General features: G+C 42.3%; 2 long non-coding RNA genes across 2 annotated transcripts; both read right to left on the bottom strand.

The window, feature by feature from the left end:
* Positions 1–7805: 7805 nt before the first annotated feature.
* Positions 7806–9245, bottom strand: LOC143643676 (uncharacterized). The gene is made up of 2 exons (XR_013156321.1): positions 8560–9245; positions 7806–8411 (listed from the first exon to the last, which is right to left on the bottom strand). It is a non-coding gene; the product is annotated as an uncharacterized LOC143643676 (long non-coding RNA).
* Positions 9246–24312: 15067 nt separating this feature from the next.
* On the bottom strand, positions 24313–35128 carry LOC143643675 (uncharacterized). The gene is made up of 4 exons (XR_013156320.1): positions 35089–35128; positions 34869–34983; positions 25586–25649; positions 24313–24453 (listed from the first exon to the last, which is right to left on the bottom strand). It is a non-coding gene; the product is annotated as an uncharacterized LOC143643675 (long non-coding RNA).
* Between the last annotated feature and the right edge of the window lie 36961 nt (positions 35129–72089).

The following is a 72089-nucleotide window of genomic DNA, read 5'->3' as shown; positions in this document are numbered from 1 at the left end:
AAGTATTTTTGATGTCCGATGTCCATTTTGATTATTACAGCAATCTGGAGGGATATTTATTATACCCATTGGACTCCAAAGCCTCTGCTTAATTCAACATACAAGAATAGGGAGGTTGGTTCTTATAGCAAGAACGAGAAACAGGGACAGGTATTCTCGTTAAAGAAATATGGTCCCATGAAATTGTGTTTACATTTGTTGAATGTTTTCAAGTGAGACCAAGTTTGCCAGAAGTGAGAACTGCTTTACCGTCTTGCAGGTGCAGTGTTGATTTTCCAAGTGCTTCCACATTCTGAATGCATGTCACTTGAACCTCACCACAGCTCTGCGAAGGAGATGAGGGAAACCTCGTGACCCCTGCGTCATGTGGAAGAATGGTGAAGCTCAGACGGGCTGAGTGACTTGCCCAGACTGAGAGAGGGCATCTCCACAACTCGTGGGCATTCAAGGAGATTATTTTTATCGCTTTTACAGAAAAACCTCAGGGTATTACACAAAAATAAATTTTAAAAAAATGAAAAATAATCGAGTCCCTTAATGATTTGCTCTTTTCTGCCATGCTCACTTCTCAGTTGAAAGCCAAATGATCACAGATCAAGAACCGGTTGAAACAAATGGCATCCCAAAAGGTCACTCACTGACTAGAAAATTCTTTTAAGAGAGGTCCTAGTCTCAACATAGTCCCACCCACATCCTCCACGTCCTCTCCAGACAAAGCCTACCCAGGCACCGTGGCCTTGGCCATGCTAAGTCAAGGAAGTGACAGTCACATTTCACAGAGATTTTCAGTAACAAAAGTGAAAACATAAGTCAAGGAGTCCGAGCCTTCAGTTACCTGAGGGTCAATTGCACAGCACCTTACATTTCTCAGGTCGTGGCTGCCACTTGAGGTTTGGTGTGTTTGGCCTTGTGTCTCCCCTCTGGGCATGGTGATGAGTAATGAGTGTGGTGGGGAGACAGGGCATTCGTGGAGGAGAATGCCAAGATTACCCCATCAACCTTATCAGGCATGAATCTGAGTTTTTAACGTCCATATGCATCTGTTCTTTGTTGCCACAATGATGCTACAGAGCTTAAAAGAACAATCATTTCTTCTTGCTCACATGTCTGTGGGTCACTGGGGTGTGGCTGATCTAGGCTGGGCTCAGTTGGGATCAGGTCCAAGGCTGTGGGTTGGGTTCAATTCCACTCCGTGTTTTTCTCTTGATCTCATGACGTGTACATTCCAGAAGCAAGATGAAGGCTGATATTTTTTAAGCATTTACTGTGTTTCAGGATCTGTGTTGGGCTCAATGCATGCTGTCGGCTCCTTTAATCCTCACAAATACCTTGCAAGATGGTTAGTAGTACTTCTGTTTTGAGGAAAAGAAAACTGAGACTCAGGGTGGGTAAATAACTTCTTGATGAAGGTCTTGCAACCAGAAACAGACACAGCTGATATTCAAATGTAGGTCTGTGGGATCTTAAAACCTTTCTACTCTTCCACATCCCCAGGCACCAAGAAGGCAGTTTGCCAAGCAAGAATTAGAGAATCTTGGACGAATGTGGAAGAGAGGAGATGATGGCAGGATGTTATGGTGGAGTTCAAAGACTGGAGAGGAGGGCTGTATACTGATGTGAGCAGAGCACACTGGGCTAGGAGTTCCAAAGTCATTGTCTAAGCATGGGTGAGTGTCCTGGCTGCAGGGGCTATTCCCCTCCTGGCTTGTCCAGAGGGACAGAGGGTCCTGCTAAACTTTTCTGAAGAGTTAGGGAACTGGGATAACACCAGAGGGATCACTGCGAGCTGCTCCACATCAAGGCCCCACCAGGTCCCATGACTAGAGTCAAAGGCCCAAAGATAATGGGACTGAGGTTAATTTGAAGTAAAAAAGAATCTGGAACAGATGTTAGAAAGCCCTACTTTATTTTGACTGTGAGGATAAACCTAGTGATTATTGGGAGAACTCTGGGCCATCTCAGAAACAATTAGCTACCTGGCCTGAGGTTGAATGGAGCTCCCAGTTTCCTGTTCCTTCTGTCCCAGCTCAAGCTAGTTGTGCCTCAGTGGCCAGGTATGTCCTTCCCTATGGGTGAGGGGTCCTGATGTTTCCAGTTCTGTCTGGACTTGAAGACTCTCTCTGCTGCTCCTCCTCCTTCCCTGTCTCTCTTTCTTCTTGACTTTCTCTCTCCATCCACCCCCCCCATACACACTAAACACTTATATGTGCCATGTACACACAAATACATTCATGCACACCAAACACATATGCCTTTCAACCTTACAGATGGCCTCAGAATTCATAGTAGGGGTCATTCGCAACCATAAAGTAGGAGGAGAATAAACATACATACACAGATATTCTAAAGCTGAGGCCTTACTTTGGAAGATCCAAGAGTGTTGGGTCCTTGGAGATTACTAGTTGAGCACCTTCTCTATGCCAAGCACTCTGCATGCCACCCCAAGTTTGCCCAGGAGTCTCTTTAGCTGTGAAGTAGTGGGGTCTATTTGATGGTCATAGCTCATGTTCCATTGGTGTCTGCCTCCACCTGTCAAGCCTCTTAGCTTCTGTTTGCAGGTGCTCAGTGTGGTCTCCCAGTAGCTCCTGAACCAGCTGTGTTAGAGCTTTCTTCTCCTGCCTTCCTGACCACGCCATTGTTAGAGTTCCAACATCAGGACCAGGGCCAGGTCTCCATATTCTCCCAATTCTTCCAGGTTTTAGAGATTGGAACCTGATGGACTCCATATAGAAGGACCTTCCCCACCCTGTCTGTTGCTTGGGTCCCAGATTGTGATGGACCACATGGTGAAGTTCATATGAATACCATTCCTCCCTTTTCTGCTTGCAGTCCCTCTCTCCATGGGGCTTAGTCTAAATTTCCTTTAGCAAGACTGGGTGGTCAATAGTCCCAACTTATATCATGTTGTTATCTCCTTCCATGTTTCTGCCCCTACCTTTCTCAACCTTACAATCCTCTTTTCTCCATGGCAAGAGAAGCCTATGATCCCTGTGCATCCCATCGGGCAGGCTAAGACGTGTCTGACTCCCTGTTCTAGTGGTACACACCACTTAATCTCAAGCTTTGATTACATTTACTCCTGCAACAGTACATGAGAAGGATGACCATATAATTATATCATCCAAACCAAGGAGTGGTGATTGGTGGAAAACGAAAATGATTGAGTAAAGATCATTGAACTCTGCTCCAAGACTCTGAGGTTCTCGATCTGGTTTTGCCACATTGAGACGTAGGCTAAGGCAAGTTCTCCTGTGTGGTTTTCTGAGTCCCTATCCATGAACTGGAGGCAGCAAAAAGATGGCTCTCCAAATTTCCTTTCAGCTCTAATGAACAATGATGCCTAGTTCAGGGGTAGGCTAGGGGGATGTTCTTGGTGGTTTTCTTGCCTACTTCAGCAGGCAAGCATGCATTCCTTGAACATCCTTAAAATGTACATTCAATGTTTGATGGACTGAATCAACTCAATACCTTTCCCTGCCCCAGTGGAAGCCCTGTGTCTCTCTTCACTAACCTACATTCTCCTAATGGACTGACTCAATGAACTGGACCCTCAGTACCTGCCTGGCCTCTCCTACTACTCTCCCTCTCATGCTCTCCCCTTCAGCCACACTGGCCTCTTTTTGTTGTTCCTTCAGCACTCCAGACACACTTCAGCCTTAAGGCTTTCCCCTCTACCTGAAACATTTTTACCCCACATAACCACATGGCTCGATCCCTCTGCTCAAACGTCAGTTTCTCAGTGAAGCCTTCTCTGATCATCCCCTGTAAAATTATACTGCATTGCCACAAAACCTTTATTTCTTTCCCTGCTCTATTTTTCCCTATAGTACTTAACACCATCTGACATACTATATATTTTACTTACATTTTAAAAATGTTTTGCTTGCACATTGGACGTAAGTTCCAGAAAGGCAGGGATTTTGATCATTTTTGTTTAGTGTCCTCTTCTTAGCATCTAGAACTGGGGCTAGGACATTGCACAAATCCAGGAGGCACCATTCAGACAGAATGCAATTGTACATAATGCAAAATATACTGCAGCGGCTCTATCTGAAACAGTGCCTGGCATGTAGTTGGCTCTTACTAGGTTTCTGTGGCATGAATAAGCTATCTATTCTTGGCACAGTTATATCTGCAGATTGTGATGGCCATAGTTGAGTTTCCCATTCAAAGGCAATAGAGGTATAAATAGGATGACAAAGCGTTAGAAAAGTAAAAAGAAACTTTTCCCCAAGGATTTTGGCCAATCTATTGCTCCTTCTCCATTCTCACCTCTGAACGAAAAGATTTAACAATTAGGGCATTGGAGGGATGGCCTGGAGTCCTATGAGAGTGACAACACACAAAGATTCCAATTTTTTCATCAACTCATAGTTGGAAGTCAACTTTTCCTGGCTCTCTTGCATTTCTGCACATCACTCAAACCCTAGCACTGACTGCCTTTGTACCAGACTATCTTTTCAAGCATGTTTGCATAGCTTGATGGCTTTGGAAGACACAGACAGTATCTCCCTTTGGAGCAAAAGGCAGGCAGGTTTACTGCCCATAACAAAAGAGTCAGGTTCCCCAAACAAGGTTCTCCTCCTGTGATACATTCCAATGGGTATGCAGATATCATCTTGGCCTTTCCTGCATTGCCCTGTGGGAAATGGGGCTCAAGGAACCTGTGAATGATCTGGTTTCTGCTATTGGAGGCTCTTATCTTCTGGCAGCCTTTGTGTAACTATGGCAGCCTAACAGGGAGAATGAAATCTCTGACCCTTCACAAATCTTGCCATTTATTAATTATTTTATCCATTTAACATTTTAATTATCATTTATTTAAAGTATCATTGATTATAAAACTAATAGCTGTTTACTGTGAAAATGTCCAAGTAATACAGATCTGCAAAAATTTTTGAAAAGCAAAAATCTTTCCCTATTCCAAATGCCCAGAAACAGCCCCTGCCAGTAGTTGCTACATACTTTCAGATTCTTGTCCATATGTGTATGCATGCCTTCTCTCTCTCTCCTCTCTTTCTTTCTCACTCTCTTTTCCTTTCTTAGATGCACATATACAGTCAGATTTAATTTGGATTTTTAAGGAAATATAAACACTTAGGCTCCTATTGATACTTCTCTACATCAATACATACAGATCTACCTCCTTCCTTTTAACACTTGCATATTCCTTCACCCCTGTGTTTTGGCACATGGGCTTCCATTTACTGAGTACTTAAGGTACACAAGGGTGGAGGATGTTCAATCCTGCCTGTTTAATCATTGTATTTTATATATAAATATTTAAGTCAGAATTATACTAATACTAATGGATTTCTATGGTGTAAATATTTTTAACATTAAAAGCTCCTAGGAGGTCACAAGGGTAGTTCAGTGGTAGAATTCTCATCTATCATATGGGAGACCCGAGTTCAATTCCTGGCACGCAAAGAAAGAAAAAGCAAATAAAAATTCGGCAAATACTCACATGGAAAAAGAATGAAATGTGACCCCTGCCATACAGCATACAAAAAAAAAGTCCCTAGGCCAATTTGGAATCCTTGATTTTTGTTTTTTAATTCAGTCTAGTTAAGCCATTTCCTTTTTTATTCTTAATTTTTTATTGCAAAAATGATGTACTTCTTCTCCATGAAAACTTTACAGTAGAGATCTTGCTGATTGATCAATTTTTGATCCATATCAAATTATACTGATTATAGATCCTGCTTTGGTTAGTTTTCTTTTCTAGCCATTATTTCTATCGTTTAATTTTCCTAGGTCAAATTCTGCACATCTAAATGTTATCATTTTTATTTTTATCATTGTTCAATTTATGTTATATTATTTGTATGAACTGTATTAATCAAGACTTGATAAAAGACTTTGTAATAAGTATTTATTTCTTAACTAATCCTAAAGGAAGTTGTGAGCAATTTCCCCTGGAGTTCCAGAATTGCTTTCTTGCCCACACTGATCTATTGTATTGCTAATACAATCTGTCTATTTCCCATTTCTTTGCTACTGTGTTCTCACTGGACCATTGGTTAAACCAACACAAAATGGAGGAAATGTGGGATCAGATATCCTTGTGGCCAAAATGGCTGAGCCAAAACATTCTGCTTTGGGGACATAGAAATAAGATTTGCTTCCTGCCCTCTAGGCATAGAATAATGAGGGTGGTAGATACAAAAGAGAAAGACAGTGTAAGCTCAGCGCTAACAGAATTGAACTCAGCACTCTGGGAGTATAGAGGAGGAGTCAATCGCCCTTTCTGGAAGAAATTAGGAAGACAGTAACAACCATGTTCACCAGCTTATTCTAACATGAAAAAGTAATGATTTCACAAAGTGTTACAGGAAAAAGGCTGACATATGTGTTAAGGAAAAAAAAAAAGACCTCTTTTGGTTAACTTTCAGTAAACTAGAACTTTTCAATGATCTATAATCCTACCTGCTCCCTGTCTTTGCCCTTTCTTGAACACTTTGGTTAATCAAAGTTGAACTGTACATCTTAGGGGGTCTAAGAGAAGTGCCCTTGAACTTCCTGAGCATTTGGCTTCAGAGACAGGAAGACATTTACATGGTGCTGTCTCTTTTAGGCACAACAGTTTAAGTTATCGTTCTTTGTCTCTTTTTCTAAACCAAGTATTTATTAATACAAAACCTCACTCCGTGCTGGGGCACAGAGGGGCTGGGCAGGAGAGGCTGTGCATGCTGTGTGCTGCTGAGAAAGCTTTCCAGGCCATTATCTCCTGGGGCACAGCAGGAGCCAAAGTGGGTGTCATTAGAGGCCTCTAAATGGCTGGTCTGCATCCTGAATCCCACCAGTGACACACAAAACCCAGTTAATTACAAAGAGGATCTGGCTGGACAAAGGACAAAAGGCAAGAAATTGTAAAAGGTGGGAAAAAAAAAAGTCAAGATGAGATAACTTGGGACCAGATGGCAGGTCCCTAAACAATAAACTCAGAGGGAAGTTTCTGGGCCTCTCCATAATTGTGGGAGCCAGGAGGGAAAATGAGCTTTTAGAACACCATTAAGATATAGGAATCTTCAAACGATGGCTGGTCCTAAATCCTACAGAGTCAGGACTGGAAAGAAAAGGGTTCCCCCTGGACTTTCAGATGGGATTCTCTCCATATACCCCATAGGGTCTCTTATCTATTTAGGTATTTAAGGAAAATACTGTAACTTTCTGATCTTTTGAAACGCCAACTTAATAAGTGTAATTACCTTCATTGCCTCTTCTGGCTTGCTTACCTGAGATTTACAATAGGGACCTCTCTTAGCAACTGCTCTATAGATGTGCTTAGGACAGACCAACCGAGGGATATGTTCTATATCTACAGGACACAGGCCCAGCATGAAATCGTACTGGTCTGAGTGTGCTGTAAACACATCTTAGACAGAAGGATTTCAAAGGCAGGAAAGACCTGGATTTAAATCTCAGCTTCCTCACTTCTCACCCATGAGACCCTGGCTAAGTCACTTCATCTCTCAGAGCCTCCTTTTTCTCCTCTGTGAATTGGGGAACAATGATAACTGCCAAGGATCTTATAGTGAGCCAAGGAGTGATATAATGAAATGGTCCAAGTCTAGGATTCCTCCCACTCCACCACAGCCATCTGCCTGCCTTCAGCCGTCCCACCACACTCATTGTATGAAAAGAGCTCATTAAAAATGGTGTCATTGGTGTCTCCATCAGAAATGGTGATGACAAGTTTGAGAGGGCAATCTAAGGCTCAGTGTTAGTGCCCAAGAGTGGGATTTCTGACAACAGAGAGCTTCACAATCAGGGTAAATAGAGACACTGCACAGACACTGAGATTATTAAATCATGACGCTTTAATGTGATCTCTCTCCGCCAAATATCTGATGAATGTAGCCGTTCACATTAATACTGACAGTCATTGATTATACAGGTGAGGGGCTTCTCTCCACGAGATTTTTCATGCATTTGCCTGATGTGGTTTCTCTGCTCCAGAGAAACAGCACCAGTGGGTTTATTATAGGAATTTTGGCTCATGTAACTGTGGGAATCAGCAAGTCCAAATTCCACAGGGCAGGCCACAGGTTGAAAACTCTAATGAAAGTGAAGTTGAATTTCCCAGGAGAAGCTGGCTGGTTGAAGTAGAGATAGAAATTCCTTTTTGTGACTTCTGAAATCCTCAGTTCTCACTTTAAGACCACCAACTGATTGAATGAAAAGACTATCTTCTTTGTTGGTTGCAGATGAAATTTAGCCATAGATGCAATCAACCCACTACAGATGCTAATCCTTCTATGAAATATCCTCACAATAGCAATCAGGCCAGTGCTTGCTTGACCAAAACAACAGGACACCATACCTGGCCAAGTTGACACATGAAATGAACCATCACACCAGATAATTAACTTCATGGCAGAAGTCATTTTTCAACACTCCTGGAAAGTCTAAAAGAGAGAAAACCACGGTATTAGTTTCCCAGCGCTGCCATAACAAAGTACCATAAACTGAGTGGCTTAAAACAACAGAGATTTATTGTCCCACAGTTCTGAAGGCTAGAAATCCAGGATCAAAGTGTTTCAGGGCCATGCATACTCTGAAACCTGCACAGAAGAATCATTCCTTGGATCTTCTTAGCTTGTGGTGCTTTACTGGCAGTCCTTGGCATCTTTGGCTTGCAGCTGCAACACTTCGGTTCCTGCCTCCTTCATCACATGACATTCCTTCTTTGAACATCTGTCTCTTCTCATCTTCTTATGAAAACACCATCCTATTGGATAAGGGACCACACTACTCCAGAACCACCCTCATCGTACCTAATTACCATATTTTCAAATAAGGTCACATTCTGCAGTATTGGGAGTCAGGACTTCAACTTATCTTTTGGGAGGACACAGTTCAACTCATAACAAATGCTTTTACCAGAAGTTATGCTAGATTTAATATTTGATTAAAAGTTAACAGATATCTAACTTTAGGAGACTAGACCAGAGATAAACCCTGTGAATTCCTGGGTGACTTCATTCTGGAAAGTTTGTCTGCAACCCTGGCATTTTCTTTCTTTTCCTAGGGAGCATGCAAGCACACAGACACCTTTATTCTGCAGCCTGGGCCTCTGTGGCAAGCACTGAATTTCAGAAGAGGCCAGGCAGCATGTGTTAGCTCTGCTAACTCCTCTCCTCTTGTGATGTCCTTAAGGATGGCCCCTCTCCTCTTGTGATGTCAGCACCACCCTCCTCTTGTGATGTCCTCAAGGACAGCTAGTTACCTGTTGTGGCAAATTGAGTTATGTACCCCAGAAAAATCATGTTCTTAACCTTAATCCCTTTACTGTGGGGGTGAACCCATTGTAAATAGAACCTTTGGAAGATGTTATTTGTAATTAAGTTCTGGCCAAATGATTCAGGAAGGGTCTTAATCCTAATACTGGAAGCCTAATAAAGAGAAAGCTACAGAGAGGAGCGGAAGTCAGTGGTCAACAGAACCTGGAAGAGAAAGAAGAGGGCATTGCCATGTGACACAGGCAGGGATACAGGCCAAGGAACGCCAACGATTGCTGGGAGCCTGCACCAGCATGCTACAGATGCTGGGGAGGAAGCATTTCCTTGCTGACCCCTTGATTTTGGACTTCTCCTAGGTTCAGAACCATGAGAACAAATTCCCATTGTTTAAGCCCACCCGTTGTGTGGTCTTTGTCTTAGCAGCCTGGAAACTAAGACATCTGTCTAGCCTGCTTTCCACCAGGCATTGGCGTTTCCAACCCTCTCTCCCTCCTTTCTTGCTTCAAGGAAGGAAATTAAATTGTTCACCCTTGGGGTGGCCATCCTGTCTCTTTTCCACTTTTGATCTCCTTGTTTAGCTTGGAAAGCCTTTCCTCTCCTTATTACACTCTCTCTGCACACTCAGTCCTCCAAGCCCACTCTATTCTTTATTACATCCCTCCATTCAGCTTAATTTATTTTATTCCATTTCTTAATATTCAAAGGGTTCAGACATACATATTTCAGCCTTTCCTTTTTAATTCAAAGATACTTATGCTTTGATGCCACATTTAGCAGGCCCCTTCTCCCTACCTGTGCCCTCACAGATGGTCATCTAGTCCAATCTCTCTCCCCATCCTGATTTTGCCTGTATAGATCTTGACAGGGGAATTTTCTAGCACCTGTTTGAATATAGTCATTGACAAGATGCTTACCAACCTCAGGGTAGCCTGCCCCATTGCATTAGGTCTGCCTATTAAGACTTTATTTCAGCTATGTATTGAGTTAACCCACTTACTTTGCTGTAACTTTACTCACTGCTCTTTTTTTTCCCTTCTGGAGTTGCACAGAATAAGCAAGCTTCAATATTTTTGGAGAACTGTCATCCCTAAGGTCTCCTAGCCTCAAGGTAAATAGCCCTTCTTCCTCTAGGTACTCTATGTAGGACATGCTTTCTGCCCCATCATGAAGATTCAGGGCACTCTCCTCTGAAAGGCATTCTGTGGTCCAGATGCCTCCGTCATGGCTCTTGATAAAGCTAAGTGCTCTCCAGCCCCTCACATCCCAACCCTGGGTGAGGGGAGTGGCCATCCCTTGCTTTCTTTCTGCTTGCTCCCTTTGGGAAAGGGTTCTTGGCCCATGCCTTGTGATTCTGATGAGGCTGCTGATCAACAGCCCCATCATTCTCACCCAGAGGAGATCATTGACTCCCAGGCAGAGGACCTCATCCCCCTGGACATGGCGTGTGGGGCCAGACTTTTGCAGAAGGTTGAGCTGGGATCTTGAGCTGTTGTTCTCATGTAGCTGGAGGCTGCGGAAGGGCTATCACCCCTGGGAGAGATCCTAACAGAGGCTGCTCTTGACACAAAGGAGAACAACAGAGAAGGAGAGAGAAAGACTCCCGATTATATTAGATATATGTGGAGCATCTGGTTTCAGCTGAACTCGATGCTAACACCTCTGGACTTTTCAATTATGTAAGCCTCAAAATCCTAGGTTTGCTTGAGCTGGCTTGAGCTAGCTTGACTTGGTCCCTGCTTTTGTAAACAAGAGTCTTGACCAGTCACACCAGTGCCCCCCAATGGGCCACCTAGGAAGGACTGACTGTGTTTGGAGGAAACTCCTCTTTCTCTAACTCTGCTTTCAGTGAAGGTCATGCAGATTCCATGTCTTGTGATTTCACATTGGTCACTTGCAACCCTAGCCTCCAGTCGGGGTGTCCCACCCTTCCCTGCGCGTCCCCATCCCTGAACTCGGCTTCATTAACTCTCTAATACAGAGTGGTATCCCTGTGCCATTTCTGGGGTCCAGTCCTCTTCAAACCCATGGGGAGCCCTTTGGCCTGGTTGGCATCTCCCCATTGTTCAAATGGCAGCCAGAGTACATGGGCACCAAGGAAGCTCTGCATGCCACCTAAGAAGGATCACTCTCATTCAACCCAGTTTAACCATAAGAATATCAGAGTTGAAAAACAGTTTTTAGCAATCAGTGCTGTGACAAATTATGCAGAAAATTGTAACTATCACCCCCAAATATCATATCTATAGGAAATGGCCTTATGTAACTAATTGTTAACTGGGAAACTCTTTCATTAATTCCAATGGGTCAAAATTTTAAAATGATACTGTCATATAAATGCAGTGTGAGGGTTTACGTGCAGATCACTCTGAGGTATCCCTTTTTTTTTTTTTTTTTGGTGAAGCAGACTAATGCTGTATTATGTTTTATTGTGCAATAAAATTATGTGCTAAAATTATGCTCATAAATGTACGCAAATGTAAACCAAGCTATTAGTTATGTTTTCACAGATAAAAGTCATTAGCATAGCTATCAAACTCTTCTCCCATTTGAATAACAGAATTATGTCTGGAGTCTCAGGCTGGCTGGCTGAGGCTCAGTTTTAGGAAGAACAAGTGTAAATCTTGCTGCCTGTCGATTAAGGGAGAGTGAGTCTCCTGACCTGACTTAAACACCCGTGGAGGCAGACTCTGCCAGTCGCTGGCTGGGGTCACCAGCTGTGGACGGGCCCTTTCAGCATCTCTCAGCAGCACAGCCCTGGGAAGTCATTCTTAACACCTCCCCACCTACTTCCTGCTAATTAGACTTATCGAAAAACAATTGCAGATCTTTGGAGATTTCAGAAGGCTGACAGCATCTTTTAGCAACAGTCACAAAGAAACAAAGTTTCATGTATAATTCATGAGGTGTGTGGTCATCCTGGTGGGAAATTATTTCCTCTGACAGACTCAGCGGTGGTGGTGTCCTGTCAGAATGGCCTACAGTGTATAATTAAAATCTGAACAGAACAAATTAATGCTGATTACTTTATAAACAGTTTGAAAGCTTGAATTCTGTTCCCTGTCTTGTAAGAAGAAAACAGATATTTCAGAAATGCGTGGATTTTTTTTTCCTCCACTCACTAATAGTTCTGCTAATAAAGGGCTCTTGCATAGATATTATAGTTAAAATTCTTTGTCCTTCCAATTTGCTTCCATGAGGCTAAACTGCACTAAGTCAGAGGGACCAAACCCAAAATTTGGCAGGTGCTGCTTTTCCATTTATCCATCTGTCCGGGCTGATAAAAGCCTCAGCACTCACAGAACGTGGGCACTGTGACCGCCCCCCCGGGTCAGCCAGTCATGCCCCTTATTTTAGAGAGAAGGTAACTGAGGTCACTGAAGGTCAAGGTCTGGCCCAAGGTCAAGGAGATCCAGGATGAGATCACGGGCCAATTTGGTACTTCTTCCAGGGCCTGATTCTCCAAAACCCAGTCCTGTGTCTGGAACAGCAGCTGCAATATTAAACTAACATTTTTGAATACTGATATACCAAACACTGTGCTGAAATCACGTTTAATTCTCGCAACCCTGTGAGGTACATATTATCGGTAGCCTCAGTTTTGCAGACCAGAAGCCAAGGCTTAGAGACATTCGTTTTCTCACCAAGAGGCTTCACTCAATTGAATAAATGAATGGCCCACTGCTGGATCCTTTTACCTTCCCTCCTTCCTCACAGACACCCAGCCTTACCCCAGCCCCCTCCACTTTTGCCTGAATTGTTGCAGCAGTCTTCTAACTAGGTTATCTCCCTGCCTTCAAGTTTGATCTCTTCAAATTTACTCCCCACATCTTAGCCAGAGCTAACTTTTAGAGTCAGAAAATGCATCGGTTCACCTCCCGCATAAAATAATCAATTCAACACATCTTTATTTAGCTCCTACCGTGTGGAAGGCACAATGCTAGGGGCTGGTACCTGTTGGCAAATGACCCAAATTTGGTGCACACCCTCATGGGATTTACCACTGGGTGGAGGGGACACATAATAGCACTCCCCACCGCCTTGGGTCAAGGTCCAAACTCATGACCATAATTTAAAAGGCCTGCCAAAGCCTGGGCTCTGCCTTTACCTCCAGTTTCACCTCCAGCAACTTGTCCTGCAGCAGACTAGTTTAAAAAAGGAAGAAAATAGGTCTCAGCTGATACTGACTTTCACAGGCAAAAACCTGTGAAATTGAACTCCATGCCTTCCTGCCCTGTCTGCCACACAAGGACCCAGAGCTAGAATCTTCTTTTCACTAATGGAGACTATACAACAGCCTCACAGCACATCCCTCCTGGGGAAGCCATATTTCCATAGAGGGAAATGGCATGGTTTGATGATAAGAACAACACTGGACTGGCCAAGTATGGGTTCAAGTTCCAGTTCAGCCTCTTAGCAGTTGGCTGAACTTGGACATGTTGTTCTCTCTCTGTGAATCTCATGGCAGGGGTGCTCAACCTTTAGCAAGCAAGAGCATCAACCTGGAGGGTTTGTTAAAACATAGATGGCTAGACCCCAACCCCCGTCTCATTCTGTAGATCTGTGGTGGGGTGTGAGAATTTGCATTTCTAACAAGTTCTCAAGTGCTGCTGCTCTGCTGGGAACCACATTTTGAGAACCATAAGACGATGGATGCCTTATGGTGTTTCTGGGTTTTTCTTCTCCTTTGTTGAGGTAGAACAGTGCATTTGTTGCAAGTGAACTGCTTTTGCATGTTTTTATACCCATGTAAGCACCACTCATCTCAGTTGAGATACAGGCCATTTCCAGTACCCCAAAAGGATCCTTTGTGCCCCTTCCCGAAGATAACAATTATTCTGACTTACATCCCCATCTACTGGTTTTGACTGTTCGTGAGATTCTATAAATAGAATCATACAGGGTATATGCTTTTGCATCTTTTGTTCAATATCATTTCAGTGAGAGTCATCCACTTTATCAGGTTTAGTGGCAGTCTGTTTTCATTGCTATATATTATCCTATTGTATAAACATTTCATATTTTATCTAGTCTACTGTTGATGGATATGGGTTTGTTTCCAGTTTGGGACTATTATGAATCAAGGCACTATGAACATTCTTGGACCTTTCTTTTGCAGGATGTAAGAACTCATTCCTATTAGATGTAAGGCCAGGAGGACAATTGCCAGGTCCTAGGGAATATCTTCCATGAGCTTTAGTTGACACTACCAAGTTTCTAGAGTGGTTGTACCAGTTCACACTCCGGTTCAGAATTGAGTGAGCATTCCAGTTGCTCCACATCCTCATCAAGCCATGCCGTTGTTAGTCTTTTTAATTTTAACCATTGTGGTGGGAGTGTTTGTGAATTTTTAAACATGAATTTTCCTGGTTTATATTAAGTGATTAAAAATGTCAGTTTCCCTTTCTCTCCCATAAATATTAGAGAGAGGACTATTTTAAAGTCAAAACAAGAGTCGTGCATGCTGATATGTTAAGTTCTGGGCCAGCACTTGATGGAGAGGAGGAGGAGAAAGGAAATGTCTTCAAATCACAGCTCCTCCTATTTGCCTTTGCTTTTTTGTGTTGTGGAAGAAAAGCAGTATGTGATTGTGCTGATTTGAATCTGTGATGGACCCCAGAAGAGCCATGTCCTTTAATATTCATTCATTCGATATTGCTGGATGGGAGCATTTTAATTGTTCCCATGGAGATGTGACCTACCCAACTGTGGGTGGTAATTTTTGATTAGATGATTTCCATGGAGGTGTGTCTCCACCCATTGAAGGTGGGTTTACTTTCTGGAATCCTTTAAAAGAGGAAACATTTTGGAGAGAATCCCTTTGGTAGAGCCACAAGAAAGCCAGCAGATGCCACTGTGTTCGCCATGTGCCCTTCCAGCTGAGTGAGAAACATTGAACATCATCGGCCTTCTTGAACCAAGGTATCTTTCCCTGGATACCTTAAATTGGACATTTCTATAGACTTGTTTTAACTGGGACATTTTCTCAGCCTTAGAACTGTAAACTAACAACTTATTAAATTCCCCTTTTTAAAAGCCATCCCATTTCTGGTATATCGCATTCAGGTAGCTAGCTAACTAGAATAGCAATGCTGACCTAACTCACCCACTCATTCTGAAACTGGAGGAAGAGTCAGAACCTAAGGGAGGTGGTTTGCTTCCAGTTCCTGGCAGGGGAGGGCTCAGAGTCACCACTTCTAGGGCAGTAACTAGTCTCATGCTCCCAACTGACCCTAACCCCTGCCTCCTACCACACTCCCTAGGATCTCCAACTTGGCTCCTCTGCTCCAAGACAGGTCAAGGTAAGTGGTGGAGCTGTGAGGGAGACTGGGAGTGGGCGGCAGCTCATGCTGGCTGAAGGGCAGGGCAAGGGGAAGCAATATGGCAGAAAGAGCATTGGGTGAAAAGTCTAAGTTCCCACCTAACCTGGTTACCAGCTCAGTCTTTCAGCTTCTGCGAGTTTTTCGGCTTCTATCTCCATTTTCTCACCTATAAAAAAAGAACAAAAATTCCTGCCTTCCTCAAGGTGATTCTGATAAGCCAAGAAGATGAAAAATCTTTTCATGGCAAACACACTCAAGTGAAAAGCAATTAATTTGGACTAATTTGGACTAATGCATGTAACCCGGGCATCTGATCTATTTCCACCCCCCAGGTTTTTCCTGCAAGGCTTTGCTAAAATGCAAGCCAGCACCTGCATCTCCGCTCATTATTTTATCCTCTTGACCTGCAGTGTGCACACTTCCGTAAATGTAGACAATGGCTCTGGAAGCTGGCCCATTTACACACAGCCACCCCAGTTTCAGCAGAAGTCAGTGGTGGCCATAGCCCAGGAGTCCCTGGCCTACTCCAGGCTCAGTGGGAGTCTGCCTCTTGCCTTTGCTTTGGCAAGGGGCTGGGGGCTGGCAAAGGCCAGGCTTGGTTTCTTACAGTGTTTCCCAATTGGTGTAATCTTTGATCCTTGTAGAATCCAGGAGAAGAAATGATTTGCCCCTAGGAGGTAGTGTCCACATGGACAGAGGAGAACCTGAAGGCCAGAGGCCTCATGAAGACTGGCCTGGGGTTGGAGTATCTTTGACTCCACTGGTTCCAGGAACACCCGCCCAGCTGCAGTGAAAAGAATAAGGGACGCATTCATATTATTTTCACACTATATTCCTTGCAGATTTGTATATTTATTGCACTTTCCTGGCAGATGGCAGGTAATAAAGTATCTTGATGAAGGGGTACACAAAATATCTCTCAGGCTGGCGGGGGCGCCAATCAAATGTTGAGTTCCTTCACCCATCCCCCAGCTGCGGAATCCATTCCCACCCAAAGCCCCACTCTGATGTGCGGGCTTCTTTTGCGTAAGTCAATGCCTGAATGTGTTGTGCCAGGCACAGTGGGCTGGGCCCAGACAGGTGTTGACCAGAGAGCAAACTTCTACCTCTAGAGAAGGTGGACTCAGGGTCCAAACAGCCTGAGCAAAGTTAAAAACACAGCAATTTTAAGAATCCTCCTCTTAGGACCACGGGGAAAGGAAATGCTGGATAGCACCAGACTCACCTCCCCACTTCCCTAGGCACAAGATTATCTCACTTCATGTCCTCTAGAAGTATAGGGTGAGAGCTTCATCTCTCTACCTGGAGCTAGGACTCCTTCTCAGTTTCCTTCCTTGAGCTTTGGAGAAAGAGCCTGACCTGGAACTTGGAACCTAAGTTCTAATCCCACCTCTTCTCCTAACCATGGACAATTCCCGCCCCCTTTCTGGGACGCGGCTTTTAGATCTTCAAATTGGATGGCCAGGTAAGTTGTGAGATCTCAAAAGAAATCCATTCTATTAAATTATATCCCAGGGGTCTCCCCCCACCCATCCCCCACCCCCACCCAGGTCTCAGTTTTTTTTCTGATGTCATGTGTTAAAAGGGCCCTGCTGGCCTAAGCTCCTCCCCCATTTGACGGCTCTCTACCTCTGACATTGCTTCTATTCGCCTCTGACTTCATCTTAATATCTGGGGTGAAGCTTGGGGTTGCTGGTTTGTGTTTGCAACATCGACAGCCCCTCGTCAGGTTGTGTCTCCTGGCAAATTTAATTCATGCTGTAAATTTTTACATTTCTTAGCAGTGGATCCTTACCAGCACTTTAAGTGAAATCCTCAGATTATTTGTTCCCTTTTTCCCTTTTATAGGCTGAGATCTTCGGCGCAGGAGCAATATGTAAGAGCCAAGCCTGTGTAGTTACAGCGGAGGGCGTGCATTAGCGTGCTTGACGGGGCAATGAGAAGAAGTTGTGGAGGGGGCTGCAAGGGTATCTGTTCTCTGTCTCAGCTGAGCAGAGAGGAAGAGGAGCTCTGCACACAGTTCAGCCCTCGAATGGAGATTATCCACCAGGGAGAAATTACTGAGAGCGAGGAATGCGGCCTTGCAATGTTTATCTGCATGAATGCGTCTCAGCATCTCTGAATGCCAGCTCCGTGCAGGACGCCAGGCTGGCGGCTGTGACCCCAGAGATGGGCAAGACCCAATCCCTGCCCTCATGGAGCTTGGAGTGGGGTTCAGGAGAACGATGCAAACAAATAATTAAGACGTTTACAACTCTGGACTAGCAAAGACCTTTTCAAGCAAGAGACAAATCTTGAAAGCCATAAAAGAAAAGATTGATACCCTTGAAGACGTCAACAATTTAAAGTTCTGAATAATAAAAGACATCATAAACAAAGTTCACGGTAAGCGAAAGATTGCTAGAAAATACTTCCAATATAGATAACCTGTAGAGGATATCCAACTGTGTTGTCGCAACATGTCAAAAAATAGAAAAAGGGACAAAGAATATGTATTAGTTTTCTAGCACTGCATTAAAAATGACCCCCTAATTTAATGGCTTGAAACATCATATATTACCTCACAGTCTCCAGAGGACAGGAATCCAGGCACGGCTTAGTTGGATATCTGGCTCAAGGTTTCTCACCAGCTGCAAATGGATTGTTGGACAGGGCTGCAGCCATGTCAGTGTTCAGTTGGGGAGCCACCACCTCCCAGCTGACTGACGTGATTGACAGGATTCAGTTTCTTCCAGATGACTGGACTGAGGGCTTCTGTTCCATGCTGGCTGTTGTCCAGAAGCCACTCTCAGTTCTTTGCAATGTGGACTTCTCTGTAGTGCACCTCACAAAATGGCAGTTTGCTTTAGCACACTGAGCAAGCCAAGAAGAGCCAGAGAGAGAGAGAGAGAGAGAGAGAGAGAGAGAGAGAGAGACTGCGTGTGGAAGAGAGAGAGAGAGCATGCCCGTGTAAGAGAGAGCTGGAAGTCAGAATCTTTTGCAGCTCAATCTATGAAGTGACAAACTATCATCTCTGCCATATTCTGTTTATTAGAAGCAAAACCACCAGGTCCAGCCCATCTTCAAGAATGTGTGCATGCATTATTTGTATAAAAGTCCGCCTACCACAGGATACAAATGGGCAATCCACAGAAAAAGAAATGCAAATGACCCATAAACTTATGAAAAGATGCTCAACTTCACTGATCATCAGGAAAATGAAAATGAAAATTTGGCAAAGAGAAATCAATCTTTATGCATCATATTGGTGAAAGTTAAATACTGATACCATCTAGTTTATATATTGTTTGTGTATGTACTTTCTGTAGGTGTTCTCTTTTTGTTAAAAAAAAAATTATGAGAGAAGTTGTGGGTTTACAGACCAATCATGCATACAATACAGGATTCCTATAAACCACCCCACCACCAACACCTTGCATTGGTGTGGAACATTTGTTACAACTGATGAGAGCACTTTTTTGGAATTGTACTACTTTCTTAACAGTAGTTACTTTTGTTACAATTGATGAAAAATTATTAAAATAGTATTAGCTATTATTAAGAGTTTTTCTCCATATACCACCCTATTATTAATACCTTGTAATAGTGTTGTACATTTGTTGTAATTCATGAAAGAACATTCTTGTACTATAAAGTATATAGTCTATCACCTATAGTAGGATTCACTGTCATACAGTCCTATGTTTTAACTTTTAATTTTTATCCTAGCAACACATATGCCTTAAAGTTTCCCCTTACAAAAACATTTACCTATATAATTCAGTGCTATAAATTATACTCACAATAATAAACTACTGTCACCAACACCTGCATCTAGTTTTGACAAGAGTTTGGGGAAACAGGTACTGTCATATACTATTGGTAGAAGAGCAAATTGGTAAATCTAGAAGGAAACTGACAATAAAAATGCACGTGCCCTTTGACTCTTCAAGGGAACTTTGTAGAATCTACCCCAGAGAAATATAGGTGCAGAAAGAGGCAAGTTCAAAGATGCTTATTGAAAGGGTGTCAGTGAGAGTGGAAAATTGGAAACCACAGACATGTCCACCTATAAGGAGGGTTAGGTAAAGTATGAGACATTTAATCTAGGAAATTCAAGCCAGAGCTAAAAAGAATGAAGTAGTTGGAAAGATTTTCAAGACATGCTTTTAAGTGAAGGAAGAAAGCTGCAGAACAATTCACATAATGATATTTATGTAAAGACAAAGGATGCAACAAAACCAAATCACTATTTTCCTATGTATGTATGTATGTATGTATATAGACATGTATTAAAAGAATGGAACAGCACAGACCAAAGTGACAACTGTAGTTACCTCTGGAGATAGAATGCAGAAGAAGAGTTAAAGGGAGTTTTCCCTTTATCTGTATTGTTTAGTTTTTACGATAAGAATGTGTGCATGCATTATTTGCATAATTTAAAAAATCATGAAAACGAGGGGTATGTTTAAAACACACAACTATTATCAGTGGAATAAGTACTAACAGAGGATTATCTTGAGAATCTAATGTTCCTCCTCCTAGGAAAAGAGAGCATACTGTAGCCACAATTTCCAAACTGGGGCCTGAACATTCTTGGGGAATATAAACTACATAAGGTAACAGAGACTTGAAGCTGGAGTGGCCAGAAGTTAAACAGAAAAAAAGTCTGATAGGCAAGCAAAATTGGAAGAAATTCTGGTGAACTTTTAGATGTGCTTCCCCCACTTCTCTGACCTTACCTTCTCAAAGCAAAATGTAAAGTTTGGAAATGCCTTGGATTTTACATGATGGCAATCCGATTAATCCCTTCATTCCCAGCTGATCCTTTGTAGTGCTCCCAGTCAGCTCTATGGGAATCTTTGCTTGGAGTCTGTTAGAGCCTCAGTGAAGAGTGGAGAGATTAGATAAGTGTCTGGATCCCTTTCTGCTCTCTAACATTCCCAGGGCTGTCATTTCTGGTAAGCTTTGGCACACGGAACATTTCCATACATATTTGTAAATAGTCACTGTCAGATCACTACCCCTGCCCCCCACAGCGTGAGACCTTTATGTCCTCATGGGCCCGCACCTCCCCGTGGATCATCAGATAAAGGACAAATACCCGGGATAGAGGGGACTCAGGACCTCACTTCATAGGCAAGCATCAGTTCTGATGGCCTGATGCCCGGGCCTTTGCGGTGGCTAACTCTATTGAGGCTTTGGGTGACTCAGGATGGTTGATGTGTGGATGGGTTGATCAGGATACTAATGTATATAGAATATTAAAGGAAAATATAAGGCTACTAGAAAGGATATCATCTCTTTCTTTCCCCTTTAGATGTTGGCCATGATGGTGATGGGACGAATAGAACTGGATGGAGATTGGAGAAGTTACATTGAGCACTACGATATTTTCATAAAATTTCCTCTGTTGGTTGGACTTGGCTTAGACATGCATGATGATTGATATCATGATATTTAATGCATCCTAAAATTCTTTTCTATTGGCCCACATAGATAAAAATGGCACTGCCATGCGGTGAGTGCTGTGGTGGAGGCATGCATGCATAGAGTGCTATGGGAGGAGAGGTCTGGGAAGGCTTCTTGGAGGAGGTGATGCCTGAGCCTTGCCTGACCTTTGGAAGACACATATGAATTAAGGACGGGTATTTCAGGCAATGAGAAGCATGACCAGGAAAATGAAATCTTGAAAGAAGCTAAAGAAAAAAGTGTGGACCATGGACTAAGAGGAGGCTAGACATAGAGTCCAGGACAGGTGTAGCGGGGAGACCTTGTTGACATAACTGATGCAGGGAGAAATGTACACTGCTGAATATAAGCAAGAGTGCCACGGTCCCCACTCTAACGCTGCTTGAATATTCTCAATCTCTCAAAAATCGAACTCTGTGTCTTGCGATCCACTAGCATGCTGGAAATCTCAGACAACAACCATGCTCACAGCTTCTCCTGCAAAGGTAAGGGATGGCTCCAAAGTGACCAACTTTGAGATTATAGCCCCTTGACACAAAGAAGCAGACAATTCACCTGAGACAGGCAAATAATTGTAGATTATAAAATTCTAGGACTGGAAGAGCTTGTCTTAGGGGAAAAAGATAGGCAACCCTAGCTGGCCTACAGTCACAGAATCAAAGTCTGGAGGCTGACCCGTCACAGTGCTCAGAAATCAATTATCCCACCCGCCTCACTCCACTGATAAGGACTCTGAGGGGGGTTGGGACTCATCCAGCTCTCACAGGTACAATTTGTTTCTAGCGAGAAGTTTGGTAGAGAGAATTCTGACTGACTGTTTATCTTTATATACAGTACTAGTAGCTAGTAGTTACTAGTGAGGATACCAGGGACAGGTTGTTTAAATTCCCTAAACTTCAGTTTCCTCATCTGCAAGATGAGGAAAAGATGACCTCCTAGAACCCGTTGGCAGAAGCCCTGGTGTTCCATGTGGCAGGGGCACACCCCTTTTTCATCACTTCTGGCAATCTTTCCTGTTGCTCCTGGGAACAGATGTCATTTTTGCAGGATGCCTGTGCTTTTAGTTTAGGGCCAGCCTGTTGACGGACTTTTTACTTTTCGGTTATATAAAGGTGACACCATATCCTCTTCCTAAAGGTTGAGGTTGAGCTGCTGAGAAGACACCGGGAGCAGAAATGCCTCTCGGGGGATGAGCTGCTAAACTGGGGCCGACATGAGAGTTAGCAGGCATGAGAGAAAGGAGCTAATTAATTAATCAATTAATTAATTATCCTTCTATCTGGTCCATAGAGAAAGCTGAGGTATTTAGGTAGAGCTGGGCCCCGGAAGATGATTTAGAGGCTGGTGGGGAAACCGTCGGGGAATCGACTTGAAGTGGGAGGCAGTTTTTCCCTTTTCACTGAGTCCGTGTGTGTGTCAGGAAAGAAACACATGTTCAAAGGCCCTCCAAGACAGGGCAGCCCTTGCAATGAGGTAGCAGGCAAGGAAGGAGAGGTCTGAGGAAAAAGGGGGTTCAGAGGGGATCCCCCCACAGAGGACATGCCTGGCCGTCTTCAGGAGCTGTGATTCCCAGGAGTGAGCTGAATGTTTTTTTTTTTCTTTTTCTTTTTCTTTTTCCTTGTTGCGCGTCTTCCCTTCTGATTATTCTCAAGCTTTTACCAATGTTCGCTAAATATTTATTCCTGCCTGGTCTTACTAAGCATTGGAAAATTAAGTCAGAGCCAATGTCTACACTTGGATAAAAGAGTTCTGGGGAGAATGTGGCTGCAGCTGTGTGAGGCTAGAATTACAAAACAGCTGGAGTGGTCCCCAGGAGGGGGACAGTGGCCCTAAGTAAAGGGCTGGCTGATGCCATGAGCATGCAGGATACATTTTGTTGAGAACATTCTCCTGTGCCCTGCACAGATGCCTGAGCATGGGGAAACCTAAGGAAAAGTTAGACCTCCTGGAGTCGTCCAGGAATGGGGCTTTAGCTTTCAAAAGGGAACTATTGGTGTTTTGTGATGCTAACTCATTGCCCTCTGCCCTCCTCCAGATTCTGAGAAATAGACATAGAACAAGGTGCAATGTCATCACTCCTGCTGACAGATGAGGCAGGATGAATGCAGCCTGCACCTGACACCAGAGTGACAGTCCTAATCTGCCTCTTCATTCTGGATTGGAACCTGCCTGAATGGAGAATTGGGTCTGTGAACAGACCTCGACTGAGCCATTTCCGTGGAAGCTCACAGCACCCCTCGGCCCCTCACACAGGTTCAAGAGCCTTGGTAAGTGAAGCCACCCATCACCTCCACTTATTGCAAAGATGGTGCATTGGATGTGACATCCTTTCCATCTCACCATCAGACAAACCATGTATTCCTTGGGAAGGAGACTGAGAAAGGGAAAAGAGGAGAGTACCAAGTTCCTTCCCAACATCTTAGGGTAGAAGATGATCATGTTCCTTCCTCATAGTCCCTAGATAGGGTGGTTCCTCCTATACGAATCAAGAGTAAGGAAAACCCTCAAAGGAAGGGGAACTCAGAGACCTGTATTTAAAATTTAAATTATGAGAGGTAGGTATATGGTAGTTAAAAGCACACGGCAGTCTGGGGTTGATTCCTGGCTATTTACCAGCTGTGTGACCTTGGACACATTGCTTAACAACTCTGGAACTCAATTTTCTCATCTGCAAAATAGGGATAATTGCACCAACTTCGTTATTTATTGGGCTTAATCTGCACGACTGTAAAACTTCAATAAATTAAGAAACACATGTAAAACTACCAGATCAATGCTAATTCTTTGCTTTAACTCTTGTGAGTGCTGAAGTGTTCAATGCAGTGCCCAGCACATAGCTGGCACTCAGTAAATGTTGGTCGTGCGTACTGTTTTACCTTTTTGCCTTTTGGGCAAAAATCATCACTAGATGTCCTGATGGAGAGTGGGAGGAATTACAATGTGCTAAGTGGGGCATACAGGGTGGCTCAGAGAGAGTATAATAGATTGTTTCAGTAATAGCATTTAGAAAGAAATTCCTTTCCCAAGTTGGGCAAGTGATTTATCCCCCAGTTGCAAATCTAGTACATTGCCAATGTAGTGTGTGTCCCTAGCTCTTCGAAACTTTCAGTGTCTGTTTGGATAGGGTGCCTGTCTTTCCTGCCCCAACTCTGGCCCCTGCCTGTAGGCCCTGTAATTAAATGGCAGCCACTGCATGGAAACATTGAACCCTCAGAGCCCTCGCCAAGGGTAGGCTTGGCTCAGGCTGCCCGCTTGCTTACTGAGTGCAGGACAAGGCACAAAGCCAAGGTGATTTCCTCTCTTTTACTGCATCATAAAATAAGCATCTTATTCTTCAAGCGCCACCTCTTGAGTGCTCATGTCCAGGCAATGATTAGCAGATAATCTCATAAGGTCTGTAGTCCATCCAGGCCTGCAGATCAGCTGCCAAGACCCACCTGGGGGAGGAAAGAGAAGGCCTTTCTCAAAGCCTTGTTTTCTTGAAGTCGCAACTTTTCCATCTGGGGAGGAATCCAGCCCTCTTGCTCCTTGCTGGCTTGGCTCCCTGGCCACCATTTTACTTTCTCAGAGAGCCACGCCCCAACCACCCAGGCCTCATAAAGAAAAAACTTCTTTCTCTGACTAAATCATGAATGTATGGAGCTGGGTAACACCTTGGAAATTATCCATGGTAAAAACCCTTTCATTTGACTGATGGGAAAAATGAGGCTCAGAGGCACTAAATGACTTCCGCAGGGTCATACCACAAAGGAATGGGAAAAAAGAGATAGAAAGCCAGATTTTCTGACACTCCTTTGACAGAGCCATTGTCTACACCCAAGTGACCATCATCCAGGCCTCCTATTTGACTGAGTGTTTATTATGTTGGAGCCACCCAATAAATGCCTGCTGGGATGGCACCCAAGTTCCCGGGGGGCTGGCCCTGGGGCCATCTTGGGAAATCACTGGAGCCATCCTTTAGTCTGTACAGCTCAGCAGGGACACCCAGGAGGGACCAGAGTGTTCATGACTGTGGCAGGCAGCAGAGCCCTTAATGGTTGCCAGACCCTTCATTAGATTCTGGACACCCAGAAATCATGAAGTCCCACTCACAGTCCCCAAGCAGCACATCTGCAGCCCCTCTGAGACCTAGATGGACTTATGGCTGCATCTGGCCCCTGAGGGTGTCCAGCAAAGCCATTATCTTCCAGCCTAAAGAGCGTACAGAGTAGAGGAAATAGCACAGGCTTTGGTGCGAGACAGCCCTGGCACTGCCACTTTCAAGTCTTGTGACATTGGGTAACTCAATTCACCTCTCTGCACCACATTTCAAAAATAAGAATAAAAATTGTTGGCATCACAAGGCTGTGTGGAGGATTAAGAGGGACCCTGCAGGGCCTGGCTCACTGGTTGACTCAATACATAGTCATATTATCCTTGTTAATTAGTAGTTGTTATTATTAGTTTGACCACTCCTGCTGTATGAAATTAGGGAACTCACAACCTCTCTGTGCCTCAGATTTTTCATCTAAAGTGGTGAAAGAATTCCTGCCCCCATAGGCTTAACCAAATCAGTTTATGGAGAAGCACCTGGTATGTTTTCTGGTCTGCATTAGTTTCTTTCCTTCCATCTGGTAAGGCCCAAGAGGGAGTTCTGCTAAACAGAAAGAAATGCAAGTTAACTGCAGGTTAAGGCTCGCATTCTATTATTTCCACCATGTGTCCCTGGGTGACAACTGTGTCTCTGCCATCTCTGTCATGCCATCGTCTTGACCATATCCACCTCTATATCTGTATACGTACGTACACATTTCTATGTGTGTTGGCACATGGCCTACCAGCCATTTTTTCTTTCTTTTAAAGAAATAAAGGCAACCCATTCTATGTATTTGAAAAAAAGGTACATGCTCTTCATAAACAGCTCAAATAATCAAGGAAAGTTTAAAGATGGGAGTAGCAAAACAACCCCAAATATTGCTACTGAGAAATAACCCTCGAGAGTAAATAAACATCATGACTGTTATCTTCCTTTTCATATTCACAGAAAGAAAAATAGTTAGCTAACAACACTTTAATAAAAATGAGACCATAACTCTCCATACCATTTTCAACTATGAAGTATTAAACTTTAACTTCACTGGAATTTAACAGAAGAAAATATACTAAAGTAAAACTACAGAAAATTATTGAATAAATGCTGCTTTACTGTATCTTTACAGGATAGTATTTTTCTGAAAAATCCTTTTAAGACTAATCAAAGTGATTATGTAAAATATCAGGAGATGGCGATCATCACTTCTTTTCAAACTACATGTTTTGATTTTATTATCAATTGTATCTGGGCTATAAAAAATAAGGACATGCACGTTCTTATATTTTTCCACCATTCCTCCCTAAAAATTTGATTTTTGTTAGTTATATTATTATTCGTATATTGTTCAGACTTATAACTTCTACTTTCTGCTTCATAACTAGAATAGTTCTCATATTTCATGTGATTATTCAATCCAAGCCTCCCTTGACTTAACATCTACTGAGGAAGGATAAGTCACACACAAAATACATATGGTATGTTCAAAAATGATAAGTGCCATAGAATAAAACAGGTTAAAGAAGATCAAGAATGCTGCGGATGGGGAGGGGTGCAGTTTGCCGTCGTAAATAAGGAAGGCAGTGAGGGCAATTTTCTTTGAGAAAGTGTTTAATATTTGTATTAAATAGACTTGTTGGCCACCACTAGTGCTTTTTTCACTGTTTCAGTTCCTAAGTTCTCCACCACCATCCCTTCTTTCTTAGTCAGCTGGATGTCATTGTTACATAGTTTTGTTCAAGGAGGGCTCATTGGTGCTGCATGCCCTAGGTTTTCCATGTTTGGGAAAGTCTGCGTGTGGCATTTGTTTTTAAAAACATTCTTTTGTGGCTGTAGCATCCTGGGGTGCACTTTCTTTCTTTATTTTCGAACATGGTAACACTGTCTTTTGACACTAAATGGTGATGTGGAAAAGACTCAAGAGAGCCTGATTTTAACCCCTTATAATGATTTATTTTTCCTGACTCTCTGCATACTTGACTTACCAGCATATATCTATCTTAGGTTTTCTGTATTAAATTTTCCTGGGCTATAGGATGTCTTAAATTTGCATATTATTTTTTTTCTCATTTAGATAATTTTTTAAATGCTATCTTTGGATAAATTTGTTAGACTCTTTTATCTAATATCTGCTCTGTACTTGCTCTACTATCTTTGTTTTCATCTTCATTTGTTTTGACTATTTCAGAACACTCATCCATATAAATAATTTATTTTTGGCGCAATATACCTGTTCCTTGCTCTTTCTAATTTTTGCATTAGTTCTGTAGTGATGTGGTTTGGGTTCTCAATCTGTTTCCTTAGATCCGCAATCTCCTTTTTGTTTTTAATCTCATTATCTTGCCTTTTAGCCTTTATGTTCCTGAGTTTATACTCTTATTAAGATGTTTTATAGGCTGAACGAATTAAGAATTTCTTTCCATTTTTTTTTTTGCTTTCTTATAGATTGGTTCTTTGTCACCTCCCACCCCTCTCCCCCTTTTCCTTCCTCTCTCCCTCCTTCTTTTTCTTTCTTTCTATCTTTCCCTTTTCCCCAGTTTCTCTCTCTCTTTCTTTTCTTTCCTTTTCTTAATATGTTTGCACATTTCTCTCAGTAAAGGAGAGAAGACTTTTCATGCTGCTGTTTCAACTCATCATAATGAGATTATTTGAAGCTCACTATAAACTATCTGATTCCATTTTCCTACCTTAGAAAATACCATCTGGGAAATAGGTTTGAATCTATCTTTGCTCCTAAGACTGTGAAAGACCCTCAGGGCCTCCATTTCTACCTGGCAGACCGAGTCAGAAGATCTAGATTGGGGATGCTTTGGGGCAATCTGGAGGTGGGCTTGGAGGGGGACGGATGGGGTGAGCTCTGGCTGCAGAAGCCCCAGGAGCCGGAGGGACTGACGGGAGGGAACCAGGAATCTAACTCGTAGTATCCAAACTGAAAGCTCAGGATTAGGTGAGAGCATATCCTGCAGCAGACAACTGGTACTTCAGTCCCAGGCGCTACAATGGTTTTCATTTCTTATGCCTCTGTTTTCTCCTCTCTAAAAAGGAGTGTGACGTTTAGCTGAGATAATAAAATGAATCCTTATCTCAGTGCTGGCAGATTTAATAAGTGCTAGCATTTCCTATCATTTTCTTTATACAGAGTTTGATAAGCATTGAGATCAGAGAATGTCAGGTCAGAAGGAGACACTGAGCAGCAAGAATATGTACTGAAAGTGACACTTAAAATTAATTTGGCACCAGCCACAGTTTCCAAAACCATTGGCTCATCATTCCCAGTCGGACCCCAGACTGTACCTGGGAGGCCACGGAAGAGGGCTCTCTCTTCGTGGTGTGGTGAGAGGTGAGGGAAAAGGGGAAGCTGAGGAGAGCAGGGCATGGTGAGTACTTTAGCCTAGTGATTTTCAACATGTGGTGTCCAGTCCAGGGACCTCAGCATCACTAGTGAGTTTGTTGGAAATGATGATCATTAGGGTACGGTTCAGACCTACTGAATCAGAGTCCCTGGGATTGACACCCAGACTTCTGTGTTTCAGCAAGTCTCCCAGGTGGTTCTTTGGTGCACTGAAGTTTGAGAATCCCTCTGCCTTCTTCTTTTAGGCAAATGATTGGGGAATTGAACCCTGAGCCCGAACGGGAAGGCGGTAAACCGAGAGTACCTGTGTCAACATCTCAGGAACTCGGAGCAGGCTGTGACTTGGTGGTCAGAATTAGGTTGAGTCCATGAGCATTTTAATAGGCAGAGTTGACCTATCTATTTATTCCTTGACATGCAATTCTTCACTTCAATTCTTCTATATAGATACGGACTACTGCTATGTTTATCTACTTTTCTAATCAACTATAATTTTGATTATAAGAAGCTAAAATATAGAGAAACACTTGACACCCATGGTTAAGGTAAAAATCTGGAGTTCACCCAAAAACCAAAGCGCCATCCGCCATCTGGTGGCAGCATACCCCACTGACAGGTTTCAATAGCCCAGTTTGAAGCTGAATTCAGAGAGATAGAAATGAAGGGAGAGACTGGGGTCTGAAGAGATTAGGGAAGGCTTCCTATCTTGTGAAGTCATTGTAGTTTCCTCTCTGAGAAGTGAAGAGGGGGTCAGGAAGAGCATGGACTCTAGAGACAGACAGAACTGGGTTAGGGCAACCTCGAGAAAGGAACTTCAGTTTACCGAGCCTCAGTTTCCTCATTTTGAAATGTAGGTGATGGTAATAATCATGCTCTCATCTCCAGATTTTTTTTTTTTTTATTTGAGGTCAAATGAGGGAATTGGTTGAAAGCAGCTGGATGTGTTTGGAAAACTATTAAGAGCTGCCCAGATGCAAGTTGTTTGTTATTTATGCTTGAAACTTGGTTTTTAATTGTGGAATGTAATGTCCTCTGTTGGAGGAATTCTAGCTATTAACAAGCAGGTGTAGGAGGTTTGGGTTTGTCTGTGAATTTATTTTAAGAGGGACACAGAGCGGGAGACTGTGCCCTGAAGTTACCTTATCTGTGATTCAGGAATGAAGGAGACAACGTCCAACTCCACCCTTCTTCGAGGGGATGGGGCCGGAGTAAAACCAAGAATCCTGGCTATGGCCATTCTGTTGCCTCTTTATTCTGTCTCCCCTTGGGGAGAAGGAAGGTGAGAGAGAAAGAGAGAAGACCAGATAGAAGTTTGCAGGGACAGAGATGAGGGTGAGGAAAGGAAAGAGAGATGAGGGTGAGGAAAGGAAAGAGAGAGGGCAGGATGGAGAGTCCTAGGAGAGATGGTCAGAGGGAAAGGAGCACTTGGAAGAACCCAGGTTAAAGGAAAGTCACATAAAGGGAGGAAGGGAGAACAGCACCCAGTGCCGGTGCCCCCGTTGGTTCTAGGCTTTTCCAAAACTGGCAGCATTTCTGTGACTCTGCTTTTTGTGACAGAAACACTTCTTTTTTTCAGGGACCTTGTGCTTTTGAACATGTGAAGTGTTTGGATCCAATGTGCTAAGTGAACGGGAAGAGTCATACATTGCTGGAAAAAGAGACCAGATGTCTTTGAAATCATCTAAATTGTCTCTATTTTTAAAAAGTTACTTTTTCCATTGCTGCCAGATCTGAAAGTCCAATTTGCCAGGATAATATATCCGGTGTGGATAAAGATTTCCAAACTTGAAGTGTTTGTTGCTTAGCAACCTGGAGGCGTGAAGGCCCACTTGGACTTGCCATTCAACCTTTCGGGGAGACCAAGTTCTCCTCGACAGTGGGACATGGGCTCACTCAGACCGGAGGTCCTGCTCTGCTGGGAACCTTCCCTCCCTCCCCTTCTAGACTTCTTTCCAGGTACTTGTGGCTAATAAAACTTAAATAGAGGAAGAAAGGACAGCCGGGAGAGTAGCCGACCGAAAGAAGAGAGAAAGGGAGCAGCCTAAAAAAGAACAAGATCTGGGGATGGAAGGAGCTAAAGAGAAAAAATGGAAAAACAAAAACAAACAAAATGCAAAAACTCAACTCTACACATGATTAGATTTTTGGCCTTCAGCAGGGTTCTGAATAACTGTTTCTCAAGTGGTTTGGAACAAGGATATTTTTGTTCTAGCAAAAGGCAATTTTTATTAATTTTTCTATTTTTTTACTATGCACATTATCACTGTTACTATTTTTCCTGTTATACTTTAGAAAGGACATTTTTAGCCCTTCCATGGTGGTTAAGCATTCCTCTTATTGGCCCAGAGTCCAAAAGAAATTGGAAGATGGTGCCTCCAATTTCAATGGAGACTTGCCCATCCGACTCATCTTTATTCTGCTGGAGATTGGGGAAATGAGGAGTGGGCAAGAGACACTTGTACTCTGTTGTTTTGCCAACCACCTGGGCTTCTGTTGGTTAAGAACCCTAGGTTTCAAACTCTCCTTCCTTGCTTGAAGTTCTTGCCTTCATTTGGGTGTCTTCTGGTTAAGGACATCTTGAACTTTGGTCCTTATAGTTTCATTTGAAGTTTGTTCTTCTGGCTTGGACTGGTGGCAGCAGTTCTTTTAATTGTCTTTCTGGTTTACAGGAGTTTCTCCTATTTGGCAAGTGCTCAGATATCTGGAATCTCTTCTTCCTCTTTTTCTGTTATACGGACGGCCACCTCCCTAACATTTCACTTGACCTTTGTCTTGACTGAGAACAAGCACATAATCATTTTGGTGGGCACAGGTAGGGTATTTAAACGCTATTCTAGCCCCTACTGCCTGGGCTTCCAAAGACCTAAGAAGGTTCCCATGTAAGGATAAGGTGGTCACAGATGGGTGAAATTAACAATAAGTTGTCTACCACCCTCAAGACAATTTTCATACAACAAGGAATATCTGGTTGCAGGTTGGGTAACCAGATGCCCAGACTGTCTACCAGGTTAAGAAACTATCCCATGCGAAGCAATTGTAAAATATGTCAATCCTAATTGTAAAATTAGCCCAATCCTAAAACAAATCCTGTCAGTTTTTTTGGCTTTAGGATTGCTCTCAATCAAAAACCATGGGTACTAATTTTGCTTTACCTACAACTCAGTTTATTTCTCAGTTGACAGCCCCAATATTCATTTCCCCTACTCTAGGTAATTATTCTGATTTTTGGCCTTGTTTTCACCCTCCTTGCCTCGATGCAGCTCTTACACTGTTGATACATGCTTGTGTTGAGTACATTGCACAAATTTGTACATGATGAAACACACTATGGCAGATTTGAGTCTGCCTCTTGGTGTGTGGTGCAGACCTAGGCTAATGGACACATCTCACCTCCTGAGTGGAGTTACCGGGCCAGGGAAGGACTTGTGACCCAATTCTGACAACCGACTTTAGAAGAGAAATTTCTCAGGGTTTCCTGGGAGAGCACTTTCTCACTTTCCTGGAGAAATTGCTGCTTGCGGTGTGGCCCTCTTTGGGTAGCCATTTGGGGACCATGAAAAGGAGCCCACCTTGGGGTGAAGCTGACATATGAAGAACAGGGTGAAGAAAAAGGGAGACAAATGGAAGAATAAACAAACCAATTCTTCGTAACTTGGTTAAGTCCCTGAATCAAATATTCTAAGCCATCCAATCAAACATTCTAAGTTACCCAACTGTTAGAGTCGGGTTTTCTGTTACTTAGAATTAAACGTTCTTTATGGATATGATAACATTTATGAGCACCTACCATGTTCCTGGCACTCTACAAAATGCTTTTTTTTTTTTTGGCATGGGCAGGCACCGGGAACCAAACCTACAAAGTGCTTTTACGTGTATTCTTCTCGCCTAATCCCCACAATGACCTGGCAGAGAAGGTATAACATTCCCATTTTTCAGGCGAGGAGAACCGATATTAAACTGGCCTGGGATTTTAATCCTGTGCAGTCTGACTCTGGAGCTCACTCAGATTCTTAGCTGACACCAGGGGAGACCTCTGATCAGAGGGAGGGAAGGAGAACCGAAGTGTGAAAGCAAATGTGGGCTCTACACGGATAGGACTGACAAGGGGTCAAAACGAGGGTGCCAAGCAGACGCAGGAGGTCAGACGAACGGGCGTGGACAGGCTCCCACAGCGGGACGCCTTCTTCTGACAGCAGGTGGCACCAACTCTGTGGTCCGGCCTCAGCTTGCTTTAAGGCCCCAGCGCTCTAGACTCAGTGAGGGATGACAACTTAAGAACAACTTCTTTTCCCCAAAAACATTTGCAAAAACTTGGGACATCCTATTTTACCTAACCTAGGTTTCCTAATTTAATGTCTCCCCGTCCATCTCCTTCTTCCAAGGTAAGCCGTATTAGCAGACCCGGGGCATGACAAGACCTCTGGGACATGATGATGCCACTTAATGTCCATGGAGCATTTGTTTTGGTGCAGGCCTTCTCCAGGGGCCATCCATCTGTAGCTCAGACAGTGCAAGGTAGTGCTGCTGTCACCTCCCTGCCACACATGAGGGCACCAAGGCCCAGAGAGGTGCGATAGCTTACCAAGGTGACCCAGGTGAAGTGGGTGAGATCCCACACTCTACCTCACTATGCTATGCTGCCTTTACTCAAGGGCAAAATTAACAGAACTTCTCGGCCCACTTCCTTAGCAAATAAGACAAAATAGGTTCAGTGAAAGATTGGACATGACTGAAGCTAAGTGTCAAAATACTACTATTCAGTATGAAAATGAACCCAGGGTGGCTATAAAGTTGAGACTTTTTTGAAAAACACAATGCACCTTTCATGCATATTACTGTCATGCTTTTAAAAGTTATTCTCTTAAGTTCTGGAAGAAAAGATCAGAAAAGACTATATATAAAAATCTTTGAAAAAGAAAAATGATGAGAGGAGACAGGCACTCAGACATTAAATATGCTACAGAGCAGTAATAATTAAGATATCACAATTCTGCAATGCAGAATAGACAAATAGGCTAATGGATCACTGCAGAAAGTTACTCAGTATGTATTAATTGGTATCTAACAAATAAAAAAAAAAAGCAATACTTCATAGGCAGGGATTGGATAGGAGACAAAGTCTAGAAATAAAATAATTTGGATTCTTTCCTGCTACCAGTAAATTCTGGACTGATTACAGAGTAAAATACAGAAACTGAGGACACAAAATACCAGAATAAAATTTAGGATCATGATTAGGTAGGGCTTTTTTAAATATCTGTCAACAGCAGATAACATAAAAATTTATAGATATTACCGTAGAAAATTAAATATTTTTGCATGGCAAATATACTATAGAATATATAAAAGACAAAGGGCTCATGGCCTTAACATATAAAGAACTCTTATAAAAATCAGTAAGATAAAATGATGAATATAGCAATATAGAGAAATAAAAATGTCAGACCACTTTCATAAATTGTTAATGGAAGTATAAATTTGTACATGATGAAACACACTATGGCAAAATACATCAAAGATCTTAAACATTTGACCCAGTAACTCTCCCTTCCATAAATCTATTTCAAGAGAATGATTGGACAAACATGCAAAGGCATTTGTATAAAGGATTATCATCACAGTGTTATTCGTGATAATTAAAAAAATGAAATTAAGCTTAATGTCTGGAAAGAGAACAGGTAACATTAATGGCAGTATCCATTCAAAAGACATTTAATAGTGATCAATAAGGATAACATATTTGCTGACATCAAAGAATGTTCTTGATCTGCTCTTAAGTAAAAAAAGGAAGTTACAAAGAAGTAAAAAATATGATCATATTTGTAAGCAGATAGGACCCTCCTTCTCTAAGTTTAAAAATGTCTGGCAACTATTCAACTAAATATATATTTATACTTGGTTCTCTGTGCTTTCCATTTTTTCCTAAAATAAATATACATTTCCATATAATGAAAAATAAACTTAAATATCTTAGCATATTTTATGGGTATTAAATATTACAAAAATTTTAAAAATCTGAAGATGCACCTATAAATAAAAAGATCTTTTCTTTTATCTCCTTTCTGATCTGAGTGCCTCAGGATGTTGCAAGGAAGAGCACGGGCTTGAGAATCACATTGCCTGGGTTGAAATCTCAATTATTCTCTGACATAACAGTTGCAAGAACATAAGCACACGTCTTCACCTCCCTGAAATTCTGTTTTCTTCTCTGTAAAATAAGAATATTTACCTTGCCTGGTTATTTTGTGGAATAAATTAAAATAACAGAGCCCCTAACTCAGTAATTGGCATATGGAAGAGTCCTAATAACTTGCAACAAATATTATCCTCCTTTAAAACTTAGCTCAAATGTCTCTCTGGATGTCTTCACCAACCACCCCAGCAGTTGGTCCTTCACTGGCAGAGTTTTCTCATAGCTTTGTTTTGCTCACCTGTGATAATTTCCCTGTAAGTCACTAGATTTGAGCTCCTGGAAGCCAGAGATCAAGTTTGCCCATCTCTGTCTCCTAAGTGCCTTGCTCCCTGCTTGGCCACAACGAATACTTGCTGAATGAATAAATGAATGAGTGAGTATCAATTATGATCAATGATAACAATGATGAAATGAGTAAACATTTCCTTAAGGGAGCAAGTTTGGCAATCTACACTCACAGGATATGTACATCATGATGCTCTTTTTAAACCACCCAAACATTCCTTTGGAATCGCACCTCATAAAGAAGAGAGTGTGTTATAACAATAGCTATAGGAAATATTTAACTGAGCACTTACAATGTGCCAGCACTATGGTAGGCACTTTATGTGCATTATGTCACTTATTGCTCTCAAAAGAAAGATGAGTTAACTGTGGATTAGGGGTATACTTGCCTCCAGTATCTAGATGTGGCGGACCAAGGAATAGAAGCCAGGCCTGCTCTGGCTGCCTGTGGATCCTATGCTCTTTACCATAACCCTCTACAGAACAGCCTTCTAAGGGCTTGACTTGGAAGAATGTCAAAAGCTCCTGGAGCAGCTGGACCAATGGGTGTCCACAGGCCTTAGAGAAAACTATCGTGGACAAAGGAGAGGAAGAGGAAGGGTGTTATGCTAAGAGGCTGGAGACAAGGGTGGTGGAAAGGGGTAGGTGGGGGCGGGGTGGGAGATGCGAGGGAGAAACGAGGAGGTGGTGAAAGGGTGAAAGAAGAAGCTCTATTGAGCGCTGTGGCCTGCCATTTTTGGAGGCAGCATTTTTATTATTTGGGCAAACTTGTGAAGCAGGTGACACTTGTGACTTAATCAAGGCAGGGATGAAGACCATATTTTCCAATCCTTTATCTGGAACACCTGGTGAGACCCAGGATGATATCTGATTTGTGAATTAATTTAAATGTAATGATTTCAAAGGTATGCAAATAACATTTCAGTTTGTTTTACAGGGTTTTTTTTTTTCTTTCTTAAATCGACCTTTATTGAAATAAATACATTGCTTTATTGTGTTAGATCGAGTAGACTGTTCAGGAAAATCTTGGCAGTAGGAAGGGGCCTTTTTACCTCATTTCCCCAGAAGCCCTAAACCCACCCCCAAGCGTTTTTGGGTGTTCTATTTCTATAATCCTTGCTAAGAAGGAATTGGTGAGCAAGAGGTTAACTGATGGGGTCTCAAGGTGCGACCTTTCCCAGGGGTATTTGCATGTTAATAGAGGGGACTGGGAACCCAGGAAAAGCCTCCAGGTCTCAAATGAAAGAAACCCTGAAGGTGGATGAGAGGGGTGGGCAAGGTCTCCCTGCTGTGTAGGCCACGTTGACTCTGCCCAGTGTGGATGGCGGCTGGTCCGGGCTACTCTCCAGCTGCTTTCACAAAGGAGTGGTTTGGAGAAGAACAAAGCTATTGTATTTAGCCCCAGGCAAGTGTCCCATTGCCAGGACCGTGCGTGTGCACAGTGCCCAAGTTCGTTGGACCAAGTAGACCTCGCTTAATGGGTATTTATTGAATGAATGAATGAATAAATGAACCGCCCACCCACTCCTCACCCCCCACACCTTTAGCCCTATTGTCCATGAGCCCCTTAAGCCCAAAGATCCAGGCCCAGACCTGGGCAACTTCTTCCTAGTGATAAGAATATCGCCAAGAAGGAATTTCTACCATTTGCATTTTATTATTTTTCTTCCTTATAACCAGAAAACCTCAAAACTTGTGCTGAATTGCATGACCTCACTGACCACGTTTCATGTTCCTCGTTGAACTGCGGTTAAAGCAATCTCCTTCTTAGCTACGGCCAAACTGCGGAAAATAAAATCCGGTCGCGGACACGTTCTCGTGGGCGCACACGCATTTCGGGGTCCTTGAGAAGGCACGGAAGTGGAGGGCTTGGAGGGGGCAGGGAGGACAAGACGACTTTTCTGTTTGGCTGAATTCATCAAAAATGTCCAAACCCCATACCGAACATTCATCACTAATTAAATCCTAGCACCATAATTCAGAGAAAACAATTACAGCATTTAGAATTTTTAAAGGAACCATTATTGCTGCCTTGGCCCTTTTAAAAATTATGCTCCCCAAAGGACAAAATGTGATCCATTAATATGTATGTATTATTACTTTTTTTTTGTAACGGGAAGACTGCTGATGCCAGTGAATATGGAAGCATTTATCGGTTGCCGACAGCCGCTTAGTTGACTTGCAGTTTTAAGCGCAGTATTTTCTAGAATCTAAAAGGCTATAACATTAATTACCTTTTGCCTTCAGCTGGTGGCCTTTTAGTTCTTTTCCTGTCTTGCCGCCTCTTACCTCGCCACTCTGGCAAACTGGTGCGTGAATGAAGGGGTTGATCAGCCCAAGAAGAGTCAAAGCCGTTATTGGGAAAGATCAGATGGTAACTCATTCAGTTTGGGGGAATTTCTCCCCTTTGCCTTTGGTGTCCAGGAGCGAGTCCCTGCTTTTCGTTTCTCGTTATCGTCGCTGTCCGGGGGTCCGAGGTCTCTAGAATCTCTAAGGCAAGTCTATGGTTCTTCCATATCGAAAGCTTGTTCCCAGCTGAACTGGGATTTGAAACTTGCCCCCCTCTCCCTTTTATTTTGTTTTTCTGATCCACAGGCTTGTCTGTCCTGATAATCTAACAGAGTGGTTGAGAGAGGAGTTATCCAAATCTTACACTGTGGGCCACAACTGGCTTCTGTTAAGATGCATTGTGTGCTGGATTTTGTGTGTGCTTGATTCTGCGTGTGTGCGTAGACGCCCGCCCGCACATATGGATGTATGCATTTATACAATATAAAAGCACGGCCCAGAAATTCCCATTCTGCTCCCTGATCAGTCTATTGTCACATGCATTTGGCATTCATTATCCATGAGCCTCCGGCGCCTCTGGGCCTGTGCCCTGGCCAACAGTGATTTGGTTTATAGAGATCATATGGCAGGGAAGCAGACCTTGAAAGACAGGGCTCTGAGAAGCACATTTGATGAATTTCCTATGATTTGAGTCTGGGTTTATTCTTCCCCGTGGCGGGGCAGACACCCCAGACGCACAGAGCGGGCGGGGACCCAGCGAGGAGTGGAGGCTATGACAATAAGCACACTGTGTTTTTTCTTCACACGTCTCGGGTTGCATTTCCTATCTGGGAAAAAAAGAAAAGGGAGCCTTGTAAAGGATCCAGAATCAGGGCAGGAAACCACACAGAGTGAAGGTTGCCATTGTCATTAGCAATTAATGTAACCACACGGACTGGAAGGAGAAAGCGCTGCCAAGGCAGCAGAGTGGGGGTGCTGCTGGGAGCCCTGCTTACCCCACTCCCCAGCCGCGGCTGCTTGGAGAAGCGAGCAGGGCATCTTCCCAGACACTCCCAGGAGAAACCACAGTACTAATTTTTTTTTTTTTAAGTTTTAAAACAAGGCACCCAGGCCTTGATAAATTGTAAAATATCTCTGCCACCCATTTTCACTTCCCTTGGCTCCTTGACCAATCTCTTGTCCTCTTGTCTGGTGAGACTCATTTATTCAACTGTTTTTATTGAATGCCTGCTGTGTGCCCAGTGCCATCGGCTGTTGGGCATGATGGTGATGCTAATCAGTACCATGTGCTGTGTATAGTGGGCCAGGCATGGTGCTATGTATTTTCTATTCATTCTCTCATTTAGGTATCACTGCAGCTCTGTGAGCTAGGTTTTCTTCTTAACCCCATTTTACAGATAACATAGCTGAGGCCCAAGGAAGTTAATAAATGAATGGTTCCAGGTCATAAAACCAATACATGGGCTAGCTGGAATTTCAGCCCAGGCAAAGTTGTCTCTTCAAAAGCTAAGCTGCTGACGCTGGTTTGCACCCTCAAGAAGCCAATAGTGTGGGGAAGATTCAGGCAAGTCAATCAGTGATTAAATAGCAGAGTGACGCAGGTTATGAGAGTGAGCACGGGGTCTCTGGGAGTCCAGAGAAGTGATCCCTCATCTAGCCTAGGGAGGGAATCAAAGAGGCCTTCCTGGAGGAGGTGAGTCGACATTCTTGTCCTCTCTGGTATCCCGGTGCGATGTGAGATTATTTTTGGCCAAACCAGTCAGCCCGGAAGGGAACATTAATATATTAGCACGTCTGCACTGCTTACAACGGAGGTGTGGGCATGCTCTGCAGATCTGCCTCATCACTGAAAATGTCCACTGCTTGGGTCATGCTCAGCGAGGTCCCAACCAGGTGGCTAGAGCTGGGACTCCCCACATTTCTTCTCTACTTGAGATGGATTCAAATCCCTCTCCTCCCCTTCCCTCCCCCCCTCTGCTTTGTCTCCCTTCCCCTTCATCCCCCCCTCTGCCCCCACCCCCTTTCTCTTTCTTTCTGGTAGTTTGCAAATGCCACTTTTCATTAATGTGACCAAAATGTCATCAAGTAGTTTAATGCTCTTTAATGTCCTTGTATCGTTTATGTTTTGCGAACAGTGTGGAAATGAATCCCATCTGTGAGTTCAAGAACATCAAAAAAGTTGGACAGGCTATTTAGACGTGCTACTTCACATTGCATTAGCGTGTACAATGTCGGGGGGGGGGGCTGAGCCGAGGGGGCCATCGGCCACCGCCCGCCCCTTCCCTGCCCGGAGTGACAGAACACTTACCTCAGGAATTCAGTCAGTCACAGCGATGGGGCCTGGAAGGCTGCCCGCCCGGAGGCCCCGGGAAAAGTGTGAAGCCTAAATAAGAAATGAGACATGATTCAGGAAAATCCCTCTCTCCCTCCTTCTGGTGTCAAGGCGCCCCAACAATAGCTTTTTCATCACTTTGCTGAGAGGCTGGTTATAATGCTGTCTGATTTCCTCAAAAGTAATTAGCTCGCCGCTCTCTCACTGCTTTCTTCCCGTTCCCCAGGGAAGGAAGCACTGAGCCCGAAATTAAGTTGCCAGTGTGTAAGAAGGAGGCAGCTGTAAACCAGCAACGACTGGAGAGTGTCAAGTTTCTGGCCAGCAGAACTCACCTAAGGGACGCTCCCTGTAGGAGCATCTCAGAAGATCCCAAGACTGAAACTGACAGGATGGAGATTTCCAGAGGGCCCTTTTCGCTGCAGCATCCCGGTTAAGGGTGCTGCTGCTGGAGTCACCCTGCCGGGGCTTCAATTCTGGATCCTCTGTTTTCTAGAAGCACCATTCATTGGAGCAAGTGAACCCAGGGGTCTCAGTCTCTCACCTGCGAAGTGGGGGATGTAATGATATCAACCTCATAAAATGAGCTAATGAACGCGAAGTGTACAGACCCAGTGAGAGCTAGTGACCAGCCACTATTGGTATGACCTTGTTACCCTGCTTTTGCCATCTGATGCCGCCTACTCTCAGCCCTTCAGATTAACCCTTCCAGGTGGAGCTGGTCCCCTTTCCCCCTCTTGGCTAAGCTCTTAGCCTGAGCATTTATTTTCTCCTCCCTTGCAAGGGCACAGGCCAGGGGGAGGGGCAGGGGCCCTTGACTCCAAAATATCCTGGCTTTTTTCCAGGTCTGTGGAAACCCCTCCTTTTAATACATTCCCTGGAAAGAAAGATGTGGCTTTTTAGTTCGGTTGGGGGGGGGGGGGGGCGGTGGCGGGAACAACCGGAACAAAAGCTCCTTTTCTTCCCCAGACTGGGGAACAGCAATAGTGGATTTTTTACTGTTAATCATTATGGCTGAATGAATAATAATCCACCTCTCTGAAGGCCCTCCATCCCTTGTCAGTACTGTAACCCCTTATCTTGTATTTGCTCATATGAATATCCTTAAATTCTAAATGTGAATACAAGCAAATAACTTCCAATTGTTGTTTCATGTTTTTCGAGACAAGGTCATTCTGTTTTAATTTCAAAATTAAGCACGCACATGCCCACACACACACACACATACATTATCTTCTGCAATTACCAGAAGCACTACTTGCTTCTAACTTCTTTATGGGATGTACAGAGAATGTGGTCCCATCAACTGCTGATTCTTTATGTTAAGATTATTTGGAATCGCCGGTGGGAACTTATGCTGGAGTACGCTGGATAACTTATGAGCACAGCTTAGAGGGCAGCCACTGCCACAAGCCTTTGTGCTCGCATTCCTGAAAAGAATGCTGGATTTTGAAGGCTGGCAGACTTGGCTTTGAAGACCTAAATCACCCCTTATTTGTTATATGACTGGACAAGTCACTTGAGGTTTTCTGTCACTATATAGGTCCCAGTGTCCTTGTGGGTTCCTTCAGGCCTCAGCAAAGAAGGCCTTTCCTGACCTGCTGCTGGGTTAAATGCTAGAGCCCTCCTTGGCCCCCTCTACTTTCCCTTTTAGCTCTCACCCAGTTGTTGAGAGTGATGATGATGGCCAAGGGCATTGATTCCGGAGCCAACCTCCTGGGCTTGAATCCTGGCCCAGTCACTTACTGGCTGGGGCCTCTAGATAAGTTGCCCAACTACCAAGGTTAAGAATAGTATCTACCTCAAGGGATCATTTTAAGGATTAAATGAGCTAATATGTGTCAGGCACTTAGCCTAGTACCCAATCCATAGCAAATGCTATGCATAAGTACCTCAGATAATAATAGCTCCTCAATGGTCTAATATCTCTCTTGAGAACTGTACTGAGAGTTTTCTGAGGTTAAGGGTGACACCATAGCTTGTCTTAAGCACAGTGCCCGACACCTGAAAGACTCCCATTGCATATTTGTTGAATGTAATCGAAGGGAAAAAAAGATTATAAAATTGCTTTGTAAACCATCATGGAAGACATTTTTATTATTGACTCTGGAAGGAGGAATTGCTGCTGCTGTTGCATGTAATAAAGTTTTGATCATCAGTTGACTAGTCAGGTTATGAACCACCCCTGTTGTTCAGGCTTCTCTACTTTCAGTTCTGTTCTTCCTGGTTTGTGCTGAGTGGTTCCACCAGATGCGTTCCGCCCCTTCTCAAGCTCATAGTTCAGTGGGGAAGGCAGATGGATGAAGCTGGATCGAGCCACAGTAATAGATGAGCACCCAATCCCAGCCGGGACAATCAAAGTCCTTCCTGGGATTTTATATATGGTAACCAAGAGATGCAAATTCTCTCTTTCTTTTGGGGTTAATAGCTGGTTGACTATAAGTCTGAAAGCATCAGAGACCATGCCTACCCTTTCCATGCTGCCTGGATGGAGCCCACCTGCTGTAGCAAATGGTGAGGACAGACCACGAGGTGAAAAAAAGGGGCAGAGGAAGAACTTTAGAGGTTCTTTGTTCCTGCAGCAAACCAAGCCTATCTCAACTAATACAAGCTCTATCTGTCTCAAAACTATTTGTGATGCCACATTCCAATGCCTGAAATTCCTACACTTTGGAAAAGTTTAGGAAATGAATTACAGTATTCTAAACCCTTGGAATTGACAGGCATGTCAAGCAGAACTCTTTGTATCTGCCTTGTTGTTGACATCCTGGTCCCTGATGAGGTTATATGGATGCCTGTAGTATTTCTGCTAAGAGCCAGGGGACTGAAAATGACATTAGTCAGTTAGTACAGTGTCCCTTCCCCTCTCTCCCTTGGACCTGTGGTTTGGTTCCAGCATGCCTCTGAGATTCTTAGGCCCCAGCTATCAAAAGGAGGGATTGTACTGGGATATTCAGACCAACAACCCCTTGTTTAATGCTTATGCCTCTCTGGGAGTGATATTTTAGCCTGCTGGTCTCCACCCTTCCTGATACTGAAAATTCCTTTTATCAATCTCCCCTCACCTATGTTTTTAAAGAGTGAATCATCAAATATAAAGCTAATTAAGTACTAATATATTTATTTTCCCATTTCTTATTAAGTAACCTTCATATGCAATACTGATCAGATAATGCTGACAACATGGGGTTGATATAAATGCAGACCAAAGAAATTCCAATTAGACCAAAACTGTCTTATACTCTACCATTAGTGCTTGCTGTAGTTGTTTGGCAGCTGTGGGGCATGGGAGGCTGAGTGCAGCACAGTTTGGACACTCACTGAGTGCCAGGCCTGGGCTAGGAGCATTATAGTTTCAATACGTTTTGGTCATCCTAATAGCCCTGTGGTGGACACATAGGAATGACCCAGCAGGACTAAGCTCAAGATTCTTAGAGTAGCTCTTAGCTCCTGGAGATGAGCTGTCAAGGAAGGCAAGAACCCCAAAGACAATGTTTTTGTCCCCAAGAAGAGCTAGTACCCATCCTACCAGCCTCAGAACCCAGAGGGAGGCAGGGCATAGCTGTTCTGAAAGGAAAAGTTTGGTCTGCCAGGTTGTGTGTGTGTGTGTGTGTGTGCATGAGTGTGTTTACATCAAGAGGTTTGTTTACTCATGAATATTGCCTTCCTAGGGATTTTCTCACTGTTTCCATCAAAACAAGTAGCCTGGCAACTATGCTGTGACTTAATGGAAATTAATGCTGGAAGGTGCTAGAGGTCACCATTTCTGATATGAGGAAACTGCAAAATAGAGAGGAGTCATAATATGACCCTGGAATCAAGGAGAAGAAAGTGAACATTAATCTCAGAGTTTCTAGTTCCAAAGCCCTGTGTTCTTATAACTTCACAGCATGTCAGAACCATTTGGCCCACACAGATCATCTAAACCAATTTCCTCATTGTGAAGGTGGGGAAACTGAGGCTCCAAAAAGGCATGCCTTTGCCCAGGATTGCAATTAGTAAAAGAACCAGAGTTAGAACCCAGGTCTCTGAACTCCAATTCCAGTGCACGTCAAGGATTTGAGTGACTTCAGAGATGAACAAAATCTGAGAGACTTGTTAATTCATTCCATTCAATCTTAATTCCTCACTAGGAATGAGGAGACCTTGCCCAGAGGCCCCCAGCAGCCATGTCTCATGGAGCAGAATCATATCCCAGGTCAAAGCCTAAACCATTCATGAGTCAGGGAACCAGGGTTGGTCTCTCCTGAATTCCACACCCCGTATTCAAGCGCTGCCTATTTAACATTCCACTTGGATGTGTAATAGGTTCTTCAAACCAAATGCATCCCGACTCAAACTCTAGATCCTTTCCACCCACCCCCAAGAAGAGCTCCTCTCCCAGTGCTCTTCATCTCAGTTAATGGCTTCTTTATGCAACTTGGAGTTTTCCTATCTCACCCTCCACACCAAATCCATCAACAAATCCTTGTGTCTCTATCTTCAAGATTATTTCCCGAATCCCACCAGTTATCACCACGTCCCCTGCCACCAGGTGGGTCCACCTTTCCCATTTCGCACCATGCCCCCTCTTGCCTCCGGCATTAGTCTATTTTCCACATGGTGGCTGGTGTCATCTTCTAGAAAGGTAAGTCTGGTCAGTTATCTCCCTTACTGAAGGGCTCCAATGACTTCCCATCGCATTTAGGACAAAATCCAAAGTCCATTCCATGGCCTCCGTGGGTCTCCACAGCCTGGCCCTGCCCACATCACACCAGCCACACTGGCCTCTGGGTGGCCCTCAGTGCTGATTCCTGCCCTTGGGCCTCCGTGCTTGCTGTCCCCGCTGACTGGAATACACCTCCCCAGATATAAGGCCTGTGCCCTCCCTTCATTCACATCGCTGCTCAAGTATTACCTCTCCTTGTCCTCTTATCTAAAAAACCAGCCATATTTTTCTTCCTAACACTTACCATTGCCTGGCCTTACATTGGATATGTATTATACAATATGTATTTTATTTTCTGTTGCTCTAACTAGAACTAGGACTTCAGTAAGGCGAAGACTTTGTTTTTATTCACAATTACATCCTCAGAGCCTAGAACAAATGCCTGGAGTGTATCAATAGTGTTTGTTGAATGAATGAACAAATGAATGAATGATTGGCTTAGAACAATGGGGATCCAGCCTTTGTGGGTGGGGATGGGCTCACCTCTTCTAGAGGAGGGAGTGTACCCAGGAAAAATTGAACTGTGTCTGCTACATCGAACTTGCCCAATCTTTCTTTTATTGCAGAGTCTCTGAACACTTTTGGATGAACCCAACATGTCCCAGTGTGTTCTATTTAATCAAAGCCATCAGCGGGAGGGTGTTGATCGAGTGGAATGGCGGGGGTGGGAGCACAGGGTTTCTTCAACCCAGGACCACAGCAGGGCCAAGAAATGAGTCGTGACTTCCCGGGGCAGCAGTCACTTGGGGCTGGGTCCCGTTTGTTATCTCCCTGGTGACGGGCCAGTCCCCAGTGATGTCATCTGAGCATCTGCAGGCACCTCTGCCAGGAGCACACTAACTGGAAATGACATCAGCTACCAGCAAAGTGACTTGGGCGCCCAGCAGACACGTCCCGCTGATCCCTTGTCTGGAGCTCATCTCCCAGCCTACCTGGAAGTCTTGTGGTTGACACTTTGGCAAACAAAGAGGCATTTGAGAGGGAATTAGGTTGACTTTAAAAGATAGCCTCAAAGTGTTTCCCAACACATTGGCGCTTGCGTTGAATTATAGGTGCTAATAAAGCTGTCAGGTCCTTGGCATGAGAACCACATTAATCCGAGGGATCCCGGGGAAATGATGAGAATTCATCTGGGCTCAGAAGGTCTGTCCCTTGCCCAGTTGGAGGCTCATACATCCATTACAAGGCCAAGAATGGGCTGGAATTACCCATTCCAACGGCTCTACTCGTTGGCCCAAAGGGCTTGCCATGCCCTCAACACAGAATGCAGCTTGTTGGGTTCCTCTGTATTTAATTGTATTTTGGGACTGCCCAGATCCTTTCCTTCTAAAATATTCGGTGTGGCCATCAAGCCTGGATGGCTATCAGAATTTACAGGAAAGAGGAGCAGTGCGCAGAGTATTGAGGAAAAGGAGACACCACAGAGCACTTGCCCTGGGATTTACCTAAGATCGGGGGCCTTAGCTTCTGCTTACCAGATCTCATGCTGAGCTCTACTTCTGGGATGTTAGTGTGCCAGGACTTGTACCACGTTCCTTACCTTCATGATCTTTTGAAAGCATCCTGTGGCCCTATGTGCCGCAAATATTTATAAACTGCAAAGCCCTGGTCTAGGCTCTTGGAATACAAGTACGTTGTCCCTGGGATTTAGTTGAGGAGTAAGTAACACTCATTAACTGTGAGTTACAACTGTTGTGAGGATTAAGCAGGAGAAGGCTGGAATGGATGTCTTTGGGAGGCAGCCTTGAGGAGACAAACCTGAAACTAAGAACTGAAGAGTAATTGCGAGGCGAGGAAGACAAAAGGTGTAAAAGAAGATCATTCCTGGCAGCAGAAACTGACTGTGCTAAAGCACTGTATGTGTTTCCTATTGCTACTGTAACAGATTACCACAAAGTTGCCAGTTTAAAACAATGCGAATATTTTCTCCTACAGTTCGGGAAGCCAGGAGTACAAAATCACTTTCATTGAGCTCAAGTCAAGATGTCAACAGGACTGCTTTCTTCTGGAGGCTCCAGAGGGGAATCTGTTCCTTGGAAAGAGACACCTTGGTTTTCAACCTGGCTGTAGACTCGCTGCCTGACCCTGGACAACTTACGTAACCTCTCTGTGTCTCAGTTGTCTCATCTGTAAAGTGGGGATAATAATAGTATGCCTTATAGGGTTGCAAAAAGGGTTGAATCGCTTATTTCAAGTAAAATGCTTAAAAACAGTGCCTGTTATGTTGTATGTGCTCAATAAATGCTAATTTCTCATATTATTAACTAGTTTTGAAGAAAAACAAGAAGCAAGTACAAAAGTAGCTAGGAAGCCAGAAAGGTAAGGGGAGTTTCATTTTAGATGATTCAGAGACTCAAAGATCTTTGAATAATTTGGAGGTCATCATTCTAAAGATGATCAGAATCATGGAAAAGTTGTAAGGGGAGTGAGTGACATAATCTGGTTTATCTTTAAAAAAGTCATTTTGGTTGCAAACTGGGATATGGGTTGAGATTCTTGCTATGGTCAAGAGATGATGGGGGTACAAGTTCTGAGGAGGAAGCTATGGCTTTGTGAGAAGAAGCAACTTGTTTAAAGTCACCAAGTTAAGAAAGAGAAGAAAGGTGGAAGTCAGTAATCAGAGGTAAGATTTGAGCCCAAGAGGGTTCGATTCTGAAGCCTGTGCTCTTTACTGCACTGCATGGCCACCATAGTCATGATGACATAAATGAAAGACTTGTTGCTCCCCAAACACACCAAGAACCACTGGTTTATGGACCTAATGAGAGACCCCTGTATGGGGAAGGCCTGGCCTGGACTCAGGATGAATACAGTCTGTCCTGGAGTGACCTTTACTTTCTCACTTTTGTTCTAGCTCCGCTTCTCGCATATTGAAAGAGAAATGCCTCTCCAACTACAATAATTGCCATCTCCATCTAATGAACTTTCCACTGTACTTCTAGATTCATCCTTTGCTTTTTCCTCCCAGGTTAGGCTCTCTTGGTCCTCTACAGCTTAGGGTTCAACCTAAGAGCCTATTCCTTTGATGGCTTCAGTGGCCATCCTGTAGGCTGTGGCTAATACTCACAGCTCTGCTGGACCAAGACTCCTATATTATACTGGAGTCTTTCAGATGCTCATCATAGAAGTTCAATTCAAGCTAGCTTAAGAATATATGGGAATGTAAAAAAAAGAAAAAAGAATACAAGGGAATTTATTGGCTCACAAAATGGAAAAATACCAGGATCCTGTGGTTTCAGGTGTGGTTGGATCTAGGTGCTTAAATGATGCTAAGGATGCATCTTGTTTTATTTCTCAGCATTGCTTTCATTTGTGTTGATTTCTTCTCCAGGTGACATATTTCATGATAAGATGGCTACTGTAACTAATAGCTTCTGGCTGACGTTCTATTGACTTGGCCCACTCAGTAGAAAAAAGTGTCTCTTTCACAGTAGATCAAGCAACAGTCTGAATGTGAGTCTCATTGGATCTACCCTGAGTCACATGCCCATCCTTGAGCCAATCATTGGGGCAAGGAGAATGAAATACCTTACAGGGGATCCTCTGTTTCCCCTGGATCTAAATGAGGTTGGATCAGTCCTATCCAAACAATGGGGACTGAAAGTTAGGGAGTTGTGTTCCCCGAAGTTTTGAATTGAAGTGCTGTTATGTGAAGAAGGGAGATTAACTATGGGCCCATTAAAATCCAATAAATGTCCACTCTTCTCATAAACTCCCTGTGCTTTTCAGCCTTTTACATCTCAACTTACCTGGTCCCTTTCACTTGAAACTGCCTCCTCTGACACTAAACCTGTAGAAATCTCCTTCTCAGGTTCCAACAAAAATTCTTTTCTTTTTCCAAGGAAACCTTACTTTATCTTAAGGACAGCCTCCCTCTCTGTCCCTGCCCCTGTCCCCTTCTCTTCATGCCATTCTTTGGACTCAATAGTCCTGCCTTAGAGTCATCTGAGGCAGCTTCTTCCAACCGCCCCTGACCACACCTAACTCGAGCAGAGACTGGGACTTCCACAAGGCTGGATGCTTCTGCTCTGGACCAGATGCAGAAAAGATGCTCATGTGATACTTGCTAAATCACTGGTGGTCTCTGATACAGTCATAGGAACAAATGTTTCAAAGACACTATTTATAATAATACTTCAATTAATGAGTTGCAGTAAAGCATTTTCTCTATTCTTACCCTTTCCTGCTGCCTTTCCTGCTTCCTCACCACACTCAGGCATCAGTTAGAGACCCTTCTAGAAAAGGGTTTAGGGAGCACAGAATTCAGAGGCAGGGCTTGGTTAGACTTGGCTCTCCTGACAACCAGTTCTATAGTCTTCCCATTTCGATCCATTTTTCATTTTCTTTGGAATCTCTTGGTTTTTTCCTAACACAGTTTTATAAAGAAGGTATTGTTATTTCTGTATTTTATGATGTGGAAATTAAGGCTCAGAAAGATTAAGTAACTTGCTCTACTCCAGGTTTCATTTTATAATCCTTCCATTTACATTCTCCTCATCTGCCAGATGAGAATAAATTGCATATATTCTTAATATATATGCAATTTTTATTTTAATTCTATTTTCTTCTAATATGTTAACAGTGTCTAGGTGGACCACCTGGAAATCATTTTCTAAGGAGGTGGGGTATAAACAAATGCTGATATAGAGAGTAGCTCACCCAAAGTACGCAGGCCTGGAGCTGAGGTCTTGGCCTCTCTGAGGCCTGGGCTCCCTCTACTTTCTGCAGCCAGAATGTCCCTACATGTTCGGGCTGAGAGTGGAGGTTCCTCGGAGGAAGGGGGGAGGATAGGGTTACACTTGGAGCCGAGAAACAATATGATTCACTTCCCATCAGCCCTCAGATGCTTTTTTCTTTCCCCACTAGACATGAGCTCATGGAATTCTATTTCACGTTCCTTTCGATAGATTTTCCTTTTCCTGGAGTAAGGCTAAATGGAACCATCACAGGGACGCATTCATCAGGAGCAACCATTGGATAGTAATAGGATAATTGCAACGGCCCTGGTACCACAGAGATGATAGCTAGTGTTGCTTTAAGAATGTACAGAGGTCACATTTATGTTTCAGGGCAGCCCCTTTGAAAACTTTGGCATAGGTCCCCAGCACTGTTTTCCTTCCCGCAGCTTGATGTGTGAACACTGTTACAGTGCATGCCTTGTTTTAGCACAAGCCAAGCACTGTGTGGCCAGGGAGGTGAATTATGTCCCAGAGGAGTGGCAGAAAGCCTTGGCAGGGATGGGTTCAGTTCCTGTGGGCTCCATGTGTGTATATTACGGTGCTGTGTGTTGCCCACAGACTCCATGGTTATCATTCCAAAGCAAGGAGCAGCTGGATATACAGGAACAAGCAAATGTTTGGATTATCCAGATTCTTGATCTTGACATTCAAGGCCCTCTGCATTCTGGTCCAATTTTCTTGTCCAAGCTTATTCTTCAGCTTAATGACATAGACCTTAAATCAAGATGGCAGATGGATTTCATTCTGTATGTCAACTCTGATCACTTGGGAGTGGCTGCCTGGAACAGTGTGTTGAGAAAGATTCTGAGGCCACATCTTGACTCAGCAGGAAAAAACTCTGTGATTGCTTATTGAGGTCTGCTACAGGCAAGGGTGAAGAAATGGGAGCACATACATCTGCCATTCTCTATCTCTTCCGAGCACATTAGCTTTATAGGGCAGGCTATAATTTTATACCTCTCTGGATTTTCCAGTCTCTTTCCCATTTATCAGGAATTCTTTCCTTGGGGATAGTTATTATCTCTATTAATATTCTTCATGGACCATTGAAAACTACAGCTTTTCTATAAAGTTCTCATCAAATCCTTCCTATTAGGTATAGCTTTCTTTCTTTGCCATGCCTTGGGCCTTTGGTAACACTCTTGGGTAAGTAGCATTTTCTAGCTTGAATTAGAGAATTACGTATGTATGTACCTTATTTCTCCTGCAGGACTGTAAACTCTTTAATGGTAGAAATAAATTTCTTTTATCTTTGTATCCTTGTGGCCAGTAGCTAAAAGAAAGACCAGAATCCAAGGCTGGATCGCAGTTCCTTTGGTCTAGTCTCTGCATTTTACAGATGGGAAAACTGAGACTCAAGACAAGTTAGGAGAGTTGCTGAAGGTAACAATGAATGTCAGAAACATTGGTTCTGATGCCAAAACTCAGACTCTTGGAATGTAGAGTTGGAAGAATTCTCAGAAGCTGCTTAGTTTAGCTGTGGTAGCCAGGAAGCTCTGAATGAAAGGATGTCTCACTTTTGCTTGTTACTTCCTCATTTGGGGCTTTGATGTTATAGTTTCATTGTGAGAGCTTTGTGTAAACACGACTTTATTGTGAACCACAACAAATCCCTTTTTAGAAATAAGTTTGAAAGGAATAGTGAACAAATAAACATATATTGAACGCTTTATTCATTCATTCATTCATTCAAGGAAAATGATTGACACTGTTCTAGGTCCTGCGAATATAGTAGTATATAAAACAGACAAAAAGCCATGCTGTGATGAAGTTCAAATTCTAGGAGTGTTTGTTTGGTTCTATTTATAATATTAACTCATTAAATCCTCATAAATTACATGTGATAATTAATATTTTAATGATTTCCATTTTGAAGATGAGAAAATTAAGGCTCAGAAAGGTTACGTAACTTGCCCTACATTGCACAGCTAGAAAGTGACAGAGGCAGGATTTGAACTTATGTAGTCTGGCTCTGGCCCCTCTGCTCTTAACCACTGCTGTCATATGTTGCAGATAGGAAGACTGAGACTCAGAGAGGGTAGGCAACTAAGCTGAGGCCACACAGATTTTTAGCAGCAGGGTTGAGCCATCTGATTCTCAGACAAGTTTCTTTCCAGGCCAGCAGTCTGTCTTACTTTCCCAAGTTGTGGGCAGGAATGGGATAGGCAGAATCCATGAGTAAGAGGGCCAGGTAAGATCTGAGAACACACAATTTCTCTTGCAGGATAGACATGGGCTACTTGTTTCTTACACTAGGTGAGAAGGTGGGGAGCAGACTTCCAACACACCAAATATTACCCTAATTGGCTCAAAGGCCATGATTGTATCAAGTTCCAGAAATTATGAGCCAACCAGACCGTTAGGCCACCGCAGCTGGTTGGCAAATTATTGGCTCAAGTGTTGTAATTATTAAATGCAGCAGAGAGAAAGCAAGAAACTCAGACACTTAGTCCTGGATAATTGATCCAAAAATTATGGGTTCCAAGAAGGCCAACACTTGCTTAAATTTAGATTTGGACTCGACTCCTGTCACACGCACACAAATGACTACTGTTTCCTGGACACCCACTCAGCACACACAATCGGCCCCCTCAGCTCTGCCAGCCCGCAGGAACAAAGGGGATTTTGATTCTGATTATTTTTAAACTTTAATGACAAATCCTTTCCTTCTCCACATTAAAAAATAAAGGCTGTGCGTAGTGCCATTAAGGGGCTGCTCGTTTCTGCTCAATGCTCAGAGGCACTTACGTTGTTTAAATTTTAATTTCCGGGTTGAAATTTTTATTGAAAACATCACTATCTTTATAAACAAATAATAAAAAAAAAAAAGTTTCTTCTCTGTCACTGCACTGGTTGGTCCTTTCGCCTGCTCTCAGGTCGCCTTCACAGGAGACCCCCCTGCCTCCCTGCAGCTGTGACTTACCTGGCTGGCCTGCCCTGGATGAGAGATCTTTAGGGATTTTTTTTTCCCTCTAAACCCAGAGTTTGTCTTAGGGGCGGTCTGAATACTTATGCCTGCAGATCCATGACCACTGGAGGCAGTGTCCTTCTCATCACAATAACAGCGATGACCATGGCAATGACAAGGATACGGCAATGGCGAAACCCCACTTACATTTACACTTATACTACTGAACACTTCCTATGCGCCAGGCGAGGTTCTAAGTGCTTGCTGTGTACGATCCCATCTATCCTCATCCAATTTGAGGACGTCATTATTATTCCTATTTTGCAGAAGAGGAGACAGACTCCAAGAACCCACCATGCAACAGGAAGGACAAGACAGACGTTAACCATTGACGCTTCTGGAATAATGCTGATGGTAGCAGATAGCACTACAAAATCCGAGAGGAAGGGCATAGTGTGTTCAGAAGAGAAACTTTTTTAGTTAGGTGCCACGATAGACCAAGAAGACGCCATTGCAAAGAAGGTATTTGTGCTAAACGTTGAAAGCAGGGTAAGGTTTTTGACGTGCACAGAAAAGGCCACGTAATATTACGTGGTCCTTGGTAAAGACAAGAAAACCGAAGGTATGTTTGGGAACAATCAGTGTAGCCCATGGAGGAAGAGGAAGAGGGGAGGTAAGGGCGAGATACGGGAGGGAGTGGTCAGTTCTTGGAAGACCTTCCACATCAGCCTAAGGTTATTGTCATTTTCCCTTGTGGACTATGAAGAGTCATCCAAGATTTTTAACTTTGGGAGTGACAACATTGGAATTGCAATTTAGAAACATCGCTCTAGGAGAGGGTGGACGGGCAACTGGAGAGGGTTGGACTGGAGGTAGGGAGAACAGGGACACCCGTTGGAGTAGGCTCTTCCCAGCTCTAGCTCCTGAACGGCCCTGCAGTTCCTGGTGGCTGGCCTAGGGCCCCAGCCCTCCACCTTGGACACACAGGTGGCCAAACTGGTCCCAGCCTGACCCTCAGACAGTTCTCTGCTGCCCCCAGCTGGCCCAGGCAGCCCCTGTCACAGTTCGCTTGCTGGGTCTGCCTGCCCCAGATAATCTAACTCGTGTTAATATTACAACCATGAATACAGTTACCATACTTAGGTAAGACTCCAAGCACGTGCTATGTGCCAGATGCTGTCCATGTCTTTTCCATGGATTATGTCCCTTACCCCTCACAGGAACTCTATGAAATGGGCACTATTAGGACTTTGATTTCACAGGTCAGGAGACTGAGGCACAGATCTGTTATAGCCCCAGCCTGGTGTGATGTGAGGCTATGCCAGGAGCCTGCCCCAAAGTCTTGGACTAGAGCCATTTCTACCCGAGTCCTGTGAGGGGACACTACCCATGCAGGTGCAGTAAGGATGCAGCCACTTCAGGGAGGTGACCTGAGCTAGAGGGGGCCTGGGGTGGAGAAAAGAGAGAATGATCATGTCTGGGATTGTAGCACTGAGAAATTGGGCCAAAGCAGGAGGCAAGGCTTCACATGGGAAATGGGATGGGAGAGCCCAGGACAGACAAGAAGCAGAAAAAGTCAGCAAGGAGAATGGGGCAGGTCAGAGCAAGGGTTCAGGCCCAAGGATGTGACCAGCAGGTGGGTTTGGGGCTGGCTTTGTGTGGCCATGGTTTCTTCAGACAGATGTGGTTCTTTCTGCTCAAAGTAACCTTTCTGACTTGACCAAATTTTGTGGTTAAAGCTCTGCCTCTCAGAAGATGCCTGTTAAGGAATCAAGGTCTGTACTAAGAAAGAAGCCCACTGGCATATTACAAGCAGCAAGCAGGGCCCTGAGGAGGTAGGAGACAAATAGGCTCATTTTTAATGGAGGTGCAGTCTGGGTGGGAAGAGCTAGACAGGAGCAGTTGGCGGTCAGCAGGAGGGAGCCAAATGTAAGCTTCTCCCACTTCCCAGTTTTGCCCGGGGCCAGCCTTGGGCATAATAATAACGTTTCTGAAAAACAGTCCTCAAGAAGGCTGGCGTGAGGGGTGAGGAGTACCTTTGCACAGTGAAGTGCATGCTGCCAAGTTAAAAGACTTCTCAGGATCAGCTGAGATCATGACTGTGTTGTGAGTGTCCTAGACATGCAAAGCCATGGATGGGATGAAAGGTGGGAGTGTGTGTTTGTGTGTGCACCTTCTTAATATCACAACTTTCTTATGTCCGATAGGTCATCTCATTTCCCAAAGGGCTTACTGCCTTCCAAGTGGGAGTGAAATGCACAGAAGTGGAACCCTTTCCTCGAGAGACAAATGAAAAGATGTGAATAAGAGTGAGAAAGGACCCTTTCAGATTGTGGTTGGCAAAAAACAAAGACCACCTGAAGGCAAGAAAGGTTTATTGTAAGGATATGTGCAGACTGGAACTTCCTTACCTTCAAACCAAAGTAACCCTGGGGCTTGCTGCTCTCCTGGTCTGTCCTGGGCTGTGAGGTCCTGGGTTCACAGCATCTCTGCTTCCATCTGCTCCAATCAAAAGCAAGATCAAGTGGCTAACTACATGTCTTTATGTTCTGTAGATTCTAGTCCAATTTGTAGAGGGAGTTCATGTGACTGGATTCACTAATTACTATTGCTTTTTCTGGAGAGTGTCCTACATGACAGCCTTATGGGACACTCCAGCCAACAGACAAACCACTTCGGGTGGGCTGTCTTCCCTGCGTTGAGCTCCGATCACCGGGAGCTCCGATCACTCATCTGGGAATGGCTTGTTGCTCTTTCCCTCAGCAGGGGTGCAAATGGGTTGGTTTTGGATCAGAGAATCGAGTGTCAAGCACCATAATAGCCATATCAAAGATAAGGATGCATCTGATTTTGATCTCCATGGCTGAGTCATCCTGGGAGTGGGAGAAGGATTGAGGAAAGGAAGAAACCAGGGGGACATACACTGAAACTCAAAAGGCTATTCTAGAGAAGTCAGAGTTGAAACAGATGTTAAAGAGAAGCCCCTAAAACCCCTATTTTATAAATGGGGAGACTAGGGAAGAAAACCAACATCCAGGATCGAAAATCGGTTCTTCCTTCATTTCTAAGATTGCCTTCTCTCCTCCAAGCCACCCATCTAGTAGAAGACATTTTTCAAAGCAGATGATTTTAATGGGTCAGCCAGCCTCTTTCTACATAAAGGACAGCTCTGTACTCTTACTGGGATTCACGGAGAAATGTTTAAGAAAGACCTTGTCAACAAAAGTGCTTTTGTGGTACATAGGATTAGGAGTTAAATGTGAAAAGACCAAACTGCAGAAATGAAAGAAAAAATAAAATACAATTTTGATTAAATATTTGAATAAGGAATGGCTTTGTAATCTTAAAACCAATATAAGTACCAAAGAAAAAGATTGACATATTTGACTACGTAAAAATATAAGACTTCTTATATGTGAAAAATTAACATGAACAAATTAAAGTGAAAAAAAGGGAAAATTATTACAAATGTCAAAGGATTAATATCTTTACTGTATGGAGATTTCACAGAAATCGATTAAAAATACACTACATTCTCAATGGATAGTGGGGAGAAGATCTGAAAATGCATTTTATAAAAAAGGAAATATACAATTAATAGTATTTGAACAAATTTTGTGCTAACTAATCAGAGCAATGAAAATTAAAATGGCACTCATATGCCTCCTTTTTGTTCCTATCAAAATGAGCAAAGATTAAAAACTATGCCCCAGGCAGGTGTAAAGTACAATGAGAAAGCCATTCACTTACTCTGAGGAGAGAAGTTTACAATAATACCATCTTTTTGTAAAATAATTTGGGAATGTGTATCTGAGGTTTTATCAAAAGGAAATAATCTAGAATTCAAAAACGTTCATTAAAGTACTATTATGGTGAATCATTAGGAAAGCCTGTTGTGCCACAAGAGAAGGATGTTTAAGTAAAGCATGGTTCCCTGTGTGAGGATATGCAGCAATTAAAATATTTTCAGCCACTTGTGGAGAAGCTAACCCATCATGTCAAAATCACATGGCTGGTACAAACTTGTGCACACCATGCAAAAACAACCAAGTGCGAAATGACACAACAGAAAAGACCGACTGCCCTAATGTTTGCATTTGTTTCCTATGCTTAATGGACATTCTGGAACAGTCTATTATTTTGTTTTGTTCTACTTTGCTTTTTTCTTCAATATAAATGATTATCCTTGTAATATAAACAAAATAAATCAGAAAAAAAATAGGCACGAGATTACATTTGAACTTGACAGTAGCAAATATAAAGTATTGAGGAGGTGAGGGAAGAATCTGCGAGGCAGTGTGGTGCATTCTGTGGCTGGGTCAACCAGTTGTAGTGTCAGCCTTGCAATTTGGAAGGGACTGAGCCCTTCCTCGGCTCTGGGAATGGGTCGACCACTGTAACCCCTCCTTCCCACCTCGCAGCACCTTGTTTTTGGTAGGAGGGCTCAAGTCAAAGAGTCCGTGTTAATTCTCCTGGGATGCGAGTAGAGCCAAGTGAAGTTCTTTGAATTCATGTTTGTGGGATTCTCTCTCCTTTCCAAATGTGGACAAGGAAGCGTGTGGCCCCACTGCTGCTGGCTGTCAACTAAAAACCATGAAGGAAGTTAAGCTGAAGGCAAAGCCAACACCAAGGGAAGGCAGAACCTGGAGGACTGCAGAGAAATAGTGTTGCCTCTCTCTCTATTTCAGGGGTTTTCTATTAAGTGAACTTATGGTGCATTAAGTTGGGTTGAGGTTTTACTTTTTTAGATTAATGTTAATGACAACTGCAAGTACCCCTGATGTAGGGAGAATCAGAGGTCGCTTCCCATAGACAGATCATTCCAGAAACAAGAGAAAGGAATGTAGAAAAAGGTGAGGACATTTGTCTGACTTCATCCTTGAGAAGGAGGGGTATGAGAAAGAGGCTCATGAGTCCTAGAAACACATAATGTTAGGAAAGAGGTGGGAGTGACCAAGGAGGTGGAAGCCCTGTAGAAATAATAACCCAATACAAATGCAGACTCATCTCATCACATCTCATCTTGTTGGTCTTGCTAAATGACGTAGTCTGTGGGAAGAAAGAATGAATTTTCTAAAGAATGTTTTGTCCTCTCCTGACATGCAAGCCAGGTTCTAGATGGTCTCTGGGAACGGGGACATGCTCCACTGGCGACCTGGATAAATGCAGCTTCCTTATGAAATATACCAGTGGTCCATACTCCCGTGATTACTGACTCCACCAAAGAACTGCCAGTTAGGGATGGAGGTAGAGGAAGCTTTGTAAGATCTCGGTTGCCCTGGCTTTGGATTTGATAAAGAAAAGCCTCAGCTCTGGATTTGAGAAAGAAAATTCTCAGATCATCTAAACAATTCTCACTTTGAAATTAAATAAAAGTTACTGTCCAGGTTTAGATAAAGAGTTGAAAACCAAAACCAAAAACAAACCAAAACAGAAAGTTCTCTAGTTGATATTATGATTTCCAAGAGACCTCTGTGTACATGGTGGATCTGCTCATTCCACTTAGTAGTCTGAGCATTTGACTATTTATCTAATCATTTATTCATTCAACAAATATTTATTGGGGTTTTACTCTGGCCATGGACGATGCTAGGGATTTCATAACCAACAAAATAATAAATACAATACATTTATTTATCCCTTACTATATACCAGCACCATGGTAAGTTCTTGACTTGTATTATTTATCGCATCCCAACCACTGAAACAAGCCTATAATTCAGCACTATTATTTTTTCCAATTTTATGGATGAGGAAACTGAGGATCAGATAGATAACTTGCCCAAGGTCACACAGCCTCCAAGAAGTGGAACTAGCATTCAAAGCAAGAGCTTGCATACTTTTATCCTTGTCAAGAGGAAAATGGTAGTCTTAATTAAGAGTCCATCTTCTATGGGAGCAGTGTCATCCAAAATGGGCATATATGGGGCCGAAGGAGCTGAGAAGGTTGCTGCTAATGTAGTTGGTGAAGGCTTGAAAAAATAGTCATTCGAGCTGGATCTTGGGGAAGAAATATATTCCCAGCAAAGAGAGCAGCTTGAGGAAAGAGATGAAGGTGGGGATGAGCATGGCGTGCCTGTGCCTGGGGATCACACCAAGTTTGGGGTGACTGGAGAAGCTAGGTCAGTAGCAGGAGGAATGATGATGAGAAGAACTTTATTTGCCAAGCTAAGGACTTTGAACTTGACCTTTCAGGGCAAGGGGAGTCAACAAAGGTATTCCAACTTAGGGCAATATGATCAGATTGTGTTTTAGAATGATCTTTTAGGTAGCTTGGTGCGTGTCAGGGTAGATTAAAGAGGAAGAGACCAAACATATAGAAACTTGTTTGCAAAATCCAGGCAACAAAAAAGCTATGCTTCTGTGCTTCTAAAGCACTATTTCTCTGACTTGGGAATCTAATACATGCTGTTCCAAAATCACCAATGGTACTTTTTAAAATACACAGGGCTGGCCACAGTGGCTCAGCAGTCAGAGTTTTCGCCTGCCATGCCAGAGGCCCGGGTTCTATTCCCGGTGCCTGCACGTGCAAAAAAATACGCAAACCCGGTCCTACCCGAGACATACTGAATCAGTATACGAAAAGAGCTTAGGAGCCACCTGTGGTTCACCCTTCCTCCAAAGATCATATTGGCCTGTGCCAGAGATGGAGACAAGCCAAGTTTCGTTCAGCAGACACCAATGGTGATAAAGAGAGGAAAGTGGCCTTGTACTCCACAGCAGTATCACGTGGCAGGAGGAGCTTTGCTGGCAAGGATGGCATCTTGTTAGAAAGAAAGCCATACCTGAAAGAGAGCAAATGCTCACCCAATTGTGGAGAAGAAAAGAATTTATTCATGATCTTGCAAGAACAGGCACCCAACCAAATATGGTGGCTGGCATGCCGAGCAATCTGAAGCAGTAGTATTTATTCCCTAAATTTAGCACACAGGTCCCTCCCCTGTTTCTCCACTGATTGGATGCCCCAGAGATTATAGTCCATCCGGATAGTCAAACTAATTCAAATTTCCTACCGAAGGTAACACTTTTGATTACACTTTGCATTTCAGTGACCTTAGCTATTACTTATTTAAACTTCTTTTTACCTATATATGGATTTGGCGCCATTTCTAGGCTGTCAGAGGCTTTTTCCTTTCCTTCCCTGAAAGACCAGTTTGAGCTGTCCTGCAGCCCTTTCCTATGCCATCTTATGTGAAAAACTAAACTTAATTTTATTCTTACATCTGAATGGCAGACACCAGAGCACTGGTTCAGAAGTGGATGCCCTGTTGACCCCTTTTGGACTGAGTAAGCTCTCAAAGTTCTTAGAAAATTGGAGAGTAGAAGGCTCAAGAGTGTCATGTTGGATGTATCATCTATCTGGTGGCTAAAAGCTTAAGCTCATTTGAAATAAAGCTTGGAGAAATAAAAGAGATATGAACATCTCTGGCCCTGAGCATTATGGAGCCATTCATGCTGATTATATCCAAATGGGAAAACTGAGGCCCAGAGAGGATTTCCCTGAGCTAAAACGATGATAAGTGGCAGAACTGGTTTCATGCCCAAATCTCCTTATTCCTAGTTCAGTACTCTTTCTATGGAACCGAGCTGCACACTGAAAAACTTAAAAGTCTAGATAGTTTCAAGACACAACCCTATCTTCCTCTTTTCTTCCCCAGTCTCCCCTCTTCTCACTTCTCTTCTTATCTCTTTCCTCTTTCTTGTGTTTTATCTGGTTCAAATAGGCTGCTTTGGAGCTGGGCAGGGATAGAGGTGGGCAGGACAAAGGTAAGGAATACAGAATGGACATTTAGGGAAGTCTGTTGGGCCAGACCTGAGCAATGATATCAGAGATGCCAAATTAGCATGGATTTATCTAACTCTTTGCTGTCTCTGATTCCATTGCTCAAAATGGACCACATAGACTTCCCTAAACAAGCAGGGTCAATTCTTGGTTCAGTTGCATCTTTATTTATGCAATTCATAGTCCTCCTTATCAAACATGGGAGACAATGATGAAAGGCAATGGAGTTAGATATGGATGATGCATGAAAATCGTTTAACCTCTTGTTCTAGTTTGTTAGCTGCCAGAATGCAATATACCAGAAACAGAACGGTTTTTAGAAAGGGGAATTTATTGAGTTGCAAGCTTACAGTTCTAAGGCCCCAAAAATGTCCCAATTAAAGCAAGTCTATAAAAATGTCCAAATTAAGGCACCAACAAGAGATTATCTTCACTCAAGAAAAGTTGATGAAGTTCAGGATTTCTCTCTCAGCTGGAAAGGCAAGTTAGTCTGCTAACTTTCTCTTCAGGCTTCTTGTTTCATGAAGCTCTCTGGGGGTGTTTTCCTTCTTCATCTCCAAAGTTCTCTGGCCGCCTGGGCTCTCATGGTTCTCAGGCTCTCTCCAAAATGGTTCCCTCTTTTAAAGGATTCCAGTAAAGTAATCAAGACCCACCCAGAATAGATGGAGTCATATCTCCCTTTAATCAAATGTTAATACCCACAATTGGGTGTGCACATCTCTGTGGGGATAGCCTAATCAAGTTTCCAACCTACAGTACTGAATAGGAATTAAAAGAAACGGCTACCTCCTGAGATGGATCAGGATTAAAACATGGCTTTTCTAGAGTACATAATCCTTTCAAACCAGCACACCTCTCTAAGCTTCCGTTATCTGTAAAATGGGCAAAACCTATAACTGTTTTGAAGGATTAAGCAAGACAAGATGATATCGTGCCTCTCATATAGTAGACTCTTAACCAATCCTTGGTTTCCTTCTCCTCGCCAAGGCTCACTCTTATTGATGAGGAATGCTGAAAAAGGAAGAACCCAGGAAGTGAGAGCCTCAGGACTCCTGTCGCACTCCTGCCAGCCCATCTGGATGTTTAGCCAATGTCTCAACATTTGAAATAGCTAATTCTGAAAGTCAGATACTATGATAAAGAGAAGTGGGAAGAAGAACCATTGACCTATTTCCTGGAGAAAGGAAAAAAATCTGCCAAAACAAAGATGTTTCCAGAGAGTGGGTGGTTTTGATAAATAATTAACTTGGGTTGGCTTCATTGTATCTGGAGGAGTAATTATAACAACATGTTCACGCCCCTGGAGTTCTGTTGTCACATTTTTCATGATAAAATCTCCTTTGAAAAAATGTGTTCAAAAACGTGGCTGTAAAACAGCGTTCTAGTCTGAAGAATGCCATAAATACTTTCACAATTTTTGGTCAACATTTTTAATTGAATAAAAAGATGCTCTATTGCTTCCGACTGATCTCAATTAAACCAAGGTAAGTGGGATCACATTGCCTGAGGAGCCATTTCATGGACACCAAACAAAATAGAATGCCCCTCCTGTTATCCTATTAAGATATTGCTTCATTCAGCAGGCTGAGTACTTGTCACCCTATGATATGTCTTGTTCTACTCTAGGTGCTGGTCTTGAGGGATGGAGTGAATATTGCAGGAGCTTTCTCCAATATTGAGCTCACAATGTGACTGAGGACATGATTCATTACGACTTGGTGGAAAGAGTTTAGAACTTGAGATATTGGTTCAAATTTCAGTTCCTCCACTGACAAAAATCTAGGAACTTTGTGTCTCAATTTCCCTTTCTGTGGAGTAAGATAACTGATGAGGTAGCAAATAGGTTGGAATGCTTAGGTCAATTCTGGTGATAGTGCCTGCTATACTGAGTAGCACTCTGTAGTCCTGTCCATGTTTGATGGGAAAAAATGTTATAAAATAACAGAAAAGGGCTTAAACTAGTCTAAATGAGATCATGCAAAATAGGAATGGGAGAAGGAGGGAAAGAGAGAAGCATGAGAGAGGAACCAAAAGAGTGGTATGGCAGAAACAGTGCTGTGTCCTCACCAAGTCTGTATTCTCCTTCTGAAATGACTTATAGCTACATTTCTCAGCTTCCCCTACAGTTTGATGGGGTCACATGACTAAGTTTTGACAAACAGAATATGGGCAGAAGTATGTGCCACTTTCTGATTTGGCCCCTGAAGCCTTAGTGTGGTTCTCCATACTCTATTCCCCACACTCTCTTCCTTGTGTTCCTACTGGATGCAGAAGGTCTGGAGGGAAGTGTTAGAGAGAAGAGGATGGGATTCCTGGATCCAAGAAGTCATAAGACTTCATGACTGGACAGTGACATGAGTAAGAAATAAATCTTTTTTATTTTAAGCCACTGAAATTTTTCGGGGATTGTTACAGCATTCAGCCTACCTTGACCTATAGGCCATGGGAAGCAGGAAACTGTATGGAGAGTGGCCAGCGGATACTTGTAGTGGTGGAATTGTAAAGATGATTCTGGGCGTGGACATGCCTGCTATCTAATTTGAAGTCACTTATCCAGCTGAGATGGAAAGCCTCCTTCATCTCTGCCCCACTCCTAAATCACAAGTGCTTTGTTAGGATTCAATTTTTAGTGAAATGCCACAAAGTGGCTGGGTGGTACATGTGGGTTGGCACAGAAAAGAAACAATCCTCACAAAAGCAGCAGCCCAGAGGAAAATATGACCAATGTACATAAGTCCCCTGGGAATTTGCATTGCATTCACACTGGACACAAAATAAAATTTTGATTCATTTTTGTCTAGACTGTAAGGCAGCAGGAAGACCCCAGCTGACCTTTGAGTTACCAGGAGTTAAGTTCTCAAATCAACCAGCAATCTATCCAGCACTGGGGCACGTTTCCCTCGGAGCCCTGCCTGGCTCCCAGCCTGGCTCCCATTTGCCACCTTCTTCTCTGCCTTTCTCTGCTTTTTCATAACCATCAAACCACAAGAATGTCATGCTCTGGGGACTCTTGTCTGTCAAGTAATCCAAAGATTCTGCATCTTTTAGTGACAAGATTGAATCTGACTCCAAGTTTTGGGTAAATGAAATAAGATGAGATCTCTGTGGGGCAGGGCAGCTTATTCTTTCATCCTTGGGGATGGAGTTGCTTATAAAACAGGATGGGGCTCTGTGAAATTCCTGGGACGGATACTTGTCTATTTTTTAAATCTACATTTAAATCAGGTTGGATTGGCTGTGATTAACTCCCAATGAACTACTGCCAATGGATAGTAGAAAGATTTCCGTTGTATCAAGTTTCTCCACAACTCTCATAGAGTACGCATTTTTAGATGTGAATTTCAGATTCCAAGTCTTCTCCTTTTGCTACTATTTCAGGAGTCTTGCCAAGTGGATGCATTAACTTTCCAGGCCAAAGGCAGAAATCTGAACCATTGCTTTTCTTTGCGTTTGTTCATCAGCCTCCTGAAGAGTCAGGAATGGGGATTCATGACACATGCCCTGAGCTGTTCACAGTTTGTGTGCCCTCAGAGCCAGGGTGATTTAGTTACAGTTCGGAGCCTTCAACCTCTATCCCTGGGCAGCCCAGAAACCAGGGACGGTGGCCATTCTCAGAAACCCAGGTTTAGTATCAACCATTTGATGAACTTCTATCTGGGGACTCTCTGACCAAACCTTTCACTTAAGAGCTGAGGAAAATGAAGACCAGAGGTGAAGTGATATGAAGAAGGCTACGCAATGAGTCCGACTCATAAACAGAAAGTGAAAAACAATAGTACGTTTTGACGACACCATAACTTTACTAATACACTATAAAACAGGGCAGGTTGAACTATAAAATTAAAAAGAAGAAGAAGGAAAAAGAAAGGTTTTGGAATTAGAGTGTGAAAAAGAAATCAATAAAGAATGTACTGGAAGGAGAATTCATAAATTTTCCTTCCTCTCAGATAAGAATGAAGAACTCATAGTGGATGTAACAAAGACTCAGCCATAAATCTGAAACTAGGGAAGGATCCCAAACTCTTGTTCTGAGTACATGAAAAAATGTTTTTCAGATTCAGAACTACTTGCACAAAATTGAAAGAAAATGCCTGGCATAGGTGCATGTCTCCCCTTAGAAATAACAGTGTAATAGATATTAGAGAGCAAAACATGATATCTGAAGAAAGGAAGCAGTACAAGTGGAATAAAAAAAGTACTCCAAGACCTAACAGAAGAAAACTTTCCAGGCTTTCTGATCCTAAGTTTCACCTTGTTCCAAGAAACTTCATAGGAAGCAGAAATCGCTAAACTAGAACCCAGTGAAATGATTGAACTTCAAAGACGAGGAAAAAATATTTTAAAATTAAGAGAGTTAAATTATCCACAGAGAAAAATAAGTGAGATTGACTTTATGATGCAAGAAAGTAATTGAGCAAGAAACAGGATGTCTATAATCAATGAAATTGCCAATGATGTGTAAAACCAACAGAAAGTTATTCTCAAGTATAAAAGGTCTTGGGAAATATTTTACCCACCTATTTTTTTTTCTGAAAACACTTACTTAAATATGTAACATAGACAGCCAAGAGATTTTTTTTATCATTAATTAAAAAAAATTAACTAACACAACATTTAGAAATCATTCCATTCTACATATGTAATCAGTAATTCTTAATATCATCACATAGATGTATGATCATCATTTCTTAGTACATTTACATCGATTTAGAAAAAGAAATAGCAAGACAACAGAAAAAGAAATAAAATGATAATATAGGGAAAAAATAAAAATAAAAAATAAAAAAATATATAAAAAAACAAAAAACTATAGCTCAGATGCAGCTTCATTCAGTGTTTTAACATAATTACATCACAATTAGGTAGTATTGTGCTGTCCATTTTTGAGTTTTTGTATCCAGTCCTGTTGCACAGTCTGTATCCCTTCAGCTCCAATTACCCATTATCTTACCCTATTTCTAACTCCTGATGGTCTCTGTTACCAATGACATATTCCAAGTTTATTCTCTAATGTTGGTTCATATCAGTGGGACCATACAGTATTTGTCCTTTAGTTTTTGGCTAGTCTCACTCAGCATAATGTTCTCTAGGTCCATCCATGTTATTACATGCTTCATAAGTTTATTCTGTCTTAAAGCTGCATAATATTCCATCGTATGTATATACCACAGTTTGTTTAGCCACTCGTCTGTTGATGGACATTTTGGCTGTTTCCATCTCTTTGCAATTGTAAATAATGCTGCTATAAACATTGGTGTGCAAATGTCCGTTTGTGTCTTTGCCCTTAAATCCTTTGAGTAGATACCTAGCAATGGTATTGCTGGGTCGTATGGCAATTCTATATTCAGCTTTTTGAGGAACCGCCAAACTGCCTTCCACAGTGGTTGCACCATTTAAGATTCCCACCAACAGTGGATAAGTGTGCCTCTTTCTCCACATCTTCTCCAGCACTTGTCATTTTCTGTTTTGTTGATAATGGCCATTCTGGTGGGTGTGAAATGATATCTCATTGTGGTTTTGATTTGCATTTCTCTAATGGCCAGGGACATTGAGCATCTCTTCATGTGCCTTTTGGCCATTTGTATTTCCTCTTCTGAGAGGTGTCTGTTCAAGTCTTTTTCCCATTTTGTAATTGGGTTGGCTGTCTTTTTGTTGTTGAGTTGAACAATCTCTTTATAAATTCTGGATACTAGACCTTTATCTGATATGTCATTTCCAAATATTGTCTCCCATTGTGTAGACTGTCTTTCTACTTTCTTGATGAAGTTCTTTGATGCACAAAAGTGTTTAATTTTGAGGAGCTCCCATTTATTTCTTTCTTTCTTCAGTGCTCTTGCTTTAGGTTTAAGGTCCATAAAACTGCCTCCAATTGTAAGATTCATAAGATATCTCCCTACATTTTCCTCTAACTGTTTTATGGTCTTAGACCTAATGTCTAGATCTTTGATCCATTTTGAGTTAACTTTTGTATAGGGTGTGAGATACGGGTCCTCTTTCATTCTTTTGCATATAGATATCCAGTTCTCTAGGCACCATTTATTGAAGAGACTGTTCTGTCCTAGGTGAGTTGGCTTGACTGCCTTATCAAAGATCAAATGTCCATAGATGAGAGGGTCTATATGTGAGCACTCTATTCGATTCCATTGGTCGATATGTCTATCTTTATGCCAATACCATGCTGTTTTGACCACTGTGGCTTCATAATATGCCTTAAAGTCTGGCAGCGTGAGACCTTCAGCTTCGTTTTTTTTCCTCAAGATACTTTTAGCAATTCGGGGCACCCTGCCCGTCCAGATAAATTTGCTTATTGGTTTTTCTATTTCTGAAAAATAAGTTGTTGGGATTTTGATTGGTATTGCATTGAATCTGTAAATCAATTTAGGTAGAATTGATATCTTAACTATATTTAGTCTTCCAATCCATGAACACGGTATGCCCTTCCATCTATTTAGGTCTTCTGTGATTTCTTTTAATAGTTTTTTGTAGTTTTCTTTGTATAGGTCTTTTGTCTCTTTAAGCCAGGAGATTTTTTAAAATAAGAGCTCAAGCATGAGGAAATCTGAGTATGAAAGAACTGAATTGAGCATTAAGTATGATAAACATATAATTATACCTAAAGAACTGTGGTAATTATAGATAAAAATGGTTTGTAAATGCTATAATTCTTAAAGAAAAAATAATGTTAAAATAAAAACAAAATAACAGTATCTCAAAAATAATAATGTACTAGAATGAGGGGAAAATCCCAGAGTATCCCAGGGTAATTGCTGTTCATCACTATTTTACCACGTTAGGGGGCAAGAAGGATTGATGGTTGTCAATAGATTTGGTTTGAAAAGTATAGTTCTATCTCATTTATAAATATCATTGTAAAAAGAAAAAGCAAATCAAAAATTGGAGTAATTTAACAAATATTGGGTGCGTGAGGGCAGTTCAGTGGTAGAATTCTCACCTGCCATGTGGAAGACCCAGGTTCTATTCCTGGCCCATGCACCTCCCAAACAAACAAGTGAAAAAAAACACACAACAATTCAACAAATGGTGCTGCAATAAAGGGAAACTCACATGGACAAACAATGACATGTGAACCCCACCATACAGCATACAAGGAAAAAAAATCAAATATTTCTTCAACTTCCATTAAGTTCTAGGCTACAGGTATATAACAGTGAATATAACAGACAAAAATCCATGTCCCTCCTGGAACTTACATTCTCCACCATGATCAAGAATGTTTGTACCCAGAAAGCAAAGAAGGGTTATTAGCATGACATCATTAATATAATTCAGAATCTAAAGAAATCAAAAGAGAATAAATCACATTATTCTATTGGTAAGTTTACAAAAATTTGATAAAGCACTGATTCTGTTCTTGATTATAAAACATCTTTAATAAAGTAGAACTAAAAGGATATTTCCATTTTCTGCATATGTGTATATTAAAATGTGCTTATTTGTGCAACACTAGAAGCATTCTTAAAGTCAGAAACAAAACAAGTGGAATGGAAAATACGTCCTACACTATTGTTGTGAAATTCTGTCAATATGAATATCAAAAAGGAAGCAGTGATCTCTACTTGTAGATGATATGGTTGCATAGCTGCAAAACCCAGGAGAATCCATAGATAAACAATTAGAAAATATCAAGAGTTCATTCAAGAGGATCATTTAAAGATTAATGTGAAATAAAAACTGTAACTTATTATTATTATTTTTTATTTTCCACAGGCACTGGGAATTGAACCTGAGTCTCCAGCAGGCAGGCGAGAACTGTGCCTGCAGAGCCACAGTGGCCCGCCCAACAATAATTTTTTAATACTTCAATGATAAAGAGCAAATATGTTGTAATAAAGATCCCATTCGTTAAATCAAAAGGCCGCAAAATACATGGAATAAATTCAACAAGAAATATTTGGAAAAATCTAATAGACAATATTGAACAACATAAAATAACATGAATAAATGCAGATATTTGCTTGGTCTAAATTTGTTAAGTTCCCTAAAAAATTAAAATCAACACAATTCCAAGCAACAGACCCAATGGCTTGGTAATGGAAACTTGTCAAAATTATTCTCAAGTGCATTCTTGAATGATTAAATCTGCAAAATTAACTAGGAAGAACAATACAATAAAAAGATTTGTTTAAAAAAAGTATAAAGCTGTATTAATTAAAAGCGTGGTACTATTATAGGGCTAGAAAGACAGCTCAATTGACCAGAATTGATTAGTTCAGAAGTAGACTGTAATAAATATGGGAATGTATTATATTATAAAATGGTATTTCAGATTAATGATCAGAAATATAAACTGTTTGACGATGTTGGAATAATTGAATACCCGACTGAGAAAATAATGAAGATGCATTAATAATTTCATCTTGTATTAAAAATAAATTTCAGACAGCTCATGTAATTAAATGTAAAAATTAAAGTCATGAAAATATTAAACAGGATGAGGAGCATTTTTATTTTCTTAGGAATAAGGAGGTCCATAGAATAAATCACAAAGGAAGTGATTGACTATGTTAAACATTTGTGTATAGAAAATATACGTAAAGTCAAAATTTTGAAAATAAACTATGAAACATACTCAAATTAAAAAAATACCAAGTAACCTAATAGAAAATTGGGTAAAAATTACAAGCATCCATTGAGGAAATAAAATATATGAATGACCCATAAGTATGGAGATATACATTAAATTTGACTTCTAATAAAATAAATGCACAAAAAACCTACAACTTGCTTTCATTGTAGTTTATCATACTGGTAAAGAGGGAAAAATATAGATAATATCCAAGAATGGCAAGGATGTAGGGAAATGGGAACATCCCAATAAGTTGATAGGTGTGAAAGTCAGTACAATCTACCTGAATGGCAGGATGCATGCAGATTTGAAATGTACATATCCTGTGGTCCCATTAATATGAATTTATTCTACTGAGATTATTGGAAAAAAATTCAAATATACAGGCATATTTATTGAAGTATTGTGCATCTCAATAAAATAATGGAAACATTCTGAATATACACAAAATGAGGAGTGTGTAAGTAAATACTGATACCTCCAACAATGGAGTATAAATGAAAAATAATTATATGGACTGACATAGTTTCTCAAATTCCTTTAAAACCTATCTTCCCTTAGAAAAGAATAAATATCTATACAATATTGCTGACTGGAAAATAAGGATATGATATTGAAGATTCTATAAAACTGCTTTTCAGAAGCCTTATGGTTGTTTTGCTGGATGTAGGAGGTTTTTTTTTTTTTTGATTGTTGTTGTTGTTTGTAGGATTTTTATTGTTTTTGCATACCTTTATGTAATTCCGGAGTTTTTACAAGGAAGGTATACTTATCTTTGTAAACAAAAAATCATGAAATTTAATAAAATTGAGCATTTAAAGAAGAAAAAAATCAGATGCCTCATTGCAAAGTAGTGATTCTGTTAAAATCATTTTTGTGAACAAAACATTTCATTGACTTGGAACTATCTTAACAAGAAAGATGTTGAATTCATACTGCACAGATTTCCTCCTGTGCAAACTTTCAAAGTAGAAGCTATTGCTGCAAGTTATGAGGCGTACAAAGAATTGTACTTTGGGTTACTAAGCTTGCTGCATGATTTAGAACCATCTCTCTTCAATATTGAAGAAAGAAAGATCTCTCATGGTGGAGAGATCATCTCTGGTACCCCAAATGTAATCACAAAGTGAATTAGAAGATTTACTAAAATAACACAAGGAGCCATAGTATTACTGACGTGAACCCTGAAACTTATTTCCATTAAATTCATTTTACAGTTAAGAAAGATAATGCTCTCAGCAGTGAATTTATTTGAACAGTCAATGAGTCAACCATAGTCCTGAAACTTGTACTGCAGGAATTTGCAAATCATCCTATGATATGCTGTGCTAGGGTGTCCATGGAGTTGATTAGGGGCTTCCATGGGTAGGGACAGGTCCAGGCAGATGGTCCTCAAACAGAACAGCTCTGCCTTCTTCTGTTTTATGTTTGGGGCTCCCAGCAACATTTAAAAATAAGTCTATTATGTCATATTATCCCTTCTTAGCAATTTGCCCTTTGAGCATCAGCCAACCCTACTGTGATCCAACCTAAAGTACTTGCAGACTGATATTATTGTTAACATTTATCCTGTGATGGTTAATTTCATGTATAAACTTAGCTAGGTTATGGTGTCCAAGTGCTTGGTCAAGCACAGCTGGCCTGACTTTTACTGTGAGGGTATTTCATGGATTTAAATCATTAAACCTTTGATTGCATCCAAGGTTGATTATATCTACAGTCCACAAAGAAGACTGCCTTCAGCAATGAGAGGAGTGTATTCATCCAATCAGTTGGAGGCTTTAGAAGGAAATGATGAGTATATTATTGGAAATTGAACGAAAGGCAATTCGTGTTATAAGGTAACAAAGAAGATGGCAAAACTGTGTCTTAGTATTGAATCAAAAGAGGAATTTGTAAGTTATGAGCTTGGATAGTTAGCTGAGGAAATTTCCAAGCTAAGTGTGGAAGGTGCAGCCTGGTTTCTCCTTGTAGCTTGTATTAAAATGCAAGAGGAAAGACATAAGCTGAGACATAAAGACATAAACTCTTAAACACAAAAGAACCCAGAAATTAATGATTTAGAAAATTCTGAACCTATCCAGAAAGGGTGCTGTGAGATTAGGGGCATAAATTGCTCTATAAAAGACATTCCTGAACCTCTGGGAAATGAGTCCCCAGAGGACAGGCCTCCAAGAGGGGACTTAGCCAAACAACCCTTTGCTAAAGAGAGTATGGCTCTAAAGGATCCAGTCAGATGTCTCAGAGGAAGTGAGGACTGGAAATGCAGTTATCCAAGAAGGATCTGTGGAAGGTTCTATTGTCTGATGGTTTGGATTGCCTGGAACTGCAAGCAAAACCAAAGATATTTTTCAAAATTTGTATGAAGAGAAGCAATGCCTGAAATGGACAGAGAAGAAGCAAATTGAGGGAAGAATAACTTCAGGGGCACAACCATGGAAACTGAGGTTTGGACTGAGCCCATTCATGTGTGTGGAAAGGGTGGGTGTGCCTCTATACTTGGAGGTGGCAGAGCTCCTACTGCAGTGTTCTGGGAGAGTTTGATCACCACTTCAAAGCTAGGAGAGAACGGGCTTGATGGTCACGTGTCTGCGGAGTATCTGGCTGCCAGCCAATGCTTGGAGAGGGTGTGGCCTAGGCTCCAGCATTCAGGGAGAGCATGGATGCCACACAGGCGTTTGGAAAGGAAGGGGTTGCTGCTCCAGCAGGCCTGGTGACAAGGGATTGATCCACAGATGACTCTCAGACCGTGAAGTCTAATGGAGTTTGCCCTCCTGACTTTCAGACTTGCTTGGGACTTGTGATCTTCGATTTCCTTCTAGATTCTCCCTTCTAGAATGGGAATGTCTATCCAATGTCTGTCCACCCACTGTGTATGGAAACAGATAACTTGTTTCCTAGGCTCACAGGACTGTTAGATGGAGAGGAATTTTGCCCCATGTTGAACCACACCCATAACTGATTTTGAGAAGACTTTGGATTTAGAGTTGTTCTAAATAGCTTAAGGCTTTTGGGATGTTGTGGTGGAATGAATGCATTTTTCACAGGGGAAGAACATGTGTTTTTGGGGTCCAGAGGGTAGACTGTGGTAGAATGAATTATGTATCTCAGTCAAAAACATATTCTTAATCATAGTCTCATTTCTATGGGTGTGACCCCATTGTAAATAGAACCCTTTAAAGATGTTAATTTTAGTTAAGGTGTGGCCAACTGAGTCAGAATTGGTCATAATCCTATTACTGAAGGTCTTATAAGAGAAAAAAGCCATGGGAAGGAGCCGGAAGCTGGAAGTTAACAGAAGACAAAAAGAAAGAAGAGAGGACACCGCCATGTGAAGGGAAAGCCAAGGGATGTCAAGGTTTCCAGCCAGCCAGAATGCTACTGATCCTGGTAGGAAGGACGCCTTCTAGCTTCTGAAATCATCGGCCAATAAATTCCTAATGTCTAAACCAGCCCATTGTGTGGTATTTGTCTTAGCAGCATGGAAACTAAGACATGTCCAAAACCTGATTTCCTCAGAATCTGGCCTAAAATCTTAGGCTGGTTGGCAAAAACTAGACCTATATTTGTGCAGTTGTTTATATACTCCTTTTTCTTAGTCTTTTTTTTTTTTATTGGGGAGATTTTGACTCTGGATATGTTGCAGCTCACAGGCCTTTAGAGTCTATAACTTGTGGATGTGCCTGAGGTTCATACCTGAGTGCATGCATCCACCCAGGGCAACAGAGACAAGAATCAGGGCAGGCAACACACCCTGCCCATAGTTATTGTTCCAGCTCATGTTTTTGTTGGGACTTTAATGAAACCATGGATATTATCCTGATGAAGATG

This window comes from Tamandua tetradactyla, chromosome 8 (genome assembly GCF_023851605.1).
Source record: "Tamandua tetradactyla isolate mTamTet1 chromosome 8, mTamTet1.pri, whole genome shotgun sequence".
Taxonomy (NCBI): Eukaryota; Metazoa; Chordata; class Mammalia; order Pilosa; family Myrmecophagidae; genus Tamandua; species Tamandua tetradactyla.
Note: the sequence above shows the minus strand (reverse complement) of the source record. Positions and strands in the feature narration are given on the sequence as shown.